The sequence below is a fragment of the Capsicum annuum genome, chromosome 1, assembly GCF_002878395.1.
Source record: "Capsicum annuum cultivar UCD-10X-F1 chromosome 1, UCD10Xv1.1, whole genome shotgun sequence".
Taxonomy (NCBI): Eukaryota; Viridiplantae; Streptophyta; class Magnoliopsida; order Solanales; family Solanaceae; genus Capsicum; species Capsicum annuum.
Window position 1 is genome coordinate 82,312,127 of NC_061111.1, and position 72,089 is coordinate 82,384,215.

Genomic DNA, 72,089 nt, shown 5'->3' on the forward strand with positions numbered 1-72,089 from the left:
TTAATTCAAGGAATTGTTACCTTAATCTTGAAGATAAACGCGATACAAGATGATAATTAATCTCCCAAGTCACCTCCAATGACCAATTTTGAGTTATTAAACTTATTTTGGAGTTACTTGGTCTAATTGGTAAATGGTAAATAGTTCAAATACATCTTGGGACCTTTATATAGCCCCTACAGGTTCTCAAGTTCCGCTATTATGGTCACATGGGCCACGATCACATTCCTGCGATCGCCATTGCACCAGATGACAACAAATTAGAAAATAAGTTTTTGACCTTCCGAACTCATCCAAAATCTAAATAACATGATGCAATAGTTAATTTTGAGTGTAAACCATATTTCAAATCCATTGAAATCATTAAAAATTTTATAAGAGATCATTTAGGAAAAAAGTGGGGCCCACATCTATATTTTCATCATTTTTCATAAAAATCCGGCCAATATCCCAAAATAAATTTGGGATCCTTGGGACCTGAACCAAGGGACTCCCTATCCTAAATTCAATGTTACAAATGTGATGGAAAATTCAGATTTTCCATCCGAGGTTGTTTTGACCAAATGTGGATCTCACACCCATTATTTCCAATTTTCAACTTTTCGACCAATAGGTCGAATTAAGTTCGGGAGCATTTGAACCCAAACTAAAGGTCTACATAGACGAAAATCAATATTATAGATCTGCTAGTGCAGTCAGAATTTACATCCAAGATTGTTTTAGTAAAAAGTTTTGCCCGGTGGCCGTTTGGAACCATCAAAGACTTCAAAATAAGGAATTGGCTCTAAAAACCAAATGAACTGCCTGGTAACCAAACCTTTAGTCCTAGCTAGTCATAAATGACTAGAGAAGCTATAGAAAAGCTCAAATAGTAAAGATAAGGATAAATATGGAAAATAATCTTAAGGGTTATTACAGTACTCAAGTTGGATTCATTTTGGCTTCATTCTCGATTGAGGGGGCATCCTGCAGCGGAATATTTAGTGAAGTGTAGTTATGCCTTGATATTTTGGATTCTAATTTTGGATTGCCATCCGAACTGGTTGTATCACTGGCATGAATTATATTCCTTGATTATCTCTACTTGTGAATCAAATAATGCCTTATGAGCACATTCTCATATTTGTTATTTAGACTTTCAGTGGATCAGCTTCAGTTCTTTGTGATGAGATGGTATGGATGAGACTCAGGTAATTTTTCTCCTGATTGAAAGTAGATAGAGAGTATGGTTTGGTATGGTAAGTGTATATTTGGATTTGAAGTCGGTGGTATGACCCACGTTTTGATTTATTTTTGGATTCGATGAGCCCTCATTGATTTGGATGTGCATAGATATGGTATCAGTGTGTTGTGGTTCATATTTGCATGTATCAGCCTTTTTGGTTCAGTTGGAGGCAAATTAGTGGTTGAAGTGGAGTTTTGGCTAGTTGGAAAAGGAATACCCATGGATAAATCCCTTGCAAGTGTTATCTATTCATTGAAGTTATCTAGAAATTTATGCATGAAGCATATGGGCCTAGTACCTTATCCATTCGAGCTTTTGAGATTCCTTCTATCCGTGACTTTTGGGGATGAAAGCCCTATTGGTAGTGAATATTGCAATGACCCTTCAGGTTATTTGTCGTATTTCTGCTTATCTTCATCGTTAAAGATTTTCTAAAGTTGTCCCAAGTTATTTATGACTTATTGGGACTAACAGTTCCATTGCCGGACAGTTTATTGGTTTTTAGAACTAATTTCGTGTTTAGAAGTCTTCGCTGGTTCCAAATAGCCACTAAGCAAAGACTTTAGTAAAATAATCTCAGATGCAAATTTTAACTATGCCAGAATATCCAAAACATCAATTTTAGGCTAGATAGACCTTTGGTTCGAGTCGCAATACACCCAAATTCATTTCGACCTATTGGTCAAAAAGTTATAAATTTAGAAATATAGGTGTGGGACTCACATCTGGTCTAAACAACCTTGAATTAAAAATCCAACTTAGCTAATGCATCTAAAAAGTTGAATTTAGTGCAGTTACATAATTTTTTTGTGAAAATTAGATTCCAAATGAGTCTCGAGGCATTGGCCAAAACTTGGAAAAACAAGTTTTAGCTGTAATTTGTGTTGACAAGAGATAGCGCAATCGTGCAACGCGCCTTATGGCGGTACCCCTTACCGCGATTGTGGCCCATTGAGGGTGATTGCTGCATATCCTTGCCTGGGGGTCCATAAATAGACCCTATGGTCGCGATTTGGGTCATTTTTCCTTCACCCTTGAGAGACAAAACCCCAAAATAAGTGTGGTAACTCAAAATTGATCATTGTGAGTGACTTAGGAGCATAATTAGCATCTTCTATTATGAATATCTTTGAACTTAAGGTAAGAATCTTTCAAATTCATGGTTGAATTTCTTTGTTTAGACCCAAAACCTCAATTTAGCTTAGCTCTTGATTTTAGCCCAAATCTTGACACATTTATTGAGGGTTATGGTTCCTTGTTCATGTGCGAACAATGGGTTAACCTTGAAAATATGTTTTGATACGTGGGACCCACTTGGGTTTTGGTGTCATTTTTGGACTCGAAGCAAAATAGTATAATATGGGCTTTGTTAGACTGGTATTGATGAGTATATTATGATTTTGATAGTCTGATGGCATTTTAGGATTATGATGTGGAGATGGACGTTGGTGGTGATGTGATATTTTATGGTTCAGCTTTGAGGTAGGCTTCTACCACTCTTCTTTAAAGATGATGTGTGATATATATATATTGCGTGTGAATATGAATGTTAGGCTTAGTTATGATTAAAATAACTTAGTCTTAATTAATGAATTTAGGGGATTAGATCAGGGTTTTGAACCTGTAAAGATAAATGTTTATGACCACTTTAATATCCTATTTCCTTCCACCTTGATTGAGCTAATTTATAGATTAGATATTATATAATGCTATGTTTGAGATGTGGTTTTAGCGTTGGAAGCAAGATTAGTGTATTTTAATATTATTGGGCTAGGTGGCTCTGTTGGAATCATAATTTGGGTATAATTGACTCAAATGCCCATGTTTCTAGGCGGAGTGCCTATCTTAGGATTGGTAATGGCTTCCTTGACATCTAAAAGTTGAACTAAATACCTTAGCCTAGTTTGGGACATAGTTTGCCTAAATATGAAAATTGAGGATTAGAAGTGGGATTGTCCGGCCAACTTAGGCTAAGACTTGTGTTAGCCCTTGTGGACTTAGTTGCGGATGTTAGGCCTAGCTGACACTAATGAGTTTTATTGATGAGATTTGCTTGGTGAATTGATGAATATTGATGTATTTTTTCCTAGCTAGTGACTAATGGCTTATGGCCTTTATATTAGGCCATTAGAGATATATTCCTCTTATATATGATATTTGACCGATAAAGATGATATTTTCTCTAAGATATGAGATACGACCCTTAAATTTGACATTTTTTTTAGATATGATAATTGGCATAGTGAGGAGATATTCCTCATAGTAATGATATATGACCAATAGCAATGAGATGCCCTATAGATGTAATACGCCTCATAGTAACGAGTTATTCCTTTTTGATATATTATGCCTCCTAGATGTGAGATAATGTCCTATAAATATGATTATTGACACGAGTTCTTGATATGCATATGGGCCTAAGGCTGAGATTATAATGTTATGATTATTTCAGATACATTATTGGGCCAAAGGCCGTGTTATGATATGTGTTGGATGTCTGGAAAGTAATTATCCTTGTAAAGGATACAGTTTTAGCTTATGGTTATTTATATGATATTGTATACACATCTCTTCTGTATGGGACAAAAGAAGATATGGTATGACGTTTATGATTCCAATGTTTGAATACTGGTGATGACATGCATAGATTCGGTACATTCATGATTGTTTCATCAATGATTGATATGATTCTAATTAGATTATGATATTATTATTGTTGCCACTAACTAAGGGCTAAATCCCACTTTTCACCTTAAAATTGTTTTTTTCGCAATAATAACTGCCTAACTTAACAAATAAGTTAAATGTGTAAAAGAGGTTAATAATCGTGTTTTTAAAGATTTGACCAAGATATATTTTGGTCCATGTTTTGACACTACTGTTTACTCTGATCGTGAGATATTCTGACCCTTTCTATACTTTTATAGAAATTTAGTCTCTAGGTACACTCTGGGCAACAAACTTACATATTTACACTCTTATAGCCACATTTTGAGTCTATGCACCTACTATATATATATATATACTTATTAAGGATGTGATATTTATGATGAGCAATGAATTATGAAAATATACTTTACCTTACTTCCCTTTTTATATCCATTTACTTTAGACCTCATGGAGCTTGTAATTTACTTTAGCCCTCATGGGGCTTGTTACTTACTTATCCCTGGTGGGGCTTGTCTGAGGATTATCATGTGACATTGGGTCTGCGTGTCTTTTGAGGCTAGCACTAGACTAAAAGATTATGGTTCTTCATCGCCAACTATGAGCTTTTTATTTTCTATTGCATGAGTTTCGATATTTTTTGTCCCATTTACCAATTCAGTAGTGACCTCCAACATGGTGTCATTTTTTACTCCAAATCGCATAGCTAAGGTGACTTCTTATTTTCTTTTTGAGACATAGTCTTCATCACATAGAGTGCATAGTGCCCCCTTTTTTAATCCGTGCACCATCTTCTTTAGTAGATTTCAATTGATGTGCACTCTCTTCTTGAATCATAAAGTCGGTCTCTTTATTTCTCCACTCATTTGAATCTAGAAATATTATGACTTTAGATATTTCTTTGGAAGGAGCATAAGGAAAAGTATTTTTATTAATAACAACATATCGTGACATCCAAATTTTTTTAGTTGAAGGATCACGATATATAGAACCTTGTGAGTAGGGTTGTATCCAAGGAAAATACAAGGCTATGTTTTCTTTGCAGACTTGTTCCTGCTGTAGTTTCTTGAATATGGAAAGAACATGCATCCAAAATTTTTTAGACTCCGATAGTCAGAATGAGGATTAAATGATTTAATGAAAAGATTTTCCATTTTCAGCTTTCTGAAAGACATGCTATTTATAAGAAAACATGATGTTAGAAAAGCAACAACCTAATATTTAGAAGAAAGATTTGCCTGAAAAAGCAAGGTGAGACCTGTTTCAATAATGTGACGATGCTTCCTTTCAACCACACTATTTTGTTTAGGAGTGTGTGGGTAGGAAAATTGATGTTGGATGCTACATTAAGATAACTGATTTTCAAACTTAGTTGATATGAATTCACCCCCACCAACACTTTGAAAAAAATTATTTTCCTTTCGAACTGATTTTCAATTTGTCTTCAAAATATAAGAAAGTTCACAAAGAAATCATATTTCTTCTTTAGAGAAAAAATCCATGAGTGATGAGTATAGTTGTCAACAATAATTTCATAATATTTAAATTACTGGCAAGATAGAATCAAAGAAAGCCCCCACAAATCACAATGCAATTTAGCTAGAGGAAATCTCAAAACATTATCGGATGAAAAAAAAAATTTGCAATTCTTTTTCATTTGGCAACTAATACAAAGAGGTTTTTCTTTTTCCCAACTGAAAACATTGATTAAATTTTTTTAGTGTAGGAGCTTCAAAAGTTTTGGGATAGGTGACCCATTCTCTTGTGCCAGATGTTGTCGGAGGCAGGATTTTTGAGAACATAAAGGGATTGATACTTTATATTATCTAGTGCATACAACCCCTCTGTTTTTGTGTCCTTTAGCAAGTAGTTTTCCTGCTTGTGACTTAACAAAAAAATTATCTACATTGAACGAAATGATACGTGAATTATCGTGAGCTAATTGTCCCACAGATATCGGGTTCTTTTTAATATTTGAAACAACCATATTAATTTTAAGGTTTAAAGTACCATTTTGAGTCTTAATTATTTCTTCACCAATATGATAAATATTCAAGCTTTCTTCATTACCAACAAGAATTGCATCATTACCTCATAACGCATGATTGTAGAGAGTTTAAATGTATTATTTAAAATATGTGTTGTTGCTCCCGAGTCTGCATACAGATTTGAATTTTCTTCAGCTTTTAAACTTATCATAGCTAGTGGCTTTAACAGATTATCCTCATATTAGAATAAATGGTCAAATCGATTTCAATACTCAAGTGCAGTGTGATTGAACTTTCAACATATTTGACATTTCACAATACTTCTCCATACTGGTGAGGTGAGTTTTGTTTTCAATTGAATTTTTTTGTAATCTGCTCATTCTTGTTGCAATTGAAGTTAGAGTTTTGGTAAGAGTTTCAATTGTACCTTCCTGCTAGATTGAATCCTCTACCTTTGGAACTAAATTTGCCTCCGCCTCAACCTCGTCCTCACTCTCCTTGGCTGATAAAGGCTTGGTTATGGCATGTCATCCTTTTTATTCTTCGTTGTTATTACTAAGCATCTATTCATAGGCTTGCAAAGATAGAATAAAATGATGATAAGTGGGATAAGATAGTTTGGTTAGCATAGCAGTTCGGAAGTCCTGGAATCTTGGTCCAAAACTTCTATCCAACTGAAACACCATTTTGGTTTTATTTATTGGTTTCTTGATTGCTTCAAGACTATCACAAACACTCTTGAATTTCTTAAGATATTCATCTAGTGAGAAACTTCCCCTTTTTAAGGTCATTAAGGTATTATCAAGCATCATTTTTTTTTCTACAACGAGGAAGAATTTGTTCTTCATTGGATTTTCGTACGTTGTTAGATGAGGTTATATTTTCAAGGGAAATCATACCTCAATTTCAATGTTCCTTATCATCCAAACCTTTATAGACTATCATTCTTTGCCCAGCAAATATAATTTGGGTTTGGATTAGCTTTTCCATCATCTTTGGAATCTCTTTCGTTGGCTTGCTAACATCAATCAAATGATGCTCCATGTATAAACTTTGAATCAATGGATCCATCTGAAATCACCAGAGAAAATAATTAAAGCTATCTAATTTCAAGGAAATAAGGCTAGAACACTAATGAAGAACTTGTAGAGTAAGTTCAGGTTCAGCGGTGCCAAGAGCAGAAGAGGCCATCGAGTTAATATCTCGTGCTGCTCTGATACCAAGAAAATAGCCTTCTTAGAATTGCAATTCAAACTTTGTATTACTTTCTCTGTGTATTTTTACTTACAATAGGAACCTATATATACAGAAATTCATGAGAGATAAAAAAAAAGGCAACAAAAGAATTATTAATATCCTCCTGATTTAGTTCTAATAGTTAGGAGGATATTGAGGAACTATTAGGAAATAAATCTTGATTGATGAAATCCCTTTGATATAGCAGCACATTGAATGAGATTTGATATCAAGTGATTATCTCTTTCCTTGTTTGGATAATGAACCATAGTTGTAGGTCTTTTCTCATTCTTTTTAAGCATTAAATTGAGTGTCCTTATTAGAAAATGTTAGGCAAGGAACCTCCATGAAGTCTAACTAACTCCCAAATGTACAATCTGGTGTAATCCTTTATTGAATCTGCACTCTTGATAGATAATGAGATGACTTAGCCATTCTATCTACAATCTCCCAAATTTAATTATGTTGATGATCCATATGAGGCAGACCTTTTATAAATTCAATAGTTATCATCTCCCATTTTCAAATAAGAATGCTTATATCTTAAGCCTTTCCACTAGGCCTTTGATATTTAACGTTCAGAAATTTAGGGCACTTAGCTACAAAATATATAATGTCGTTCTTCATAATACTTCACCAAAAGCCTTTTTAAAATCAAGATACATCTTGGAGGTACCTAGATAAATAGAATAACTAAACTATGACCCTTCGTCAAAATTTGCTCTCTCAACCTATCTACATCTAGAACACATAATCTACCTTGATATCAAAGGATAATATCTTCCTCCTAGGAATAAACCTCAACTTTCTACTTGTTGACTACATCCTTCTACTGGAGTAATATGGGATCAGTATTATGTTTCGCTTTTACTTCAATCACTAATGAGGACTCAAGACTATTCTACACTACCACACCACCCTCTTTAAAATTTGTGATATGGACTCCAAAATAAGTGAGTCTACAAACATCCTTTGTAAGCTCTTTCTTGAATTCCTCTACATGAGAAATGATTCTCATAGACAACATGTTAAAAGAATCAAAAACAACATTTTGCCTTACCTAAATGGTATAACATACTTATATAATAATTTTTCAGGATTTCAATCCATCTTATCTGCTAAAGATTCAACTCTTTCTTACTAAAGAAATATTGCAGGCTCTTATGATTTGTTAAAATGTTAGTATGCACACCACAAAAATAATGACACCAAATTTTTAAAGCAAACACCACTACTGCTAATTCAAGATCATGAGCAGGATAGTTCTTCTTATGAGTCTCAAATTATCTAAAAGAATAATCATAATAACCTTACTATTCTACATCAAAAACAACCAACATCAACTCTGAAGGCATCACAATAAACCAAAAATTATTTGTACCCTCTGGCGAAGTCAATATTAGATCAAAAGTAAATCGAGATTTTAATTCTTGGAAACTCTTTTCACAAGCCTCAAACCACTTTTAACTTTACCTTTATCTAAGTTAACCTAGTCAAGGGTTTCATAGGCAAAAATCCCTCCACAAATCTCCTATTGTACCTGGCTAATCCTAAGAAACTCTTGATGTTTGATGGGGTGGATGGTCTAGGCAAGATTTTAACCGCCTTAATATTCTAGGAGTCAACCTAAATTCTCTAAAAAATATGACATTCTTAAGAAAAGCTACAGACCTCAATTAGAATTCACACTTTAAGAACTTCATGAATAACTATCTTCCCTTATGGGTCTAAAGAATAATTCAAAGGTGATCATCATTCTTCTCCTTACTACAGGAGTAAATTAGAATATCATCTATGAATACAATCACAAATATGTCAAGGTACTTCTTGGACACTCTATTTATAAGGTCCATAAAAGCTGTAGGAGCATTGGTTTGTACAAAATACATAACAAGAAACTCATAGTGACCATACCAAGTTTGAAAGGCTATCTTCAAAATGTCACTCTCTAACCTTCAACTAATAGTACCCAGATTTAAGATCAATCTTAGAGAAACAAGTGGCATCTTAAAGTTGGTTGAACATGTCATCAACTCTTAAAATGAGATACTTATTATTAATTATGAACTTATTTAAATGGCAGTAATCAATACATATTCTGAGGGAACCATCTTTCTTACACAGAAAGAGGATTGAGGCACCAATGGCGAAACACTACGTCTAATGAATCCCTTAACCAGAAGGTCTTTCAGCTGATCTTTCAACTTTTTTAACTTGGGTAGAGTCATTCTATATGGAATAAAAGATATGAGTTATATATTAGAAAGAATGTCGATCCCAAAGTCTATCTCATTGTCATGAGAAACATCAAGAAGATATCAAGCAAGACTTTTCAAAACTCATTGACTATTAAAATTGACTAAAAAAAATGGGGTCTTGTATTTAGAATCCTTAAGTCATACTAAATGGTAGATGCACCCCATTGAGATCAAGTTTCTAGCCTTAAGGTATGATATAAAATGACCCTTAGACAAGACTAATCTTCCACTCTAAGACATGCTCATTAGAAAATGGAAACTTTATGACTCTAGTTCTACAATTAACTAAGAAATAATAGGATTATTGATCATGCCTAGAATAAACTAAAAGTCTACCATATATAACTTAACTAGATACATCGTGGTATCTTTATGATGGACTAAAATAATGTAACTTCTATAGATTCTTCTAGTTACAGTTGACTCTACTATTAGAGTGAAATAGAGAAAGGTTATAAGATTTGTTTGGGACTGAATTTGAACTTTATAGCAATATAAAGGGTTACAAAGGACAAAGTGATTTAGAGTATAAAAGAGCATAAATATCAAGAGATATGATTTTTAATATATCGTTAATGACATTAGGGAAATCTCTTAGTATTTGTGAGAAGGCAAGGCATTAAAGCAGTTTTGACTACCGCACGTACCTGAAGTAGTGCCTGACTAAGAATTTTAGCCAGTTGGAGCTAACAATGTAGTGGACTGGGTTATGTCACCCATATTGCCTTCCTAGAAGAGGGGCAATCTTTTAATATATAACTTATTTGACCATATATATAACAACCCTCTCTACCATAAAGACATATATCGAGATTATCTTTATCACACTTGTAGCATCCAGGGTAAGATGGGTACCCTTTTATGAGACTACCTTGATATCAATAACCTAACACTATCCACTTCTAATTATTCTTAGGTCTAGGCAGTGGTGTGGTGGCTAATGATGGAGTTGGTGAAAAAGACTTCTTCTAAAAAGATACCAATTCCCATTTTGATCCTCTGCTTAATGGACTTATAATTTGCTGACTTAGCCCTCTTGTTTTGTAAATTCTCTTTCTCCCTCAACTTATATTCTTCAACTTGCGGCACAAAGTTATCAGCCTTCCTATTTACGTGTCTATATTACCAATCTCCCTTTTTTAATAGAAAGTCGAGAAAGTCCTAACGCAAACATGCTCATCCTATTCCTCATATCTAGAGCATAGTGAGACAACTGGGTAAACTTAAGACTATTCTCTTTCATGTTCATAGAACCATATTCAATATGGATGAACTTTTAGGTCTTAAACTCCCTGAATTCTCAGGGAAAGAAATGCCCTAAGAATGCATCCTCAAAATTAGCCCATTCAACAAATACAACATCTTCAACCCTATACTTCTTCCACTAATCATACCATAAATTTTTAACATCCTTAAGTAGGAAGGAAGGAAGCTCAACTCCCTCAGTGTCAGTAAAATGCATCACCTGAAAAATATTCTAAATCTCATCAATAAAGTTTGTGGGTTCTGTGTTAAGCTTTGACTTGTGAACTTAGAAGGATTTATTTTGAGGATTTTCTGAATTTTGAAAGTGTTTGAGACACCCTAAGCATTAGCTAGAGCTGCCCCGTCAGGACTAATTTGAGCTATCATTGCCCGTGCAAGGATCTAAATAACATTATGGAATTCGACATTAGCGACATCAATATAGGGTGGTTAAGTAGTAGGCATATCAATACCCCTCAGTAGACCATCTATCATAGGTGGGGCCTGAGGGATAGCATTTTAACCATTGAAATAAGCTCCATTGTAGGTCTACACTGCACAATAAGGAGGTACCAGTGCAATACTTTCTCTAGCACATGACAGAACTCTCTGACCGACAGTTCACTTTGAAGGCATAATCTAAAACATGTGTAAAGGATGAGTTAGAAGAGATACATAGATTTAAAATTTATCACATGAACTAAAACATGAAAGAAGAAAAATATTTCCTAAATATCCCGCAACCTCCTTATTATAAGTGTGACACACTTCACACCCATAAAGATGACTCTACTAAATATGACTTTTTAGACATTCTAGGACTCTTGGACCTGAATTTGATACCAAGTTTGTCACGGTCCGAGTCCTCACCCTAGGTTTGGCCGAACTTAAGATCAAAAGTGACCCTAAGTAGACCCTCAGCACTAGCATGCTACTATAGAACGACTATAAAACCTGAGTAGAAGATGAAACATAAAACAATAGGAATATAATCTAAATAACATAAAAGAATAGACAGTTCAAAATCCATTAAATTTTGTATAACTATTGTTTGAACATAGCCTCTGAAATTGTAAGAAATAAGTTCGTCGGGACAAGGCTCCCATCTACCCCTAAACTAAAAATAATGTTCGAAGTCAAACTTATAAAAACAAACTACCTTACGTCACCAAATGAAGGGGACTCACCAATCGCTGAGTGAAAACTACCCCTATCTAACCACAAGCTTGAAAATAGGCATCGAAAACAATGAAAAGATGTAGAGGAAAAAAAGTATGCAGTCAGTATGTGGGAATGTACTGGTATGAGAGACTAAAGATAAGTAGTGAATAAATATTATATAACCATCTTTTTATAATTAAATAGATTCAATAGGCATAATCAAGTGAAATAGAAAGAACATGTCTGAAAACATAAGATAAGGATCTTCAAAATGAACTTTCACAATATGATAATATAAAACTATTTCTATGGCTTTGAACTGAAAACATGTGTAAAACTACAAATATGAGGAATCATCATATCTACAACTGCAAAAGTAATTATATCAGTTCAAACTATAAAATAAGTGCAAAGTCTTTAAGTGGGAAATTTCTTCAAACTGAGATACATCATGTGATCTCATGTTGTAAATATCTACCCAGTTGGCAGGGTTTCTCTAAACTTTGCCAAGGTATAGAACCTGTCGGTCTAAATATGGATCCACTACTGAGATTCTTAGGATAAAAGGAGCTAATCAACATACGATGCGTTAAAATCCTACGGTGAAATGTATTTATGGGACTTAGATTTGCTGAACCCGCATACTCTCAGGGCTAGATAATCCTCTCAATACTTTAAGTACATACATATTCTCATAAAATAGTGATATGTCTATTATTTTGAAAGTAGGCTATGACACTTTAGAAAATTGAAGAAAAGGTGTCTTTTAAGTTTTGAATGAAGGATTTGTTACATTGACCATTAAAGGGCCAAATATCATTAGGAAAACTTGATTAAGTTAATTGTGGACTTAATTAGTATTTTTAAAACTTTCTAATCTTTTCAAAAATACAAATCAACCCACCCCACACCCCTATTCAATCCAAATCAACCAGTATCTTTCCTCTTTCTTGATAGCTTCTCTCAACTCTCTCCCAATCAATAGTTCTTTAAATTTCTCCTTCCAATCCTAAGCAACTTCAACATCCGACTAAAAATAGTTGGGCTTTGAGTTCCTTTTCGACTTCAACCATCAATTGATGTGATAGTCTTTCTCTCTGGCCATAATAGCTTAGAATTCTTCAACCTTCAATCGATGTGACAGCCTTGCTCTCCGGCCACAACAGCTTTAAATTCATCATCGTTCCTTTTCTTTTTTCACAGGTAAAAATTTATGGTCTTTTTAGTTTTGAAGAAAATGAGGAACTTGAGCCAACTTCTCTTACAGTATTGGTTAACAATTTCAATATTTGTTGCCTTAATTTGAAATGTGGTTTGAACAAAACTCTAACTTTTGGTATTTCTTATCTTCTCTTTTTGAAGTGAATTATGATTTTTTGTTGTTTTTTGCATTTTTTTGTAGGTTGATTTTTGTTGTTTGTGTTTATAAAAAACAAAATAATGATTTGAGTTGATTTATTCTACTCTTGTTCTTGGTAAAAATTGTGATATTATTGTGTTTCTGTTGAACAAAATCGTGCTACTGTTCTTTGTTTTATCTAATAGATTATCCATCTGGTGCAACATAGTAACCATCCGATGCAAAAGATTTATCAAATAATATAACAAATCAATCATCTGATACACCATAGAAACCATAAAATTACAATTCTGATGTAATAGACTAATCATCTGATGCAATAGATTTAGCATATGATGCAATAATTTAACTATCTGATGCAGCATATTAATCATATGTTGCAACAAATTAAGCATCAAATAAAAAATTTAATGGAACTGATTAACCATCTGATACAATGGAAGAACCATCAAATTAATGATCTAATGCAACAGATGAATCTCATGTTGGATAAAATCCTATCAACTCTTCCAAAAGGACATGTCCAAGACATAATTTTTCCAACTGTCATTCATCTGCCGCGATAGACTACCCAATATGGGAAGAAATCTAAACAATATTGACCACTGATAACTATTCCAATGGATCACTCATATGTTACAACAGATGTGTGACCTATTGCACAGACTATTCATCTTTCTCAATAGATGAGTGATATGTTTTGTATTGTCATAACAGATTACTCAGTCGTTGCTGCAGGTTAGTTAACTATTCCGATAGATCACTCATATGTGGCAACAGATGTATAATCTGTTGTACAGACCATTCATATTTCTCAACAGATGAGTAATATGTTTTGATTTATCATAACAGATTACTCAGCCATTGTAATAGATGTGTGACCTATTGCACAGACCATTCATCATTCTCAATGGATGAGTAATATGTTTTGTATTTTCGTAATAAATTACTCAGTCGTTGTTGTAGGTTAGTTAACTATTTTGATACATCACTCATATATTACAATAGATATGTGATCAATTGTACAGACCATTATCTTTCTTAACAGATGAGGTATATTTTTTGTATTATCACAATAGATTACCCAGTCGTTGCTACAGGTTATTTAACTATTCTAATAGATCACTCATATGTTATAACAGATGATATTTTAATAGATGTGTTATCTGCTGCACAGAACATTCATTTTTCTTAATAGATGAGTGATACCTTTTGTATTGTTGCAATAGATTACTCATCTATTGCAACAGGTTATTAACTATTCCAACAGATCACTCATTTGTTACAAAGACAATTCATCTATCTTAAAAGATAAGTGATATATTTTATATTATTGCAACAGATTGCTTATCCGCTATAACAGGTCTATTATATACTGGAATAGATATATCACCTGGTGCAACAAATAAGTGATCTATTGGAATTCTTATTTTCCTGTTTTTCTTGTTATATTTACTATTATCCCTTTTTAATGATGCATTAATTAACTATAATATATTTTTTTATGTTCCTGTTAATTTTAGATAATATGGCTTCCAAAATAACAGAAGCCAAATCAAGTCTAAGTAAAGGAATAAGTGAAGTGGCTAGGCTACATCCATCACTCTATGAGTTTGCTTTACAAGTGTTATCTTAATCAGAAGCAAAATATGATGAACATGGGGAGGAAGAATATTTCAAAAGAGATGATCCAAATGCTAATAGCCCTTCGGCGAAGAGTTGGTCAAAACCTTCAGCATTAATCGTTATCCTGTGAGAATGCAGTGCGATGGTGCCACAGATTTAACAGATGATTTTGTGGTTAAGTCATCAATGGAAAAATCTTTTGACACCTTCAGAGAAATACTTCAAGAACAAAAATTGGATGCTTATTTCAGGGACAGCTGCTTTGGGAAATATCTTGATTTGCCGAAGGACAATATTCCTATTTCTAAATAAAAATGGTATATGAACTTCTCAAGCGTAGGTTTATGTATGAAAACAAAGATAAGATGGATGAGGTGTGGATAAAAAACTGCGGCATGCCTATTTGTTTTGGTTGGAAGGATTTTGACATAGTTACTGGACTAAAATGTTATCCTCCTTCTCAAGTTATACCTATTCTAACTCAAAAAAAGCACCCCGCACACCCAAAAAAGGCAAAGAAAAGTCGTGTGATCGTGATGACCAGGTATCCATTGTTGGTCCAAGCTTCAAAAATAAAAATTTGATAGAAGCGTTGAAAGGAAAAGAACTTCCAAAGAAGCACAAACAGTCATCGTGTTTAGTTTTGTATGTACATAATATTCTTCGGGCAAGAGAGGTTAACAACAACATAGGTGTTGGTTTAACAAAGCTATTTTTCGAGGATATTGAGGTGATTAATAACTATCCTTGGGGTTATGAAAGCTTCAAAATGACTGTCCAATATCTGTTGACTCCATTAGCGCCAAAGAAGTCAAATTTTATGGCTTTTCATGGGATTTCATGGTAAATGTTTTGTTTCTTTCTCTTATTATCATATTATTCATTTTTTTTACTCAATAATGATTTTGATTTATTGGCGTTATTTTATAGGCTTAGGCGTTTGAAGTCATTCTTCATTTGAGACAACAAGTGAACTACTAGGAAGAAGTTTCCTGTCCAAGAACCTTGAGATGGTTATCGGTCAAAACTGATAAAAATACAAAATTTCTTAATCTCTTCAACCCCCCGAAGGATGCAGTAAGTATAATTATAATTACATTTTTATTTTAATTAATGATTTTTTTGAATGATCTAATCATCATTCTAATAGATGTAATGATTTATGTTAGATTGTACATCCGTCACTAGTTCTGACTAATCGAGAGTTGAAGATGACATTTTTCTTACTTTACGATCTGTGCAAATTTTATCGGACCCTAAGGTCATCGACAGAATAAAAATAGAATTGTTTGAAGCAACAACCATTACAAGAAAAATAATTTTGGAGGGTAGGCTTGTTGTTGATGATAGTTTTAGTGGTGATGGAGCTAATAATGGTGGTAGTGGTGCTTCTTTTGGTGCTAATAATGCTCCTCTTATAGTATTTAAAATAAACTATTATGATTATGATCATACTAGTTGTACAGATTTTACCTCTCTCAGCGAATGTTCTGTATGCAAAAGTCAAGACTGCAGGGCAAAATTTGATGTAGTGATTAATGCTATTAGTGCATTAACTGCTTCTATAAAGAAATTGACATCTAAGAGGGGTGTCATTCTATCAAAGAATATTTTATTTCCATCCATGCCATTAGAGATTAAGGCTAAGAGGAAAAGGAAAGTGATTTCCAAGCTATTATCAATCATCCAAAAGATCAAAATTACAGCTCCTCTATCTGTTTGTTGCACTGAGCAATGTACAATGTCCAAAGGAGAGCAGCACAAGCTAAACAAGGTAAATATATATTTCTTCCAACTAACAAACAGACATATTTCTATTTCAATGGATGACAAATCTACTGAAAATTATCAAACAGATATATACATAAGTTGCAACAGTTGGCTAACTTGTTGCACCAGATAAAGTACCTATTATGACATATGTCTCATCTATTTTAATAAATCAAACAACTCTTCATACCAGTTTTATTTATACCAACAGATGACCTATCTGCTGCAATAGATGAGTCATGTTACAACAGATGGTTCATCCATTGGAAATTATTATACAGGTCTTCCTCATGTAGAAATTTGACCCAATAGTTGATTCATTATTGCAACAAAAATATAATCTATTCAGAACAATTTAAAATAGGAGGAAGACCTGTTTGATTTACAAGAACAAATAAGTTATCCTTTTCTATTTTGTTGTATCTCCGTGATTAGCATTGATCAATTCTAGCTTTCCAGGTGGATGTAGAAGCTACTATTGAATAGCATTGACAATATGCTACTCTTCTCTTTTATGAAAATACGGAGAATAGAAAGCACAGAAACCGTAAGTAAGAAACAATAAAGATCCACAATAAAAAAAGCCAAATTCTATAGCATCAGATGAAGAACAACTTGTACATATTGAGTAGATCTTTATAGCTTGAGTTGAGTCTTTCAAAGTAATAACCTCACCCCTCCTTAGGAATCCTTGTCATTAATACTTAAATTGTTGATGTATTTGTTGAGATCTGTACCCATAACAATTTTTTTATATTTTATTTATTTGTTGATTTTATTTTAGCTAATTTTGTAACGCTTCGATTTATTTCATTTTGCCTATAAATTTTATTTTTTCCTTAGATTTGAACTTATTAATTGAAATGAAATACTAGATTCAAATATTGCAACTGATATTGTATCTATTGCAATAGATGGAATATCTGTTGTAAAATATCAAACAGATTTGACATATGTTGCAACATGTAGGTAATTTGTTGGAATTTATCAAACAGCTCTTCCCACTACTACAACAGAAAAACTTAAATAGAAACACAAAACACCAACATAATGTAACAGATGACCAATCTATTGCAATAGATAAACTATATGTCAGAACAGATAGAATATCTATTACAACGGATGGAGAATCTATTGCATTATAAAAATTCAACTTTCATTGGACATAAATAAATTACCACTACATGTAAAAAAAGAAAAGTGAATTAAAATAAAAAAGGTGGAACCCATCGACAGTGTTTAGTTCAAACACCTAAAATAAAATATGCATCAAGTAGACAGTGTTCATTTTAAACATGTAAAATAAAATAGGTACAAATGTGTCAGGTTGGCACTTTTTGCTGATTTGGCATCTGATTTTGCCTCCAACGGTCATTTTTTCCCCCAATATCTTATATGTTCATCTACTTCCTAAAATTTAACTCTAAATTTTCAAATCTTCTTCTTTATCATCATCTTTTTTTATCTATCCAAATTCTGCAAATTATTTACATTTGGTCTTTCTTTTCTTCATCTTTATTTTATTTTTTCCAACTGAGCTTGACAATATCGAGTGCATCTTCAATTTTTTTTTGTGATAACGATTTTTGATATTGTAAGTTCAGTCATGAAGCTCTATTGAAGACTTCTTGGACACAACAAAATCCTGATCATAGGTTTTTTACTTGTAAGATTTCAAAGATAATATTTTTTATTTAATTAGTGGATTAATTATTGACTTGTAATTATTTTGTAATTGTGTTTTTTTTTATAGAAATTGGGTGGATGCGATTACTTTGATTGGTATGACGAATGACTCCCTTTACAAGTGAATCGTGTAATTGGGGGTTTGTTTAAGAAAGTCAAGGCTTCTGAAGAGAAACAAAATTGAGCAAGAAGATACTACATTGTTGTCGTTATTGCTACTAGTTTGGTGGTGTTGGACACAAGGATTTTCAAGCCTAATTGCTAAAATTTTCATGGCGGTGTATTTGCTACTGGTTTGGTGTTGTCGAGCACATGGATATTCAAGCGTGTAATTGTTGTAAAATATCAAACAGATTTAGGCATATATTGTAAAATTTAGGTCATCTGTTGGAAATTATCAAACAGGTCTTCCCGATGTTGCAATAGATTAGACTTAGATTAGATAGAAATAACATCGGCATAATACAATAGATGACCAACCTATTGCAAATGATAAACTATCTAATAGAACAGATAGAATATATTTTACAATAGATTGACAATTTATTGCATTATAAAAAACTCAACTTTCATTCATCAAAAAAAATTATTGCCACTACATGTACATGTAATTTAAAGTAAAGTAAAGTGTGACTTGAAATAAAAAAATTATTATTTCACAGGCTCTTCTATATACACAGGATCCAAGCATAAAGTTAGTACCGCATAAGCCCAAACCTCTTGCGGGTTTGCCACGCGTTGTTGCGTAGAAATATTGTTGGCTTGGCTATTTCTGTGCCAGTCAGCAAACATTCAATATGTGCAAGAGCGTGTGAGCTGATCGCATAATCGATATCATTTTTTGGAAGGGTAATGCCCTTGTTTCGACTTTCAAAATCCCATGATTTCTTTATCAATACTTTTTTTGGAAAATGCTTCATCATTTTACTCACCCTCAACAAGATGGCAACAGCTCTATCAAATACTGTACGAGGAGAAAAAGATCGACATCATCGATGAGAGGTTCGTTGCAGTCATAAAATTTGATCTTTCCCTGCTCGAGTAGTATCTCAACAACTTGATAATGTATGCCATTCATGCTAATGACTGCAAGAATCCTCTTTGCCTCAGTCCAACTCTTGCCGTGTGGATTTGGCCTTTCCCCTCTAACATATTTTATTATTTCTTCTTTATCCAGTCCAATGTAGAAACTAAGAAAGCAAATCTTGCATCACAGTCTAATATGGCATTATTGAGTTGATCGTACTTATTCTTGAGCTTCTTGGAGAAGTCGAGGTCCATTATACTATCGGCAGCGTCATAAGCTTCCGATTACGTTAATTATATTTTCCTCATAAGGCACAGAATTTTGTCAACATGCTGTGATATAAGAAAATAATTTTTAAATAGGTTAGTAATTGTAAAGATGGTCCATCTATTGCATATAGTTCTCTAAATCAATAATCCAATGCAACTAATGCAAAAAATAGATAGTAAGTTACAACAGAACCACCACCAGTTGCACCAGAATACCCAGCTATTGCAATAGATTTCACATTTGTTGTGTAGCTTCTTCTTAATGGGGTAGATTAGATTAGAAGGCTAGGTTAAGAAAAGTAAACTTACCTTGTCCTCATAACACATACGTATATCTATCATAGTCTGGAAGTCTTGGGGAGGGGGGGAGAGAGGCCTGGGGTAATCTGGTACCCCTGGCTTGACATTTTTGGCCTGTCGCAGATCCCTCTTCTCTTTGGAGCCATGTTCCGCATATATTTTCACCTTCTTGAATGGCCCCTGAACTTTAACAGCTTTTTAAAAGGGAGGATTTGCAATTATTTTTTATTTCCGACAGGAGAGTACGTCAGTTATTACTCTTTTTTCCTCCTAACCAACACTGTAGGAGTGTATTGCTTCCTCAACTTCTTGGATGGTATGACACACTTCTTGGATTTAAATTCCTCGATAGCTTTAGAGATAGCCTCAACTTTTTTAACGGGTCTATCCTGGCTGTCCCTGCACTATATGCATTCGTAATAAGAGCACGAGGGTAGAGAGAGGTGAGAGGGACCTGTGTAAGGGTAAAAGGGGGTGTTTTCAAACATATTTATTTTTTCTTGAGCATCAAAATTCTCATCATCATGAGTGGTAGCAGCATCAGTACCTATCACCAACACCAACAACTACACCATAAGAAGCACCCGATCTCCCTTAGTAGGTTGGTCATGAAGAGCCTCAACATTAGGATGACCTTGCCTAACTGCTCTTCTTATGGATGTTGCTCCAGCGAATTCCTTCTTTATTAACTCCACTATTGGGTTTGCTATAGTATCAACATAATGTAGAGTAATATAAGAAGTTATCAACTCCTCCTCCTCATTAGGCACGATCCATGGATGTACAACTTCGAAAAAAAAGATAGATACATTTAAATTATATAATATAATAATTTTTACAGTTGAGTTAATATTTTAACAGGCAACTTCTGCAACAGATTAACAATATGGTGCATCAGATTACCCATCTGTTATATAGTTTGTAGTAGATGGTTAAAATCCATTTTAGTCGGGTTCAGAGAACCAGAGCAACACATGGATAATCAGATGCAAAATATCAATCATCTATTATAATAGATTACCAATCTGTGGTACTATTTGTACATGACGGGTAATTTGTTGGGTTACATATTATGCAACAGATGATCTGTAAGTGTATTAACAATATGTTACATCAGATTACACATCTGTTGCATAATTTATAATAGCTGGATAATCTGTTAGGAGTCGGGTTCAGAGAACCCAAGCAACAAATGGGTAATCTGATGCAAGATATAAATCATCTATCGTAATAGATTATCTATCTGTTGCACCAGTTGGCACAGGAAAGGTAATCTGTCATAATAGATGTCCCATCTAGAGCATCAAATATAACATCTGTTGCACCAGATATAACATCTGTTCAATAACTTTCATTGAGTAAAATTATTTTACTTGAAGAAGACGTACTGCATCATCCAGAGGGTTAAAGAGATCAGCCTTCTTAATTTTGGTGTTGCTCTCTGCAGCCAACCACCTAAGCATCCTTGGATGAGAAACCTCAATCGGGTAATCCATTACCTGCTTTCAGAGGGGAGACATGGCTTTAAATGCCCAAGTCTAAAAAATGTAAACAGAAAGCAAGCAAAAAAAGTCATAATAACGAACTATATTCAATATAATATAATGGATGAGTTAAATTAGTGATTAAATTTACCATGAAAGCCCAAGAAAAGCCGTATAATATGGTTTTCTCCGAGGATAGCGTTGTCAGTAAATATTGAACAGTCAAGTAGAAGTTGTCATATCCCCAGGGATAATTATGGAATTTATCAAAATCCTCAGCACGCGCCAACAAATCATCTTCTATAACCTTTTTGATGTCTCTTGCCAATATAACTAAATGGGCAAACCAAACTAAGCATAATTTCTCTCTGTACTACTTTGGTATAATTTTATCCATGAGATCTATCAACAAATCTGATGCTTTCTAGCCACGTCAAGCAATGTCAAACAACCCATCTATTTTTTCCTTGTGTTTCTTACCTTGGGTCCTTTGTGGAGTGCTCCCTTGGTGATAGGTAGTTCTTATGGCGATGGAAACTCAAGCCCGTCACTATGGTAAACTCTTGTAAGCCAAAACAAACCGGCATGCCACAGTAGTTGATCCAGATTTCATCCATCTTTTTGTTGTCCCCCTCCTTCGGATCTTCATCATCCCCCACGTACTTGATCCTATGCTTGAGAAGACCATATACCATCTTCATTTGGAAACGAGCAAGGGCGTCCTCATCCATCTCAAGAAAGCATCCAAAGCAGCTCTTCTTAAAAGTCCATCTATGTTTTCGTCCCTTATAATTTTCGTAAAACAAATAAATTTACTACTCATCTAGCATTTAAGTACAATTTCACCAGTTAGTTTTTCTTCTTCTTTTTTGTCATTTATTAGCATCGAACTTGAAACTTGTCAATACTAAATGTTTTGACAGGATCATGCTGGGATGTAGATATTAATTTACGCTCCATTGGTGATCCACTATCATCATGTTGATGATCATCCTCTTTCTCTTTCTCTTTCTCTTTCTCTTTCTCACTCTCTAATTCCTTCTCTTTCTCACTTTTATTTTCTTTATCACCTTCTACAGACCCTTTTCCACCTTCTTCAATGTTGTTTTTATATCTTTCCTCAGCTTCACTTTGTTTTCCTAACTAAGATTATTTAGAAAGCTCCTCTGAATCCCTTTGTACTATAGTATTTTTTTGGGGGTGGTAAGACATTGATCCACTTTTACTTTATTTTCTTTTGGGAGACATGTTTTACATACTGTAATGCCCCTAATTCTGAACCTCGGATGCTATATGATGCTTATGATCCTGAAGGACCACAAGCTAACCCTTTTCTGGTGCCTATAACTGAGCACTTCATAATATACTATAAAAATGTGGAAAACAACTGGCGGAAAATTTCCATAAGGGTCAAAACTAAATACAACTGAATAAAGTATCAAAAATACTAAAGTAACTGTCTGAACATCTAGTCTGAAAAACTCTAAACTATCTGAATAAGGAGTTGATAGGACAAACCCCTAACTAACTTCGTCTAATGAAATACTGAATCTAATGCAATACTAAAATAAAGAACATCCTCAAATAATGAGGACTCACTGCTAAGTCTACTGTTGCTAGATGAGTCTGAACTGCTAAGGATGCTTTGGAGCTCGTGCTTCTAAACCTATGGTATAAGATACCATAGCGCAAGAGAAAGTATGCGTCAGTACTTTGAATGTACTAGTACGCTAGATGAGGTAAGGCTAAATGCAAGGGTTCATATGCATGAACAATACAGACTAAATAATCTGAGTAGGCTGAATAAGGATACATGCATGAATATATAAACCATAACTGAAATCATAGCGACACTGAATACTGAGATTCGAATGTTGATTTACTAACATCTGAGCTTACTAATACTGGGATACTGAACAACTAAATCTACTAATTTTGGTAACCGAATACTGAGGATGAGATCAGTCCAATCTAATGGGTGATCTCTAAATCTAATGATAATAAAAATGATTAACTAAATCTGAGATTAGTCCTATCTAGTGGGTGATCTCTGAATATATTTGTATTGATACTAATTGACAGTATTTGAGATTAGTCCTGTCTAATAGGTGATCACTGAATATACTGATAATGAAAATAATTTAACTTAGTCTGAGATCAGTCCTGTCTGGCGGGTGATCTCTAAATCCATTGAATGCTAATGGTTAACTGTATCAAATAGTCCTGAATCAGTACAACTGAGCAGAGTTCTTTTACTGAGACTGATTTTGAAATTGAGACTGTAGGAAGTAGTCATCTAACCAACATATCCCGAATCTGAACCAGTGGGGTCCAACCTATAACCCCAGCTGGAAGGGTTTCAGTACCGTACCCCGAGTAAAAATACTACTGTTTTGGAGTCAGTCCTATCTAATGGGTGACCCCTGGGATCAGCCCTATCTAACGGGTGACCCCCGAGTATGCCAGTCCTATATAATGGGTGACATCTCATAACTATGTTGGCTACATAGTTCTGGAACTTAGGGATTACTTCTTGGGATCTCAGTCCTCTTTAATAGGTAAGCCCTCATCCCTAGGTTTGCTCGGTGCTGAATCCTTCTCCCAACTGAATAGACGCTGACTGGTATTTTTTCTTAGACTATACTAGACTGATCTGAATCTATTACTGATCATATTACTTAACTGATCTAGCTGAGTTCACTTGGTTCTAAAGACTGACGGAATACTATTGGGCTTCATTAGCTAACTGAATGCTACTAAGTTTTGAATTGAACACTTGAATACTACTAAGATCTGAAATGAGTATTGAACTGATGCCGGAATGTTAATGATACTGAGAATCACTGAGATTTTCTAATTTTTGTAACTGTCTGAGTTCTACTGAGTTCTGTAATTGACTAAGAGTACTATTGATCATGGCACGACTGAGATTATCTTGAGACCAACACTGGCTTTAGACAAGCAGCAATTTGTCGGGTATAAATACCCCCAGGACTCGATAACATAAATAATACAAGACAGGGCAACTTATAAATTACATGACAATAGGCTATCATCCACAACACAATCAATGTGACATCTCTTCAATCACTTAAAGATCATAAATATGTAGATATATAGGAAATGCATACTAATATCTCATAACTTATCCAACAATGTCTTGCATCAAACACTTAATATGCATTAAAGTGTACATAATTGGGGATTTCATACTAACATGTCACAATTCATACACTAAGACTTTTTAACAAACACTTCGCATGCATGGACTTATACATAATTGGAAATTTCTTGTCAACATGCCATAATCACTCTAATTTCATTACATAAGCATTTTAGCAAACATATGGGGAGCATGCTTTGGTTATACAACAATTTCTACACCTAATTATCATGGATACATCAATCAACATGCAACTTGAAGAGGGTTTATCATGAACATCACACAATTCATCACATACTAGAATCAATTCTTGAAACATGTAGTCTAAATCATGAATTAAATCTCAACAATAAATAATCATGAACTTTAATTCACATAAATCATGAAAGCTCATAAATACACAAACATTACAATTTTGAAAAGGATTCTTGAACTTCTTGGGTGGAAGGAACCCAAGAATCAACATCTAACATACCTCAAAACCTTTAATCTTGAAAGATAACTAACGTTTCTTGAACGTTCTTGCATTGAGAAACACAGATCTTGATGTTTTCTTGATGGTTCTTGAACTTGAAGAACTTGAATTACTTAGTTTCTTGATGAAGGGTTTGGATCTTATTCTTGGAGAATGATCTTGAAAGAAACCCTATTTTGGATGTTATGGATGAATGGGGAGTTATGTGCTTTGATTTGATGTGATTAGGGGTTAAAAAGGGTGGAAAAAGGCCCCAAAAGCCTTTTAAAACGTTGTTTCAACATTTTTTCGGACAAAGTTGATGGTCTAGGTGACAGACCATCACTCTGGTGACTGACTGTCACTCCAACCATCATTTTTGAGCCAAAAAACAGCCTTACTACCTTAGTTGTGATGGCCAAAGTGACAGTCTGTTGCTGACTTGACGGTCCGTCAGCTTGCCTGTCGCTCCTGGGCTGCTCGGACAACTCTCAGTAAAATGGCCACAACTTTTTACTCCGATACCGGATTTTGACGAAATTGGTATCATTGGAAAGATAATTCAATTATCTATCTATTGGTGGGTCATTAACTCAAAAATTCTTTCTATAATGGAAGATATATTAGTTTGATTTGACTATGGTAATGTTTTTCTCAAGAATTCAATCGGTAAGGGATGTTTTGATTTGTCTAATAGCTAGGATGTATTTGAGGCCTTAATATACATCAAACTTGATCATAAAACTAAAAAATTACTAAGATTTATTTCTCATGATCTTGAAGCATGGTTCTACTATCAATTGGGATTCTCGGGGTATTACACCTACAAACAACAGAAAAACAAAATTACATTACAATTGATGTATGCATAAATTTTAAAAAATACATTACAAAAACCACCAATAATGATACACTAACAGCCGCCACCATTACAAGCATCACCAAACAATGCCAAAAAAATCAAGAATACCGACACCACTGACAGCCAATATAAACACTACAAACCAATGCTACCAAAAACACCACCAACCAATGCCACCACCAGTGCCACCACAATGACCATGAAGACCACCACCACACCCATAAATACCACAAACACCATCCAATAATACCACGACAGTCAACTAAACAGTGCAATAGAAACTAGGATTTTCTCGAGTTCTTTCTACCATTTTACCATCAAAACTTAAAATTGTAAACTCATTCTCAAATATAATACAGCTGAAAGTTTTTTTTTTCATTAACTTAAAAGCCTTTAGTTTTAGAAAAAAATAATAAATATAAAACTCTTCTTGAACTCTGTTACCTACAAAGACAGAGAAAATGACTGATACAAGAGAGAATGAAGTCGAAAATAACATCTATGTGGTCAAAAATGAGAAGAAAATCGATCTGTTGTGAATGATAGAGCAATTTGTTAAGTAGTAGTAGTTGTTGTATGTACTGTATAATCGAGTAGAAAATAGAAAAGAGCGAGAACTCGAGATTTGAAATGATGAAATATTTTTCTCACAAATGGATGATTTGTATGGGTTAATTTGTATTTTGAAAAAGAATGACAAGTTTTGAAAATGTTAATTTGGTCCAAATTGATCTTAATTATTTTTTAAAATTATAAAAGATATGCATAATTTTTAACCCTCTTATCATGCAATTTCCAAAAGACTCAATTGAAGTTGTCGTTAACCCTATGAACTTACCCACTCTTGTCCTAGATTAATCAATTTAGGTATATAAACTCTATTGAAATTGTATAAAAACAAATGTTCAACCTGTTGCATTAGATACTCAACTATTGCAAATTATCAAATAGATTAAGTAATCTATTACGACAAATTACCCATCTGTTGTAAATTATTAAATGGATTGTCACATGTCACAACAGATTACCCATCTGTTGTAAATTATCAAATAGGGGTTGCCATCTATTGTACTTGACCCTCTGAGAACTTACCCCTGGTCCAAAATTTATCAATTAAGGAATTGGTCTAACATATGAGGTGGTAAGAATTGGTTCAGCTCAGAGTGATCGATCGATGACTCTATTTGGGAAGAACGCAATACCGTCTCATTATTCAATTGTCAAAAGACTCAATTAAAGTTGTAGCTAACCCTATGAGAACTCACCCCTGGTCTTAGATTAATTAATTAAGGTATTGGTCTAACATATGAGGTGGTAAGAATTGGTTCAACTTAGAGTGATCAATCGACAAGTCTGGTCGGGAGAAACACAATACCATCTCATTATTCAATTGCTAAAAGACTCAATTCAAGTTGTAGTTGACCCTATAAAAACTCAACCCTGGTCCTAGATTAATTAATTTAAGGTATTGGTCTAACATATGAGGTGGTAAGAATCGGTTCATCTCAGAGTGATCGATCGACGACTCTGGTCGGGAGGAATGTAATACCGTCTCATTATTTAATTGCCAAAAGACTCAATTAAAGTTGCAGTTGACCTAATGAGAACTCACCCCTGGTCCTATATTAATATATTAGGGTCTTAGTCTAACATATGAGGTGGTAAGAATCGTTTCATCTCAGATTGATCGATCGACAACTCTAGTTGAGAGAAATGCAATACCGTCTCATTATTCAGTTGCCAAATGACTCAATTAAAATTATAGTTGACCCTATGAGAACTCACCCCTGGTCCTAGATTAATCAATTAGGTTATTGGTCTAACATATGAGGTGGTAAGAATTAGTTCAGCTCAGAGTGATCGATCGACGACTCTGGTTGGGAGAAACGCAATACTGTCTCATTATTCAATCACCAAAAGACTCAATTAAAGTTGTAGTTGACCCTATGAGAACTCACCTATGGTCTTAGATTAATCAATTTAAGGTATTGGTCTAACATATAAGGTAGTAAGAATCGGTTCAACTCAGAGTGATAGATCGATGACTCTGGTGGGGAGGAACGTAATATCATCTCATCATTTAATTGCCAAAAGATTCAATTAAAGTTGTAGTTGACCCTATGAGAACTCACCCCTAGTCCTAGATTAATCAATTAGGGTCTTAGTCTAACATATGAGGTGGTAAAAATCGGTTCATCTTAGAGTGATCAATCGACAACTCTGGTTAGGAAAAACGCAATATCATCTCATCATTCAATTGTCAAATATCGCAATTAAAGTTGTAGTTGACCCTATAAGAACTTACTCCTAGTCCTAGATTAATCAATTAGGGTATTGGTCTAACATATGAGGTGGTAAGAGTTGGTTCAGCTCAAAGTGATCGATCGACGACTTTGGTTGGGAGAAACGCAATACCGTCTCATTATTCAATTGCCATAAAACTTAATTGAAGTTGTAATTGACCTCATGAGAACTCACCCCTGGTCCTAGATTAATCAATTAAGGTATTGGTCTAACATATGAGGTAGTAAGAATCGGTTCAGCTCAGAGTGATTGATTGCTGACTCTGGTCGGGAAGAATGCAATACCGTCTCATTATTCAATTGTCAAAAGACTCAATTGAAGTGGTAGTTGACCCTATGAGAACTCAACCCTAGTCCTAGATTAATTAATTAGTGGTCGTTTCGTAGAGTGTATAAGAACAATGTAAAATATAGTGTATTAGTAATGCTTGCATTAGTAATACTTGTATTATTTATGCCTGTATCAGTTATGCATGTATTATTTCCTATACAATGTTTGGTTTGATGTATAAGAAATAATACATCTTACATAATTTCTATAAAAGAAATATTTATTTACAAAAATACCCTTCTTTGATTTTGTACACTTTTTTGCAACAAAGGTCTTTTGTTATTTCAAACATAATTAATATTGTTGAACTATTATATAGAGGTTTAGGATTAATTGAAAGATCTTCGTCTTTGCGCAAAAATGTTACGCTGACGATTAACATAGTTGAAACAAAAATAAAATGCAAGACATAAAATTAAGAAATAGTCTCAATTCTTTTAAAGTCTTTTTAAAGATTCTCAAATCAAAGAAAAAATATGTTATAGTTATTTAAATCAACCATTCATTGTTGTAAATTCAAATAGTGGAAAAAAATTGTGAAATATTTTGAAAAGATTCACTAGTGCAAATTAAAATGAAGGGAAAAAAATGGTGAAATATTTTGAGAGGAAAATTGAGGGGTATTAAGGTCATTTAATAAGTTAATGCATGTGTTTACAGTCTTTGTATTACTAATACATAGGAAATAGAGCGTATTACTAATACACACTTCAATACACAATAGAGTGTATAACTACTGCATGCATTATATTTTACAATACACTCTACCAAACGACCCCTAAAGGTATTAGTCTAACATGTGAAATCAATTGAAATTGTATAAAAGCAAATGTTCAACTTGTTGCAACAGATGTCTTTTCTTTTGGAATTAATTAAACAAATTAAGTCATCTATTACAACATATTACACATTTGTTGCGATAGATGATCGAGCTTTGGAAATTTTTAAACATAAATTGTTATTTGTGGCACTTAGATGTTTTAAGATCCTTTTTTAAAAGCAATTTAGGTATTTTCTATCCGAGATAAAAAAGTTAAAATACTAAGGCGGTAAAAAATATTACTTGGATAAGTCAAAAATCTCCAAAGCGAGTAGTCTTATCTGGTCTTTTCAATGTCGCTATCTCCTCATTCCCCTAAAAAGTCAAAAGTTATTAATGAATATTTAAAACCCATATCTAGAGGAATACTCTCTCGTTCATCCATAACATAAGTAAGACTTAAGACAACTAAACTCTTCTATCACTCTTTCTTCTTTATTCTCAATTCTCTTTATTTCCTTTTTGCCTCTTTTTTGTCTCTTCTTTCGGATGATGATCCTTTTGAATCACAACTGATTAATATATTTTCTCAATTGAACTGGTTGTTCTAATCTCCTTGCTTTTTTCACATTGCAGGTATGGTTCACTGTTGTTATTTCTATCTTGTCTTCTCTTTGTATGTCATTTAAATTAGATATTTACATCTGTTGCTATTGATGATTTATACATTACCAGAAAATTAAAGAAAAGGTGACTTTTAAGTCTTGAATGAACGAACCATTGTTTTTATATCAGTTGTAAAATGCCTTATCGGTTGAACAAATGGGTAATCTATTGCATTAGATTGGTCATCTGTTGATTCACTCAATTTTGTGTTACCCTTTTGTACAGACAAAGAAACTATTTCAAGAAATCAAACTAGTAGCAAGGCAGGTTTGATTTATTCCAATAGATGACCCATCTGTTACAATATGTCATCTATCTGTTACAACAGATACCTCATCAATTGAGCAGATAGGCAATTTATTACATCAGATTGGCCCTCGGTTGATTTTCTCAATTTTGCGTTACCCTTTTGTAATGTTAATTTTCTTCTTCTCTTGTTTGGAATCAAATGAATTTCTCTTGTTTGTAGATAAAAGGAAGTGATACTGGATCCATATTTGCCCGACCAGCATTAAAGTCTAAAGTAAAGATGGGTTCAGAGAAATAAGCTTCTTGTAGATGGAACCACTTCATATGTGAAAGGTATGTATTACTGATCAATGTATCATGAAAACACACATCCAATACAATGATTTTGTGAATGTTTGTTCTTTACCTATTAGGCGTTAATTCTTTAAATAAGATATGGCATTCTATAGTTAAGATTGTTAGGTTCGAACTGGTAAGGCTAAGGGATTAAGTAGGTGGTATCGATATCCTGTTATAATTTAGTGACCATTTATGCTCATGTTTTTATGTCAAGTTTGGGGAAGGGTTCAAGTTTTTAGAGGCAGTGTAAATATCCAATAGTGATTGGACTGGTTTTAATGGCTCAATAGACTTCCTGAAAGGCCTCCGAAGCCTCGCACTGCAGTAAACACCGATGGAACCAATAGGAATTTTGTTGGTCTAAATTTATATGGATGGGTTACTAGAGGAGACTATTATACAGCAGTAAGTGCTTGGGAGAATACCTATGTAGGAAGGAGGAGGGTAAGAAGGCCATATATCATCTCAGACCTTATTTAAAAGGAAACACAGGGTAGGAAGGAAAGTGTAGCGAAATTGGCTGATGAAATTGACATGAAAAATGAATAAATTGGATGAGCTGCGAATGTGAAAGTGTATCCAAAAATGAAAATCCATCAGTCGTTGAAGTAAAAGAAGAATGGTCAACAGGAATGGAGCTGGACACTTTGCTAGAGAATGCAACTAGGGAGCATGGCCTCAACGAAGACTCTCAGAAAGTGCATGACCAGAACTCTAAGGAAGAAATTTTGCAAGCATAGGAAATAGATACGATTGTCGGCTAGTTAAAACCTGAACCAACTACTCCTAAATTAAAATTATGGGATCAAGCCAAGGTGGTAATTTCTCAAGTTAAACTTGCATCCCATGCCTCCTATTTATGGCTCTGTTCAAGTCAAAGGCAGTGGAAACAACAAGGCATGGGATTTTTGCCCAACTTCAAACCTTATTGTTTCTGCTGCCATCGACCTGAACAGAGCCATAAATAGGAGGCATGGTATGCAAGTTTAACTTAAGAAATTTCCACCTTGGCTTGATCCCATATTTTTAATTTAGGAGTAGTTAGTTTAGGTTTCAACGGACCGACAATCATATCAATTTTCTGTGCTCGCAAAACTTCTTCCTTAGAGTTATGGTCCTGAGCTTTGTGAGAGTCTTCATTGAGTCCATGCTCACTAGTTTCATTCTCTAGAAAAATGTCCAGCTTCAGTCCTGTTGACTATTCTTCTTTTTTTCAACGACTGGTGGATTTTTATATTTGGATACACTTCCACATTTTAAGCTCATCCAGTTTTTTCATTTCTCATGTCAATTTCATTGGCCAGATTCACTAGAATTTCTGTGCTCGCTCCCCTGTGTTTTTTCTTAAACAAAGTCTGAGATGATATATGGTCTTTTCCATCTCCCCCTTCCCGTACAAGTATTCTCCCAAGCACCTTCTGCTGTATAAAAGTCTCCTCCAGCAATCTATCCATATAAATTTGGAATAGGGGAATTTCTATTGGTTCCATCATTGTTTGCTGTAGTGAGAGGCTTTGGAGGCCTTTTAGGAAGTCGATTGCGACATTAAAACCGATCCAATCACTATTGAATATTTACATTGCCGCCAAAAACTTGAATCCTTCCCCAATATTTACACAAAAACATGAGCATAGACCATCATTAAATTGTAACAGGGTATTGACACCACCGTATTAGAACCCTTCGGCCTTATTAGTTTGAACCTATCAAACTAAACTGTACAATGCAGGATCTTATTTGAAGGATTAGTTTCTAATGGGTAAAAAAATGTATTCATAAAATCATTGCACTTTATTTGTGTCTACCGTGGTAGACTGATCAATAATACATAACTTCCACGCATGAAAGTGGATCCATTGCATGCACCTTATTCTTCCAACCCCATCAAAGACACTACAGTGTTGTTTACTCATCTGCACGCATGTGATGACTATTAAAAAAGAGGTGTGAAGAATCGCGACTTTTTTATCTTAACACATTCAAAATAGCCAATTAATCAAAATCTCCATCTATTGCAACTGATGAATCAACTGTTGTAAGAAATCAAAATATCTCCTCCAACATATGGTCCATTTATCGTAATAGATAATCCCTATATAGCAACAAATTGTAAATCTGTTGTGACAGACCAGACATTGTTTTTCATTTGCATGCATGTGATGACTATTAAAAAAGAGGTGGAGTCGTGAATTTTTATCTAACATATTTAAAACAGTTGATGAATCAAATTCTCCATCTGTTGCAACTGATGAATCAGTTGTTAGAAGAAATCAAAATATCCCCAACATATGGTCCATCTATCGCAACAGATAATCTATATATTGCAACAGATGGTAAATATGTTATGGCAGATAGATGATCTGTTGTAACAGCTCAATAATAATGGTTGTTATCAAATCTTCTCAAAACTGTTTTGAAAAGGGGAGAAGTATTAATGTAAATGAAACAGTCGCAACTTTTCACAGAAAACAAAATGCCACCAGTTTGAATGTAATTAATACAATGGATCTTAACAAACATGCCTTTTGTCCTTACATATCCAGATTCAATCTTCTATAAATAGGTCTCTCCTTAATCTTTATTCTGCTAAAATTTATTTATTTCTTGCATTTTTTCTTTTCGTGTGATATCTTCAACAACTTCTCTTCAAAGAGCATATTTCTTTATCGTTGAGGTAAGTTTTTTTCTGGTGTAAATCTACCAATTTGTAGTATACGTTGTATTATATTTGGACTCTTTTCTTTACATTTGTCAATTCATGTGTGTTCTAGATATGGCTGTTCCTGTTTGGGACATTGTTATTCTACGCGACACAGTGTGGGAACTTCAGAGGCAGGTTAATGACCTGCAGAGGGAGTTGGTCTCCATAAGAGAGATGATGTTCAGAGAGATGCAGAGGTTGATGAGGACCCTGCTGCTGCGAGTTGATTGGCCGGCTGTCATTAATGATGATGATGATAATAATAATAATAATTAGAATATTTTTTCTTTTAGCATATGTATTTTAATTTTTCTATACCGGATCTATACCTAATGTAGTATATTTTTCATTTAATGAAAAAATTATTTTTAGTCGATTTTGGCTTTTTAATTCTTCGTCAATTTTCATTTTGTGTATTTCTTCTTCTAAACATTTACATGTTAACATGTCAACTATTGGAGGTAAAGAGCAATTTTGAATCCAGTAGCAATAACAATTTTGGCTTTTGAGTTCTTTTAACAGATGGACCATGTGTTGGAACAGATTGGTCATCGGTTGGATTTATGTCAATATATTATCCATCTGTTGCGATAGATTTATCATCTGTAGGAGGAAAATATTCTAGTTTTATCGAACTTGTTATGTTCTTCCAGCTAATGTCCATCTGTTGCCACAGATGGATAATCTGTTGAAACACTCGTGGTCTACAATATTGTTTAACAGTTCATGTTTTACCTATTTTTATTGATGCACAAGTAATTAAAAAGATATTTTATATATAATAAATAATAACATTACGTTCACAACAATGATTTAAATATATAAAAGTCCACAACAAACAACTGTACAAGTTTCTGCAATTACAATGATCATGGTGGATTACGATCCGGACACGTAGTTCTTTTGTGGCCAGAGCAGTTACATATAGAGCACTTGTTTCTTCTTGATGAAAATGATTCTTCGACTCCATGCCTGCTATTATATGACTTTCTTCCCAGTTTGATAGTGCTTGAATCAATATATGGAGGAGGTATTAATCTCTCTATAAGCTCTGTAGGAACAACCCGAGATTCTTCGGGAGACACCGGAGTAATATGCCTATTATATGCCATTTCATATTTTTTCATCGAATAATATTGAGAGGAGTTCTCATAAACTTCATCTCCATATTTATGACCGTATTGAGCTCGAAGTGCTGCTATAGCATATGGATAGGGTATTTTGTCCAAGTCAAAAACTCTGCACGTACAAGATCTTGTTTGAGATCAACCATGGCAACATCACTATGATCAGTGATACTAAATTTATAATCTGCTATTTTATGAGATAATAACCTATTCCCCAAACTGACATTTGTTGATATTATTTTTTTGAATTCAACAAAAAATCGGGATCTTTTTTTTGGGCACTTGAACTGCACACGCCTTTCATTAAAAAATTTGCCATACTTCTTGCTTATTTTTTCAAACATAGCCTTGATGGGAAATTCTCTTTCATCGCCAAATAATGAATTCACCTATTCAGCTATGTTTGATGTCATAATATTGTACCTATACTAAAGAATCACTTAGTACGACATCATACTAAACTTGTAACTCAAATAAGACATTAAATCGATAAGAATATACCTATCTTCCAAATAAAATGTCCGGGTCCATCTCTCGAAACCGATACGTATGAGAAATTCTGCTACCTTGGGATTCACATCTATTATTTGATTGAAATGGTCTAAAAACTCCTCTCTTCTATATGCTTTAGCTACTCTATAAAAAAGGGTCACTACTCTTTCGTTGTGATAGTTGATCCGAATGTTCTCTCCAAGATGTCTGATGCAACAACCAAAGTAAGCTGAAGTGAAGAAATATGAACCCATCTTTGGACTACCTGGATGCCTATCTGATACAAAACACAACTCTTTAGTATCTTCGATGTAGCTTCGCAGCTATTTAAAAAAAGTTCATAAGAGGCATCACATTCCTTGTCCGTTACACCAAAAGTGATAGAAAAGATGTAATTCTCCACATCCTGCGCCACCGCCGCTAGCAGAACTCCATTATACCTGCTTCCCAAAAAGGTACCGTTGACGGCTATGCCTTTTCTCAAATGTCAAAAACCTTGAATCCAAGCACCATAGGATCTAAAAAAGTACTTGAACCTTCCGTTTTTATCAAGATGCAATGTCGTCTTCCTTTCGGGATTTGTGGAGTCAATCATGTAACGGTAGACATCCAGGACTGCATACCCATGTTCGATCGAGTGTCCCCCTAACCAAGTCCTTGGAAATCCCCATGGTCGTATATATCTTTCAATAACTGACTAGGACACCCAATTCTGTAAGGAGTTGATTAGCCATAACCCTTGTTGTAGAGCTTTTGCCATCGGGGAAACTACTCCTGAAATATTCACCGAGGACCTTTGCCGTGGCATGAGGATTTTGGCTTGAGATGTGCTCCGAACCACAAGTATGATGCTCTTCATGTTTATGAATGATGAATCTGTTAGGACTTGTGTACATCACCGCTCTCAACCACCACCTGCAGTTCGAATTAGCACATATGAAGAAAAAGACATTGCTCGAATTAATCACCTTCTTTATTCTGAAATCTTTTTCCAAGAAAGAAATAAACAAAGTGGTAGATAGTTCATTCTTTTCCTTGAATGATATTTCAATAAAAAAAATCCTGTCCTATCATCTTAAAGATTTCCAGACTGTGTCGATTGAGAAGAACTGCACATCGTATTGGTCGCATCAACGGGCGTAGGTGTTTGATCATCATCTGGAATATTCATGTCTAGATCGTCCAACCTATCATCAAAGATGTCTTGTTGTTTTTCTTCTTCTATGTTCTAGTTCTCATTCTCTCTCATCATTTTAATCATGTACACCCTTAACACCGGCCTGGATAAATCACTAAGATAAGCACGCAATCGAGCCTGATCGGTTATCTTGAAAGGCAGTACCCTCTAATTTTCAAAGGAGTTGTGCATGTAGCTGATGATGAGTTCTTCCGATTGAGAATTCAGTCCATAATAACTAATGATTAAGTTCACAAAATCATCATACGAAACATCACTTTGGACTCACATAGCTATCGTCTCTAGCATTTCACCCTCGTTTCTACGCCATACATATCGATTGCTCTTCTCAATCCATTGACCATGATAATCCACCCCTATTGTTATTGATCCCTCCATTAGTGGTACCTAAATAAATTCATTTGTTATAAAAAGTTAATAGTGATTTCATAGTGCTATAAATGAATCCTAATAGATATGTAATCAGTCGCAATAGATTGCTTACCTGTTGGGATTTATGTTACGCTCCTGAATCTGATTTCAACAGACAAGTCATCTATTGTCACAGGTGAATCATATGTTGCAATAGACTATATATCTGTTGGGATTGATGTTACAGTACTGAGGCACCTTTGAAGCTAATTCCAACAGATGAGTGACATATTGCAACAAAATTAACCTATTGCGACAGATGACTTACCTATTGTTACAGATGATGATCTGTTGGAATCGAGATCAGGTTCTATCGCAACAGGTTACTAATATGTTGCAATAGATATTTACCGTCTGTTGGAATCGAGTTTGGATTTTGTTGCAACAGGTTAATAATCTGTTAGAATAGATACTACCCTGTTGTAACAAACAACACGTCTATTGCGATCGAGTTCAGGTTCTGTTGAAACAGGTTTATAATATGTTGTAACAGATATTTACCATGTTGCACCAGATAACTAATCTGTTTAAACAAATAAATCATTTGTTGCAGCAGATGACCAATCTGCTCGATTTATGTTATGGCATATAGAACTATAAACATAAATCCAATATATCAGTCTTTCGTTGAAATAGATGTTTCATCTGTCGCAACAGATGATTTATCTGTGTAAATAGATGGCTCTTATGTTGGATTCATGATTAGGTTCTATCCATTGTTGGGAAAACAGCACAATAGCAGTTACCCAGATGAAAAATTCAACTAAAAATCATATTTTGACTTACCAAAGTCTCCTATGAAGTAATGCCAAAGTGGAAAGTGATGTACGAAACAAGATTTGACCTAATAAATTGGTGAAATAGCAACAGTTGTGGTAACAGCAACAACAACAACGATAATGGTCAACAAGAGGAAGATGAAGATAATAATAAAGTAGAAGATGATGATAATGAAGCAGAAGATGATGAATAAAGAAGCAGCAACAATGAACGACAAAAATCACTAAGAGAGAGAAAACAACAATGAATGAGACGAGAGAGAAAGACGCCTTTTTTTCTCTCCGCTTCTTGTTTTATTAGGTAAATATTTGGATCAAAGTGTAAATTTAAAAACTTGTGTGCTATTCTCAAACTTACCAATTCTCAAACTTACCAAACTTTCTTAATTCATAATAAAGTAATTGTCACCTCCACTGAATTATTAAGACTTGTGCCACCTATACCTTATTTTAAAACTCTTTTGTCACCTACAGCTCAAAGCCCCATGACACTTAGCTTAAAATAATCTTTTTATAATTTGTACTCAAATTGTAAACTGTCATGCTAAGTTCTACTGAATTCATACTTCAAAATATTTGAGTTAAGTAAGGGTTCAGATGATAAAAAAGGTAAGTAGAAATGCCCACTTTACAAACTTAGATAAGTATAAGGGTCAATTGGATCATTTCGCCTTTATTATATCTCACTATTAATTATAAGACATCTAAATATTGGAAAATGAATGATATTTAATAACAACGGTAAAAGAAATATAAATGGTAAACTTTTCTTGATTTTTTAAACTGAATAAGTAAATTGGATAACTATTTTTATTATACTGATCAAGTAAAAAGGGCAAAGAAAATACTAACTAATAACATGATATTATTTTTTAGCTTAAAATAATTTTAGTTCATTGGAGGGCAAAAACTAATAACTAGTTACCACATGATGGTTGTCAAACACAACGTTACCACATGATTAAAGTCTTAATCGTTTAGGGAGCAACAAAAAGAGAAAATCCAAGACAACAATGCCTTTACCAGTTATAGCAACAATATTTAATGGTTTGCACAAAAACACAAAAACAACTAATAACGTTTTCCCTTTCATTTATTTCTCTGAAATGAAACGATTGATATAATTTTATCATGGATAATTAAATGCGAGAAGTAGTAAAGAGGAGAGAGCTTTGTGTAACATTAACCATTTTGGAACGTTGAATCTCAAAATTAAATAGTGTGTTTCGGATAACTATATAAATGACTCTAATAATGGATGGTTTTTATTTTTTGTCTCTTATAAAAGACGTTCTGCAAACTAGTTTTTCTTCATTTTTATGTGTAGGACAAATATTTATTTGTTCCTGTGTATTTCAAATATTTTTGAACAATTTCACACTAATTTACCATTCAATTTCTATTTTTTTACTTTTTTTATTTTATTTTACTTTAATTTTTTATTTTTATTTTTATAATTTTTCTCAACCTTACTTTTTTCCCTTTTTCCTCTCAACTTTTGTATTTGTTTTAATTTTTATTTTTTTTATTTTAGTTTGATTTTTTTCTTTTCTCTTTTTTTTCTTTTCTTTTTTAGTTTTTTCAACCTTTATTTTTTTTTCCTTTTCTCCTCTCAACTTCTACTTTTTTAAAAAAAAATCTCTTTTTTATTTTTCTTTTCTACTTTTTTATTAATTTTTCTCAGTCTTTGTTCTTGTTTTGTCTTTTTTTTTTTCAATCTTTATTTTTTTTCTTTTCTCCGCTCAAATTCTATATTTTCTTTATTTTTTTATCTTTTTTATTTTCTTTGATTTTTTAAATATTTTTCTTCATTTTTTTCTACAACTTTTATTATTTTTCCTTTCTTCGATTCGTTCAAAATGACAAGTTATTCCCTATGGGCAAGAGTTGATACTATCACTTTGTATCTTGCTTTATGATATATTCTACAAATTAAATCTTGCCTTAGTTGCAAGACTTAGGACTTTAATCAATAAGTTACATTCCATGGGTAAGAATTGACACTACCACATTGCATTTTGATTTATGAGATGTTCTATAACTCTTACCTTAGAGGCAAGACATACCCCAAGGACTTTCAAACAAGGAGTTATGCTCCACCGATAAGAGTTGATATTACCACGTTATGTCATGATTTATGAGATGTTCTACAACTCTTGCCTTAGAGACAACTTATCCCAAGGATTTTGAAACAACAAGTTACGTATATTGGACAAGAGTCAACACTACCACATTGTGTTTTTTATTTATGAAATGCTTATAGCTCTTGTCATAGAGGCAACATTTAGCCCAAGGACCATCAAACAACAAGTTATACCCTACGAGCAAGAGTTGACACTAACACATTATGTATTGATTTATGAAATGTCCTATAACTCTTATCTTATAGGTAAGACTTAATCCAAGAGCTTTCAAGCAACAAGTTACGCCTCATGGGCAAGATTTGACACTACCACATTGTATTTTAATTTGCGAGATGTTCTATAACTCGTGCCTTAGAGACAATAATTAGCCCAAGAACTTTCAACCAATAAGTTACTGCTATGATTAAGAGCTAACACTACCACATTGTGTTTTGATTTATGAGACACTCTATAACTATTGCCTTAGAGGCAAGACCTAACCCACGGACTTTCAAACAACAAGTTACACCCCATGAGTAAGAACTGACACTACCACATTATATTTTGATTTATGAGATGCTATATAACTTTTATATTAGAGGCAAGACTTAGCCCATTAACTTTTAAACAAGTTACGTACGCTCCATGGACAAGAGTTGACACTATCACATTGTGTCTTGATTTATGAGATGTTTTATAACCCAAGGAGTTTCAAACAACAAGTTATGCCCCAGGGGTAAGAGTTGACATTACCACATTATGTTTTGATTTATGATATGTTCTATAATTCTTGTCTTAGATTCACGACTTAGTCTAAGGACTTTCACACAACAATTTATGCTCATGGGCAAGATTTGATACTACCACATTATGTCTTGATTTATGGGATGTTCTATAACTCTTATTTTAGAGGGAAGTCTTAGCCCATAAGTTATGCCCCATGTGCAAAAATTGACACTATTACGTTGTGTCTTGATTTATGAGATGTTCTATTAGTTTGCCTCTAAGACAAGACTTAGTCCAAGAACCTCCCAAAAAAATAAGTTACGCCCAATGGGAAAGTGTTGACACAACCACATTACGTCTTGATTTATGAGATATTCTATAACTATTGCCTTAGAGGCAAGACTTATCCCAAAGGACTTCCAAACAACAAGTCATGCCCTTAAGTTTACTTTGATTTAAAAAAAAAATGAAGATTTATTGCTTTGTGGATTATCCAACTTTCTATTTATTAGCAAAATGTAATAGAAGTTGAGAAAAAAAAAGATGAAAAATAGAGAAAAGAAAAAAAAAGAAGAAAAAAATAAATATTAGAAAAAGATAAAGAATAAAAAAAAAACAAAGAATGAGAAAAATAAAAATGAGAAAAAAATAAAAATTAAGTTTGAGAAAAAGGAAAAAAATGAGAAATGATTAAAAAAAAAAAAAAGAAAAACAAACGTTGAAACAAATGAAATAAAAAAAATGAAGAAATAGATAATGTTTGAGGAAAAAAATAAAGGTTGAGATAAATGAACAAAAATAAGAAAAAAAAAATAAAAATCAAGAAAAAATAAAAAAGAGAAAAGAAAAGATTAAATAATAATAGAAGTTGAAAGAAAAATGAGCATGAAAAGTGTGAAAACATTTGAGGTGTAGAGGAATAAAAATGTACTTGTACTATATATAAAAAGGATGGAAGACTAGTTTTTAAAGACTTTTTTTATTGTGGACAAAAAAATAAAGTCACCAACCATGGGGGCTATACCATGTAATTTTTCTAGTGCGTCTGCCTTGCTTCTTTAAAAATCAAGTCCGTTTTTTAGAGTGGTCAATATAGGTCAGCCGTTGAGTTGACTTAGCCAGGTCTGTAATTTGATATGTTGGGTTAAAATTTTTGCAATTCATTTAAGAACTTGATTTTTAGTCCATTCCAGATAAGTCTGTTGGTCCATAGGGCTTTGATAATGTGAGTTGGATCGAGCTGTGGCCAAATAAAAAATGACTAAAAGTAAAAATGAAACAAAGTACTAAAAACTACAAGAAAGTTCAACACTAAAAGTCTACTTAAATCATTATAAATCTGTAAATATTTATTATGCTTATAAAATAGGTAAATAATCAAAATATAAAAATTCTAATTTTTTTAAATAATCAATATTTACTATTTAGTGTTTAGTCGTTTTCACTCTCTACAATGACAAACGTCTTCTCCTTTGTAGCAAAAAGCTTAGTCATTGCAATTTCATTCTTTAATATTCAAAGTTTAACCTATCATATTGGAACAAATTTAGATTAATATTTCTATTTAGGTAGTTATTTTGTTAATTATTAATTGTTTATTTTGCTCATTAATATCTCTATTTGGTTTGACTGGTATCATGCTAAAAGTTATTCAGTTTTGTTGATTATTATAAATTTTTTTGGTGAATTTGAGACTTGAATTTAGCAAGTAGTAATATCATGTAATGTTGTCTTAAATATTTATTTTATTAATATTTTAAAATTTAAATTAAAAAATTATAAAAATAATATCTTTTAAACAGTGAGTTGGCCCCTCGAGGCCCGCAGATCAAAGAGTGATGGATTAAACTTGTTATTTTCTGATCCATCATTTTAATGGGTCAACCCAACCTGACCCATCAAATTTCAAAGTGCGTGTGAGCTAGTCCGAATGGACTGGGGTGAGCTGACCAATATTAACAACTATAGACTGTTTTTCATTTCTTTCAGAATCTTTAATTTTTCTAAAAGCTTCTCTATTTTTAAATGGTCTTCGCATAATTAATTTAATACTTTATAGGTAAATTCTAATAACTCTAACATATATCTCACTTCCGTATTTTTTGAATTACTGGGCTCTGATACCAATTGTAGGGGGGTGAGGATATCTGACATATGAAATAGATTTATTAGGTATCTAGTGAATCTATTTCATATGTCAGATATCCGCACCCCCCTACAATTGGTATCAGAGCCCAGTAATTCAAAAAATACGGAAGTGAGATATATGTTATAGTTATTAGAAGTTACCTATAAAGTATTAAATTAATTATGCGAAGACCATTTAAAAATAGAGAAGTTTTTAGAAAAATTAAAGAATCTTTAATTAGTAATTATTCAGAATATATAAGTCTAAATAAAACAAAAAAAACCCACAAAGATTAGCCTACTTAATTACATTAATATCTAGTATTGAATCAAAATTAATAATCCATTTAAAATCTAGGAGAATGAAACACATACCACCTAATTATGATAAAATTAGATTTAGATATCCGCCAAGATATTATAAATATAATTCAAAATGAATAAAGTACAACAATACAAAGAATTAAAACAAATTATTTCTGAAAAACGTAAAGAATTAAAAATAAGAATAAAAAGACTACATTATAATATATTTGCCGGAGTTAGTAAAAATTCAATAAATACACAAAAAGATGAAATATCAAAATTAGAATCACAAATAGATAGTTTAGAATATATATATCAACATGAACTATTCACAATAAAATGAACAAAAAAGAATTTATAATAGATGAAAAAATATATGAAAACCACGAAGGATCAAAAATAAAAATATTATTTTCTAATATAGGAAGAAGATAAAAGAAAATAGGTGAACATTTATATCTAATGTTAGAAAAAGAAGAATTAAAATTCGAAGATAAATTGACAGCAATGGTAAGAATAGAAAAAGAAAATGAAGAGATAGATAGGAAAAAGGAAATAGAAAAAATAAAAAAACAAACTACGGAAGAAATACGAAAAATAGAAGAAACTAAAAATAGTAGGATTGCTGAATTAGAAAAAGAACTACAAATGTTAAAAGAGCTGTATGAACAAAGGCAAAAAGAAAAAGAAGAAAAAGATAGAGAACAAAAATTACTGAACGAGATAAATCAATTTAAGGAAAAATTAGAAATAAATAATATAGATGTTGAAGAGACAGATAATTATGACTCCAAAGATAGTGAAACATATACAGAAATATTAACAAATACAAAAAATTTAGAAATCAATGAAGAACAAAAGAAAATTAATCAGGAAAACTTAGAAAGTACCCACACAGAAATAAATGCTCTTGATAAAAAAGAAGATGAAAATATAATACCTAAAACAACAGAAATAAGAAAACCTATATATTATAGGAATAAGTTTAAAAAATATAATGAATATGACAAATGGACACCAAAACAAACAATTAATAAAAATTATAACTTTTTAGACCTAGACTGTGTAATAGATACAGAAAAAACAATACAATTATGGATAGGATATATGACAAAACAATTATTAGATAATAATATAAATATAACAGATGCACCGGAATACATAGAAAGAACACTAATAGGATCAGTAAAATTATGGTTTTCAAATTTAACTGAAAATAGCAAAAAAATATTAAGAACTAATAACTCTATAGAAGGAACATCATCATCAACAACTAAACTAACACCTATAGAACTATTAAAAAAATATGAAACAGCTATAAAAGATGAATTTGGTAGTACGACAACAATCGAAGAAGAACAAGATGAAGAAAAAGATACAAATAGAAATTTAATGTTAAAATTAGCAATATGTAATATGTATTATATAGATGAATATACTTGCGCATTTAAAGAATATTATTACAAAGGAGCATATAGTATAGAAGAAAGTAAAGAGATAAGAAAATTATATTTTAATAAATTACCCGAGCCATTTAGTTCAAAAATAATAAAAAGTTGGGAAGAAGCAAAAATAGTAGATACGTTAGGAGCAAGAATAAAATTTTTACAACAATGGTATAGAAACTTATGTGAAAAATATAGAGAAGAATTAAAAATGAAAAAAACATTAATAAGAAATTTAGCATGTTGCAAAAATAAAATAACACCCTAATTTGAATGTGAAGAAAGATATTATAAGAAAAGAAAAAGACATAAGAAATATAAGAAATATAAAAAATCAAAATATAAATATAAGAAACCAAGAAAAAGATATTATGTAAAAAATTATAAATATAAAAGACCATATAGAAAGAAGAAATCTAGAATAAATATAAAAGACCATATAGAAAGAAGAAATCTATAAAAGAATGTACTTGTTATAATTGTGGAAAGTTAGGACATTTAGCTAGAGATTGTAAATTACCTAAAAATCCGAAAAATAAACAAATATCAGAAATAAAAATAGATAATACAGAATATATGCAGATAGATTATATAGATTATGAATTAGAAAGTGAGGATAGTATATATGAAATTTCAGAAAACGAAACAGATACTGAAATAGATAGTGAAATAGATGAATCAAATGACTGAAGAAGATATAAAAATAATAACAAAGGAAGAATATTTAAATGATGAAGGAACGGAACAAAAAATAATATTTGACAGTAACATATTTGATGAAATAAAAGGAAAAGAATTAGATTTAAGTGTAGAGAAAATATTTAAAATACCAACAATAAAAAATATTTTTACTAGGAAAAAGGACGAATATTATGTAGTATGCCAAAAAGAACATGTAATAGATTGCAGATATGCAAAAGGTAAAGCTAGTATACCACTAGTAACAAAAAGAATAATTAATAAAGAAATAAATGATATAAAAAGTAAAGGAGATCCAATAAAATATGTACACCTTGGAGGTACAGAGATACTAATAAAAGCATATTTTAGAGAAGGAATAGATACACCAATAGAATTATATTTAGCAGATGATAGAATTATAAAACCTATAGAAAAAAGCATAATAACTTCCGTAAAAGGAAATCTAATATATCAAAAATTTAAATTTATAATAAGTGCAAATTATTCAGTAGCAGTAACAGATAGAAATATAGATAAATCACTCGTATTATATTGGAAAATATCAGGAATAGAATTAACCCCAGGAAGTAAAATATTTACAGCAAGATACAAAAATTTATATGTATTAACAACAAAACATAAAATAACAAGAAAAAATAAGATTAACAAAATACGAATAGAAAGTCCATTCGAGCAAATTGTAAAAACAATAGATTATAATGATTATAGCTATAGAGACATAGATACAGAAGAAAATTTAGAAATAGTAAATGATAGAATAAGTACAACGAAAAGAATAGCTGATGAAAAACTAGAATCATCAAGCTCATCAAAAAGAACAAGTTATGAAACGAATTCAATAAGTAATTTAAACCAATATTACATAACATGAAAAATAAATGAAAAAGAATATCTAATACTCTTGAATACAGGACAAGAAGAAAATTATATAACAAAATATCTAGTAAAAAATGAAGAAATAAAGACTGATAATGATATGTGCCCAGATCTACCAAGAAGTTTAATAAATAATAAAAATATAGCAGAAAAAGAAATAATAATAGGAGTTAGAAAAATAAAAATAGAATTCGAAGTAAAGGAAGAAATGCAAAAAGCAGATATAATATTAGGAATAAAATGGTTAGAACAAGTAAAACCATATAATATAGAACATACACAATTAACCTTAACATATAACAAAGAAAAGTTATTTTTAAAAAGAGCCTTAACATGAAATGAAGATATATGTATTAATGAAGATAGTAGTAGAAGGATATTACAGTAGATATTATACACCTATGATAGATACAGGAGCAGAAGCTAATTTATGTAGATATAATTGCTTACCAGAAAGTAAATGGGATAAATTAAAAACACCAATAATAGTTAAAGGATTTAATAATGAAGGAAGCTTAATTACTTATAAAGCTAGGAATGTAAAAATACAAGTATGGGATAAGATATTAACAATAGAAGAAATTTATAATTATGAATTAACATCAAAAGATATACTTTTAGGAATGCCATTCTTAGATAAATTATACCCACATATAATAACCAAAACAGACTGGTGGTTTACAACACCATGTAAACAGAAAGTAAGAGCAAAAAGAGTTAATAATAAAATAAGAAAGAAAAGTGATTGGATAAAAGGAAGTGAAAAAATTACACAAAAGTTAGAAAATATAAAAAATACTGAAGATACAATAGAACTAGTAGTATTTTCGATAAATAAAACAGAAATAACTATATTTTCAATAAATAAAATAGAAATAATTAAGAAAAAATTAGAACAATTATATAGTGAAGATCCATTAAAAGGATGGGAAAAACATAAAACTACTATAAAAATTGAATTGATAGATAAAAATAGCATAATAACCCAGAAACCATTAACATATAATTTTGATGATTTAAAAGAATTTAAAATGCACATAGACGAATTATTAGAAAAACAATATATACAAAAAAGTAATAGTAAACATAATAGTCCAGCATTTATAGTAAATAAACATAGTGAACAAAAAAGAGGAAAAAGTAGGATGGTTATTGACTATAGAAATTTAAATACAAAAACTATAACATATAATTATCTAATACCAAATAAGATATTAAAAATAAGACAAATACAAGGATATAATTATTTTAGCAAATTCGATTGTAAATCAGGATTTTACCACCTAAAGCTAGAAGAAGAATCTAAAGAATTAACCGCATTTACGGTACCACAAGGATTTTATGAATGGAATGTATTACCATTTGGATATAAAAATGCACCAGGTAGATATCAACATTTTATGGATAGTTATTTTAAACAATTATCTAATTGTATAGTATACATAGATGATATATTATTAAATACAAAAACCAAAGAAGAACATTTAAAATTATTAGAACAGTTTACAGATATAATAGAAAAATCGGGAATAAGTCTAAGCGAAAAGAAAGCTGAAATTATGAAAACTCAGATAGAATTTTTAGGAATACAAATAGATAAAAGTGGAGTAAAAATGCAACAACATATAGTACAAAAAATAATAAATTCGGAAGAAGAATTGGATACAAAAAAGAAATTACAATCATTTTTAGGATTAGTAAACCAAGTAAGAGAATATATTCCAAAATTAGCAGAAACTTTAAAACCACTACAGAAAAAATTAAAAAAGGATGTAGAATATAACTATAATGAAGAAGATAAAAAACAAGTTCAAAAAATAAAATTACTTTGTAAAGAATTACCAAAATTACAATTTCCAGATGAAAATAGAAAATTTATATATATAGTAGAAGCAGATGCTAGTGAATATAGTTACAGAGGAATACTTAAATATCGATATGAAGCAGAAAAAATAGAACACCATTGTAGATACTACTCAGGTACGTTCAATGAGACAGAAATAAAATGAGAAATAAATAGGAAAGAATTATGTTCATTATATAAATGTTTGTTAGCATTTGAGCCATATATTGTATAAAACAAATTTATTGTACGAACAGATAATACACAGGTACGCTGGTGGTTAACAAAGAAAATACAAAATTTAGTTACAACAAAAGAGATTCGGAGACTAGTCTTGAATATATTAAATTTCACATTTACAATTGAAGTGATCAGTACTAACAAAAATGTTATTGCAGATTACATATCAAGACAAAGCTACACAGACTGAAATAATAGAAGAAGATACTCTAGAAAAAATACTTAACACCCTAACTACGCTTTCAATAAAAGTGGACAGTATGGGTAATGAGATAGAAAAGCTAAAGACTAATGAAGATAAACTGAAGTCTATAGCTACAAATCAGCTAACTCAGCAGTGTGCAGAGCTATGTCGATCGGAAGACATTAAAGTTCCAGAGCTAGAAGGAGACGTTGGGACACTCCATAAAACCCATAACATTTATCAATCTACTTCTGCAGGTACAAGTAAAGGAGTTAATCGACCAAGATACCAGAATATGAATATGAATAAAGTATTTGAAAAACCATTTACACCAAAAACACAAAAAGACCACTTGTTCATACCCCCACAAGTTACTACATACCGAGATAGCCTAAACCAACATAAAAAAGTTTACAACTACACCGCCCAAAAATACATAGAAAATATCTGCAGAGTACAAACTTTTCTAAACCGTAACCCCAGAGCTACAAACATCAAAGAACCAAACACCAACTATGTAACCCAAAAATTACAAGGATATAACAAACTAATTGCACTACCCAAAACTAACCCAAGCCTAGTAAAAACCTGTTTTGACTATGGACTATTAAACACCATATATACCCAAGACGGAGAAGAATTAACAGCTATGGAAGAATTATACAAGATATTCACCACCTACAAAAGGATAACGAAAGGAAATTTATTTTACATAAAGTGTTATACTGCACCGGCAGAGATACTATATGATGAAATAAAACCAGTTATACAAGTTGAAAAGATAGGACTAACTAGAGATATGATCATACCAGAAGATATTACATAGCAACCGGAGATACCCAGAATTGAGATACCCGACTTCTACGCAAATAAATGACTTATTGGACTAGCTACGATTATCCAAGAACTAGCAAATAATTATACTAATGGAAACCCAATATGGAGCTATTATTCGAGAGATCATCAAATGATTTACTCTAATTCAAAAGAGCTACGACAAGCAGATATGGAAGATGTCAGACAATGGATAATGACATTACTTAACCCAGAAAAACAATCTACCGCAAGAGCAATTAAAAAAGGATTTATTTCAGATGGACTACTGATAAGATGTTGTAAAATAATCGGACACAAATATCCAGATCACCAATGTTCAAGGTGTAATGGAGAAGATAACATTATTCCAGAAGTACATCTAGAATAAAAAGAAGAAAAAATGCCAGCTGGAAAAATAAGATAAGAAGCAATAATGGAGATATAGCAGATATGACAAACAAGATAAAAAGCAATAATGGAGATGCAGCAGATACGACAACATTAACGGAGACAAGATATTAAATTATTGTATAGATTGTTTTTAGTCTTTACGTAAAAGAATTGTAATGATTGTTCCTATATGTAGACTTTTTAACTTACTAGACTTAGAATTTTCAAAAGGCTATAGGTCTAGGTAGTAGCCTTTTTGACTTTTTTAGTAGTTGTTTTACATTTTAAAAAAAACGTGTAAAGATTGTAAAGTTTTTCATTCTATAAAGGAAGGCAACTGAAGGCATTGCAAAGCAAGCCTTCATGCGTTGAAGCAAATACTCTCTCCATTCCACAACAAATATTTTACTCAGTTAATTAAAAAACAGACATATTTCAATGGAAAAAGCTATGGAGGAACAAACTTCAGAAATATCAAAACTACCCGAACAGGTATATTTATTTATGATTATAAATAGCTAAATTCATAATTCCCAAAATCATGATATGATAAAATAAATTCATATTAGTTACTTTATAGTAGAATTATTCGAAGAATAATATGTTAAGAAGTTTATTGACAAAGCGGAAACGGAGAAAGATCCCTAAGAACTATGCCATCCTAAAGGTGAAACCAATGAGGCAAGAAGCCGTGGCGGGGAGTAACCAGAGTAGAGACGCTGTTTAAGGGAAAAAGTATCCGGATTACCATGTTAATAGTGACCGAAGAACATATTATTTAAGAATAATCTAGTATATAGTAATCTAAGATGACCATATTTTGTTATGTACATGGTTGAAGGGAATATTTTGAAAAAAGCAATTTTATATCAAATGAATAATTATTTATCTGATGTGATGGTAGATAAATTTAAAATACTTATTTTGTATGTAAAAGTAGTAGATATAAGAAAAATCATATTAGAAAAAACATTTGGTAAATATTACATGACTAGAGTAAATTATATACCATACCTACCTAATTACTCGTACAAATACTTACCATGATAAATTACATAGAATTTTTAGAAAAAAATATAAGAAACATACAGTTACTAGAAAAACAGATAAAAATAAATATAGACAAATACATGGAAAATAAAGATATAAAATACATAGAATTTCTTAATAAAAATATGCAAGAACTACTAAGGCTAAAACAAACAACTACAAAATATTATAATAAAATCAATTTTAAAAGATAGATCATCTAGATTATCTTAAAGTTTTAATCTTATATATACTTAAAGATATAGAAATAATAGATATTAAGAAAATAATATTAGAAAAAGTAATAGACTATGAAATTGAAACCATAAATTGGCTAGAACAGTTATACGAAGAAATTTACCCCGAAGGATATTATACAGATTAGGAGATGTTAGAATATATTAGAAAAACTAGAGAAAATCAAGATAATCTAAATAATGAAATTAATTATAGAAACCGAATTAGAAAAATAATGGAAAACCTAAAAGAAAAATTAATATGGATAGAAGAAACCTTAGAAAATTTAGAAAAAAGTACATGTGATAGTTTATATAATTTAAAAAACTCACTACGAGAAGAACAACACAAGATAATAAATAACATTGAAAATCTAGAATTAGATATACATTACAGTACAGTTAAGATAAATTATTATACAGAAATTTGTAACTCTGCAATTACTACAGGATAAAATAATAAACCAAAAAAATTAATGAATATATCTTACGCAAAAAGTAAATCATTAAATAATATTGAAACAAAATTTAAGAAATATCCACGTACAAAGAAAAATAGATTCAGAAATATCAAAACTACCCGAACAGGTATATTTATTTATGATTATGAATAGCTAAATTCATAATTCCCAAAATCATGATATGATAAAATAAATTCATATTAGTTACTTTATAGTAGAATTATTCGAAGAATAATATGTTAAGAAGTTTATTGACAAAGCGGAAACGGAGAAAGATCCCTAAGAACTATGCCATCCTAAAGGTGAAACCAATGAGGCAAGAAGCCGTGGCGGGGAGTAACCAGAGTAGAGGCGCTGTTTAAGGGAAAAAGTATTCGGATTACCATGTTAATAGTGACCGAAGAACATATTATTTAAGAATAATCTAGTATATAGTAATCTAAGATGACCATATTTTGTTATGTACATGGTTGAAGGGAATATTTTGAAAAAAGCAATTTTATGTCAAATGAATAATTATTTATCTGATGTGATGGTAGATAAATTTAAAATACTTATTTTGTATGTAAAAGTAGTAGATATAAGAAAAATCATATTAGAAAAAACATTTGGTAAATATTACATGACTAGAGTAAATTATATACCATACCTACCTAATTACTCGTACAAATACTTACCATGATAAATTACATAGAATTTTTAGAAAAAGATATAAGAAACATACAGTTACTAGAAAAACAGATAAAAATAAATATAGACAAATACATGAAAAATAAAGATATAAAATACATAAAATTTCTTAATAAAAATATGCAAGAACTACTAAGGCTAAAACAAACAACTACAAAATATTATAATAAAATCAATTTTAAAAGATAGATCATCTAGATTATCTTAAAGTTTTAATCTTATATATACTTAAAGATATAGAAATAATAGATATTAAGAAAATAATATTAGAAAAAGTAATAGACTATGAAATTGAAACCATAAATTGGCTAGAACAGTTATACGAAGAAATTTACCCCGAAGGATATTATACAAATTAAGAGATGTTAGAATATATTAGAAAAACTAGAGAAAATCAAGATAATCTAAATAATGAAATTAATTATAGAAACCGAATTAGAAAAATAATGGAAAACCTAAAAGAAAAATTAATACGGATAGAAGAAACCTTAGAAAATTTAGAAAAAAGTACATGTGATAGTTTATATAATTTAAAAAACTCACTACGAGAAGAACAACACAAGATAATAAATAACATTGAAAATCTAGAATTAGATATACATTACAGTACATTTAGGATAAATTATTATACAGAAATTTGTAACTCTGCAATTACTACAGGATAAAATAATAAACCAAACAAATTAATGAATATATCTTACGCAAAAAGTAAATCATTAAAAAATATTGAAACAAAATTTAAGAAATATCCACGCACAAAGAAAAATAGATTCACTAGATACCTAATAAATCTATTTCATATGTCAGATATCCGCACCCCCTACAATTGGTCTGATAACGAAAGGAAATTTATTTTACATAAAGTGTTATACTACTCCGGCAGAGATACTATATGGCGAAATAACACCAGTTATACAAGTTGTAAAGATAGGACTAACTAGTTGGGAAGAAGCAAAAATAGTAGATACGTTAGGAGCAAGAATAAAATTTTTACAACAATGGTATAGAAACTTATGTGAAAAATATAAAGAAGAATTAAAAATGGAAAAAACATTAATAAGAAATTTAGCATGTTGCAAAAATTTGTCTATGAAAATAATAATTTTTCGAAGTTGGAGTTGGAATTGCCTACTAAATTTGTTACACAAACAATAGTTTTAGATGGATTAGCCCTACAAATTTAAAATAGTGCATGAGTAATTATATGGTTTAATAGCATTATTAAATTTATAAACAAAATTAGAAGCAGAGAAATTAGAAGGTCACATTTCAATTAATAGAACAGAAGAAAGCCTCTCCGTTTTATTCAATTTGAGCATGCCCACCATGTCGCTCCAAGCTAGGACTATTAAGGAAAATAGAGGATGGTCTAAATGTGTACATTATGTATGATATAACAATAATTTATTTTGTGTAGAGAAGAAAACAAAGGGCACAATACACATTGAACTCAACGGAGGGTTGAGGGTCGGAAAGCATGCATTCAAAATAATGCTATGCTTCGGACCCGCTCAATGAGTGGATTTGGGTATATCATGAAAATATATAGGAAAAAAATATAAATACCCCTAAACTTGTCATCACAATTTATTTTAACACTTAAATTTTACAAGTAATTATTTATCCCCCTTAATAACTTTAAAATGTATTATTATCTTCCCTTCGTGGCTCAAACCAAGTCAAGCTTGAGTGTTGTATAACCACTCGCGATTTGATTCGTCCACATCATTAATGAATCAAATTTAACCCGACCTGCATCAAATTATTTTTACAAAATTAATTTTTTTATATATTTTTTAAAATTCTTTTTAATTTTTTCACCCACCACGCTTTCACAATCACAGACCGGCTCCGCCGCCGCACAACACCACCACCAACTATTCTTCATCCTCTTTATTACCGTCATCGGAGAATTTACAAAGTTCAACACCACTACTAACACCATCACCAGAGCCATCAACTCCACAATACCATCTCCATCGTCAACTCCACACTACTTGCTATCAGCAGTAATATCACCTCCACTGCTGTCGATTCCACAATTTTCACCACCTCCACTGATATCAACTCCAAAATATTTTGCGATGGTAGTAAATTTCACAACACTCATACCAACACCAACAATTTAACAATATCTATCACCAACACCAACAATGTCAACTAAAAATTCGACAACAAGAATCATACAAAAATAAATTTAAAATGAAATTAAAGAATGATGAGAGGAGATTGAAGTGGTGAAGAATGTAACAGGATGGTGGCCTGTGTGGAGCGGTGAAGGATAGGGGCATGGGAGTGAAACAACATGGTCACCGTCGTCAACACTACAGTACCTATCGCCAACTCACAAAACCCTCCATTAACATCGACCATCGACACAAACAATTTCATTTTTACAATTGAACACCCTCCTCAAAATATTTAAAGTATAACAATTATACACTTTAATAACCGCAATATATACCTCCGATAGAAAACGAACATTGATGAAGGAAGAGGAAAATAAAAATAAAAAAAATTCTTGATTTAGTGAAGAAATAGTAGTACCAGTAGTATAAATTTAGTACTTTCTATCCAAATCTACTAAACCCAAATATCTAAGGGGGAGTTTGGTGTCTTTGAGTGTGATGGCAGTTCACTATCCTGCCAAGAAATTAAAATTAGAGTGTATTTTTTTTTCTTTATTTTCGTGGGATAGAAGAGGTGGGGGTGGAGATGGTGATAGAGGAGTAACGAAGGAAATGGGTGAATTGTAATGTAGGTGGCGCTAAACGAAGAAGAAGGTGAATTGAGGAAAAAAAAAGGTAAAGAAATAAATAAATTGAGATAAAAAAGGTAAAAAGAAATAAATAAATTGAGATTGGTCAATTCTTTATACCTTTTTCCCAATTTCACGTGAGATTGAGAGAGTGGAAACACTTTTCCCATTATAAAAGATATTAAATTCACTTCAGACAACAATAAGAGGGTAAATAATTACTTGTAAAATTTTAAGTGCTAAAGTAAATTGTGCTGACAAAATTAGAGGGATATTTATACTTTTTTCCCAAATACATTCTTGTTTCTTTTCTTTTTGTTCTCATTATGCTGTCTTTGAGGATTTAACTAGGCAACTTTTTCCTATAAGTACAAAAAATATAGTATAGATATTACCATAGTTACTTTTGTGAGTTTTTAAATGTAGCAGCAATTTTTCCTTAAAAAAGATATACATAATCACGTCTAAAAACACAAAAATTACAGTTTCAAAACACTATAGGATTAGCACATTATAGTTTCAAACACGAAAATTACACACAAAGCAGAAAAATTTAGGTTTCTAACATATTTCTTAAATTTAAAAACAACATGAAGTGAGCAGGAAAGAAAGAATTAATGAAATGTATACAACTTCATATTATAACATGGACATGGTACAACTCAACATACAACTTTCATACAATTTTGATACCTTCCGATACAGGTTCATTTCTATTAATAGTTTTGTCAATCTTGCATCATATGCATCGTACACGGTACAACTTTCATACATTTTCATATAATATAGATAAATCTTTATTTAAACACAACCATTTACAGTTTGAATGTCAGACATCACACACTTTCTTACAATTTTCACACAACATCGTCAAACTTTCGTATAAGATCTGAAGTTTTAAACCTTCATTGCCAGCTACAATTTGTCTATCGAGCATGTTAGACGTGTTCAAAGTGATTTTTCCAAAGGAATTGTTCTCTAAAATGGGCCCTGATACATGAGGATATGAATTTTATATGAACAAAATCACTGTCAATTTTAGGCTTAGTTTGAGAGATACAGAAAATGGGAACCCGATAACTGAAAGTGAGATGATTTTAAAAAAAGAATCAGATAAAACAATAACATACCTAGTGAATTCACACAAAGTGGAGTTTGGGGAGGGTAGTGTTGGAAACATACGCGGTGGAAACAAATATACAAGATCACTTGCATGTAATATAGACAACCAAAAAAAACACATCAGGAATACATTTTGAAGCGTAAACAAATATCTTGAAGCACAAATTCACAGTCCAACTCTCTCACTACTTGGATGGACAAATACTGAATAGAAAACAGAATCTTTAGACTTGGGAAATCCCTATTTATGGAGATACTCTCTCAATCCACGAAGAAAAGAGAAACACACACTTGCTTCTACTTGAACAAGAAAAAGGCGGTGACTTCTTCTTTTCCCATAGAAAATATGATAGTTTTAGTTTGATATGAGCATCGTAAGAATCATAGTTTTAGTTTGATATGAGCATTGTAAGAATCACATCATTAATTACTGAGGCTCTCTATTATGGAAATAATTCAAAATATCAATTTGAATTATTCATACCATAGTAAATTGTAAATTATTCCACTAAAAATTTGTAATTGCAGTCCTCTATTTTTATTTTAAACTTTTTCATTAAAAACTCATGTAATTTTTCATGTTAAGATTACATATATTAATCAATGAATTAAATCACTGACGAATTTAATATAACGATTAATTTTCATTAGACCAATGCTTAACTTATTTCATATGTTCATAAATCCACCGATCGGGTTTACACATGAAAATTTATAAGCTTATCATAAAAGCCATATTATCAATGTCTACACCAAGACATGAATTCCATCAACTAACTTATATTTCACCAATATATATTATTATAATTCAATCTCTCAGGAATATTGACCCATCTCAAAATCTCACCTTTTAATAAATAAAAATAATAAATAATATATACAAATCATAATAGTTATGTCAAGATTGAGAATATAAGTACATTTAATAGTTTAGGAAACACGTTTTTATCAGTCAGCTAAAATAATTATCTCCACTTGATCCTGTTCAATACATATAAAATACGCAAGTATGAGAATTTATAACTTTATCATTCTCGTAATCAAGACAAATTACATTTAATCTCGTGCTACAATTATTCTGATTGTTTTTTCAAATTTTCATCTACGGTTGTGAATTATAACTTTTACTTATAAGAATCGATGATTTAATCTTCTGTGTATAAACTTAAACTATATACACCAATCATCTACTATATAAGTTGAGTACACATATATGACAATGATCTATTTAATATTAAATTAAATAAATAAATAAGTAATCATTCAATAAATAATACTATATAAAAACACATATTTTATAGTATATCCTGACAATCTCCCACTTAGACTCGTAACCATGCACCCACAACTCTAATACCCAATCCTTCTACATGTCTTTCAAAAGGCTTCTGTGGTAAAACTTTTGTAAAAAGGTCTGTCAGATTATTTTCTGATGCAACTTCACAACCACCACATATCCTCTTTGCATTTTGTCTCAAATCAAATTATATTTACGCTCAATGTGTTTTTATTTTTGACGATTCCGTGGTTCTAAATTTGCAGCCGCACCACTATTGTCATAATAAATTATATGTGGTGTTTCAATCGTAGGGACAGTCGTCTAGTCTTTGAGAAAGTTTTAAAGTCATACTTTCTCCTTAGCTACCTTAGAGGATGCTACATACTCATCTTCCATAGTAGAATTAGCAACAAAAGTTTGCTTGATACTCCTCTAAACAACGACTGTACATCCAAAATTAAACACATTTTTAGAGGCCGACTTTCTAGAGTTCTTATCAGACTGGAAATCTAAGTTTGTGTAACCTATAAGCATTAACTCATTCGAACGGTAAACTAACATGTAATTCCTAGTCCTTTTCAGGTACTTGATTATATGCTTAAGTGTTGTCTAATATTCTCTTCCAGGGTTAGATTAAAATCTGCTAACATGCCTCCAACAAAGCAAATATTAGGTTTAGTGCACAACATCGCATACATGAAGCTTCCTGCAACTAATGCATAAGGAACTACCTTTATGTTTTCTCTCTCCTCATTTATCTCAGGACATCAATCCTTGATAGAGAAACTTCATGTATAAAGAAAGAAATTCCCTTTTAAAATTAATCATACATGTTGAACCTGGTAAGAATTGTATTAATATAAAGAGCTTGAAATAAGCTTAACATCCTTTTCTTGAGATCACGCAGAACCTTTATCCCAAGGATGTGAGATACTTCTTCAAATCTTTCATATCAAAATTACTAGATAATCATTCCTTAAATGAATTCAACAAGACCACATTATTTTTTATGAGCAAGATATTATCTACATACAATACTAGAAACACCATTTTGTCCCCATTACACTTTTTGTACACACAAGACTCATCAAAACATTACTCAAAATAAAAAATCTTAACCACATTATTAAAACAAGTGTTCCATAACCTAGAAGCTTGATTTAATCCATAAATAGATCTCTTAAGCTTGCACAAGATATGCTCTTTTCCCTTTTCAATGAAACCATATGTCTTCCACATAAAAATGCTTTCATCAAGACTTCCACTACAGAAAATTTCCTTGACATTCATTTGCCAAATCTCATAATAATAATACTGAGCAGTAATGGATAAGAAATTCTAATATACTTAAGCATAGCTATTGAAGAAAATGTTTTCTCATAATTGATCCCTTCTTTTTGAGTAAATTCATTTGCAACAAGCCTAGCTTTGTAAGTTCACACTTTTTCATATACTCCTATCCTTTTATTATAGATCCACTTGCATCCAATGGATTTGACTCTATCTATAAGTTGTTCTATAAGATATCAAATTTTATTAAAGTACATGAACTTCATTTCTGATTTTATAGCAATAATTTATGTATCTGTATCATTATCCTGTAGTACTTCATTATGGACTTGGTATTTAAATCTTCAGAAACTCTTTCAAAAGACTCTCTTAAGAGTATATATCGAGGTGGTTTTATTATCTCTGTCCCACTATGAAGAGGCACTATAGTTATAAGGATCGGTATAGAGGCAAATGCATTGTTATAGTTGGATTTTAAGTCTCTATGTTATCCTCATCACCTTGCATTGTTGAAACATCAATGACTTCTTTCTCTAGTGCGCCCTCATAACTTTGATTCAATGGATTTTCCATGAACTTCTACTTGTGGAACTGTATGTCTATTAACATCTCTCCCACTACTAAAATGCAATGGTATGTTAACTCTGACATCTGAAGTTTGGATTTGGCTTTCATTATTGTCAGTAGATTGATTCATTACCTCTTTGCTTAGTTTCCATAAAATTAGTTTAATTCTGATATTGTGGTTTGTTATAAAATTCTTTTCTAGAAACTTGGCGTTGACACTTACAATAAACTTTTTCGTTATAGGATTGTAAAATAGACCTTCGTTTGTTCCTTTAGGATACCCAATAAAAATACGTACTTCTGATCTAGGTTTTAATTTATTTTGCCTTTTCTTTCAGCACATGTGATAGACATCCCCAAATCTGAACATGTTCAGACTAGGTTTATGCTTACTCCATAGTTTTAGGATGTCATAGGTACCGACTTGGAAGGAATTAAGTTCAGAATGTAGTTTACAATTTCTAGTGCATAGCCCCAAAATGAAGAAGGCAAATCAGAGTAACTCATCATAGATATAACATTTCTAAAAGAGTCATGTTTCTTCTTTTTGCTACACCATTTTACTGTGGATTTATAGTTGTAGAAATTTCAGATGTAATTTCTTGTTTATGTAAGTAACTAATGAACTCATTGGAGAGGTATTCACCACTACGATCAGATCATAGGGAATTGATACATTTTCCATGTTGTTTCTCTATTTTTGTCCTAATTTTTTTGAATTTTTCAGAGCATTTATACTTATAGCACAATAAATAAATATATTCATATTTTAAGAAATTATAGTGAGATTCACAAAATTCTCATAATCGCTTCTCACTCGAACTTTCCTTGGATGACATAAATTAGAATAAATTAACTCTAGTTTATCATTCACTCTATTTCATTTTGAGGAAAAAAAATCTCTTAGTCATTTTCCTTCTAAACAGAATTCACAAGTTAGTAATGCCTCCACTTTTAATGAACCTAAAGGTCCATTCCAAATCAACCTCAAAATTTATTTATATTTATTTGATATACACAAATATCATAAATAAGTCTCATTAAATTCAAAAGAATTTTCTTTTACTTGAAAGGGTAACATTATTCAACTTAATGATTTTTTGTGGTTCGGTAGAGACATTAATAATAAAAATGTCATCAATCAATGTACCAACAGAGATAAAATATTTATTATAGCTAATAACACAACTATTATAAGAAAAAATAATATCATAACCATATCTCAAACCTCTAGAAACTAAAATCAAATTTCTTCTAACAGCAAGTGCATATAATGCTCCTTTTATAATTAAAACTCTAACATTACCAAAGAAATACTAATATTTCCTAATGCTAAAAATGGAGCAGGCGAACCATCAGCCTAAAGAACATTAACTTCACCTTTATTCAACTTGTGCATTTTTTGAAACCCTTGCAAAGTGGTGCAGATGTGATCATTGAATCCTGAATCTACACACCATAATGTGGTAGAAATAGATGTTGAATACATTTCAATGATAAGTGAAAGTTAATCTAGCTTGTTATTTTACTTGGCTAGAAAAACCAGACCATGTGTCTTCTAATGGCCTAACATCTTGCAATGAAAACACTTTCCATTAGGATTTTACACGCCGCCAGTTAAAGCTATAACTTTCTTAGGATTGTGAGTCTTTTTCTTCTTATTTCCATCTTTCGGTTTAGAAGTAGAACTTCTCTTAATAAAATTATGACTCTTAAGTTTACTTTGACTCAAAGTAGTTCTAAAGGAGGTTAAATGATACATTGAATCTGAGATTAAAAATATTGTAATAGATCAACAATACAGTAATATAAACATTGAATGGTTAATCTCAAACTCATCACATAAATATATATTATGCATCTCAAATAGCCAATCGATGAGATTGGATAATTCATGCAATACACATATATAATAACTGATTGTTCATTCCATAAATTTTTACAGATCAAACTTAGATAGCGAGTGTATTGTTAGTTTAAGTAAAAACCTAACCCTAGGTACATTGATCAAATCATATACTACTCAATTTAGGAGAGTTAATATGTACTATCAATGTAAGATCCTGTAAAGTTTTAAGTCTAAAATTCAGCTCCCAAAGCTTTACAAAGTCCAACACTTAGAAATTTTAGTTAAGTGTTCAAAACATAGTCTCATTTTAGAACTCCAAACTTTAGGGATTTATTTAACGACCTTTCCGACCTCTGTTTTTAGATTTTGAAGTTGCGTTGCGATGTGGCAAGGTCGTAGTACATCCCGGGTGAGTTTCAAAATTATTGGAGTAGCGTAAAGGCATATTTGGTGTTCCAAACTAGTAGCCAAAGGCTATTAAGGGGCGCCGCCCATGGTGTAGCCTTTGTGGGAAAATCAGTACCAAAGGCGCCGCCCGGGTACAAAAGGCTCTACTAAAGGCGCTGCCCTTTATGTAGCCTTTGTGCCCAGTTTTTTTAGCATTACACTTCCGTGTCTTGAGAATTAATTTGGTCATTTTCCCACTCCTATACATATCAAAAACAGATGATTAAGGCACAAAAACACCAAAATATACTTCTTTTCATCAATTTATCTCGAGAAAAAGAGCAAGGGTTTTGTAAGTCCTTGTAAAATTCTCTCGTAGTCTGAGCCTTAGAGCGTGTTCAGTAAAGTATTAGTCCGACCCTAAAAGGTTGAGAAGTGCCTTCCCAAGTTAGAAGTATTTTGAACCATATATAATTTCCCTAATATCAATATTTTTTCATGTAGGGAATTGAATAAGCTTTCTGTCGATACTAAATTCGTCCAAATCGGACACTCGGGCGAAGAGTTAGAGCCATTTTAGTGAGAGAGTGTGCCACCTGGCACTTTAGCACATCACGGAGCCAGCCAAAATGGCAATCGTCAAAATTCAGTAAGCCTCCACGATTATGGCGTGTCGTGCCAATGCTTAATTTAAGAGTTGTCAATTACCAGTGCACCAACATGATTCCACCGCATCGCGGGGCTTTTCCAATTCACAACCAAGGTGGCAACGCGATTTACACCGTGTTACGCCACCAACCAGTTTCCTAATTTTTCAGATTCTAGTGATCCGGCACAATTCCACCGCGTCGCGCTAGCATGTAAAATCGAGATTTTTAGTTTAATTCCAGGGGCAAAAATGGTCATTTTGCTACCCCTATATATACTCCGTAACACGGGATTTGGCCTCATTTAACCTAAAAATACTAGTTTTATCTCAAAATTATTCAAGAACAGGAGCTAGGGTTCCTAAATCAAGACCCCAATCATAAAGATTCCTCTATTAACTTTTCAAGAATTAAGAAACTAAGGTATGTAGATGTTGATTCTTGGGTCCCTTTCATCCAAGAAGCTCAAGAACTCTTTTCTAAATTTCAAAGATCTTATGTTTATGAGTTTTCATGATTCATGTGAATTCAAATTGGAGTTCATGCTATTATTGAGTTTCTAATTCATGTTTTGTTTATTAGGTTTCAAGCTTTGACCCTAGTATGTGATATTCATGTGATGTTCATGATAAACCCTCTTCATTTTTCTTGTTAAGTGATGTCTTCATGTCAATTAAGTGTAGAAATTGTTGAATAAGCAAAGCATGCTCCCCATATGTTTGATAAAATGCTTATATGAAGGAATTAGAGCCATTTTAGCATGCTGACTAGAAATCTCCAATTGTGTGCAATCTTATGCATGCCAAGTGTTTATTGAAAAGCCTTAGAGAATGAATTGTGACATGTTAGAATGAAATCCCCCAATTATGTGTTCTTTAATGCATGTCAAGTGTTTGATGCAAGACCTTGTTGAATGGAGTATGAGCCAATAGCATGTCTCCCTATACTATCACATGTTTCTGATTTCTAAATGCTTAAAGAGATGCTTTAGTAATTGTGAAGGTAAATGAATGTCCATGGTCTTGATAATTCAAGTTGTGCTTTACTTTTATGTTATCGAGTCCTAGGGGTGTTTATACCCGACAATTTAGCTGCAGTCTAGAGCCCATGTCAATTTTCACGATAATCTCAGTGAAGCCATACTCTCAGAACTCAGTGAGTTATAGAACTCTATACTCTCAGATAGATATAAAACTTAAAAAATCTTTATAACCTCCGTAATCTCAGTATTGCTAGTAATCTAGCCTCAATTCTGTACTTAGCTCAGATCTAGTATTATTCAAGTGGTCAGTTCAGACCTTAGTAGTAATCGAGCAATCTATTCAAAGCTCTGTATTATTCAGTCAGATAACGAGATTTAGTAGTATTCCTTAGATACGAAACCAAGTGAATTCATCTTAACTCAGTCAGATCAGTCGAGAAATATGATCAGTAATAGATTCAGCTTAGTTTAAGTTCAGTTAAGAATTAGTTCAGAGTCTTTCAGTTGGGAGTAGGAGCTATCACCAAGCGAGTGCATGGATGGTAGCTCACCGTTAGAGAGGCAGAGTCATTAGGAGCAATCCCTGAACTCCAAAACTACGTAGCCAGTGAAGGATGCAGGAGTCACCAGTTAGAAAAGTCTTGTCACCCGCTAGATAGGTTTTACTATTATACTGTCTTAGGCTTGACTTCCTACAAGGGTCACCCATTAGAGAGGCTTGACCAGAGAGGTCTTTACCTGTGGCACGATATTGACACCCTTCCAACTGGGTTACAGGTTAGACCCCACCAGTTCAGATTCGAGGTATGTTGGTTAAGTGAGAACTCCCACAGTTACAGTATCAATCTTTAGAGTAGAACTCTGAAATCAGTTCTGTTAGATACAGTCATCTATATCAGTAAGGAACTCCTATAGTTCCATTTACTCATGGACCACCAGCTAGATAGGCATGGTCCCACATAAAGTTATTGAATAATCTTATTATCAGATTCAGTTGAGTAATCTTATTGTCAAATCTAGAGATCTCCTAATAGATAGGCTTGATCTCACTCTTAGATTCAGTTGAGAACTCTAATTATCAGATCTAGAGATCACCCATTAGATAGGCTTGATCTCAGTCTCAGATTCAATTGAGTAATCTCATATCAAATCCAGAGATCACCCGTTAGATAGGCTTGATCTCAGTTTCAGATTTAGTTGAGTAATCTCATTATAAGATCCAGAGATCACTCGTTAGATAGGCTTGATCTCAGTCTCAAATTTAGTTGAGTAATCTTATAATCAGATCCAGAGATCACCCGTTAAATAGGCTTGATCTCGGTCTCAAATTTGTTGAGTAATATCATTATTAGATCCAGAGATCACCCGTTAGATAAGCTTGATCTCAGTCTCAGATTCAGTTGAGTAATCTCATTATAAGATCCAGAGATCACCCATTAGATAGTCTTGATCTCAGTCTCAGATTCAGTTGAGTAATCTCATAATCAGATCTAGAGATCACCCGTTAGATAGGCTTGATCTCGGTCTCAGATTTATTGAGTAATCTCATTATCAGATCCAGAGATCACCCATTAGATAGGCTTGATCTCAGTCTTAGATTCAGTTGAGTATTCTCTTTATCAGATTCAGAGATCTTTTGCTAGATAGGTTTGATCTCAGACATAATCTTTTCTTATCATTGGTAATAGATTCAAGGATCATCCATTAGAGGGGTTTGATCTAAAATTTGTACAGTCGAGAGTAGTAAGCTCAACTTTCAGTCATTGATGTGAGTAGATTCAGTTAATTAGCTTTAGTAACATTAGTTTTTGAGATCACTCTCTATAGAGTACTGATTTCAACTCCAGTACTCAATTATAAGTATCAGATGATTCAATGTTCAGTATCTCAACTATTATTAGTAAGTTCAGATGGTAGTAAAGTAGTATCCGAGTTTCAGTATTTTGAGTTAAGATGATTTTAGTTATGGTTCATGTGTTCATGCATGTGTTCTCATTCATTAATCTTATGATTATTCAGTTAAGTAATTGTTTATGCATGAGCCCTTATATTTACCCTTACCTCATCTTCATACTCAGTACATTCCCGTACTGATGCATTTGGGCTATGGTGTTTTATTTGACACCGTAGGTTTGGAGGCACGAGATCCAGAGTACCTATAGCAGCTCAGTCATAATCAGCAGAAGTAGACATAGCAGTGAGTCCTCTTTAGTCGAGGATGATCCTTATTTTTATTATTATCATATAAGACTTAGTTTATTTTTAGTAGACGAAGTTAGTTGGGGACATGTCCTATCAACTCCACAGTTCAGACGGTTTAGAGGCTTTACGAATAGATATATCAGTATTCAGTTTTCAATTTTGAGTATTTTTAGATGTTTTGCACCTTATGGCCAGTTTTTGTATTTATTATCTATATTATGCAGTGTTTAGGTACAGATATTAGTAGAGGGTTAGCTTGTGGTCCTTCGAGATCATGGGCACCGTGTGACATTTTGGTTCCAGAAAATTAGGTCGTTACAAACTTAGTTTAAGATCCTAAGGTTCAATAGTGTCCTAGAGAGTCTGAAAAGCCGCGTCTAGTAGAGTCTTATGCATGGGTGAGTTGCGCGCTACATTTATGTATAAGAGGCTATAAGATGTTTTTAGGAACAGTTTCCCTTTTTTAGTATTCATGTCGTGCGAGTGAGCATGAGCTCAAGTTGATCCTCAGTATAATCCATCTCTTTCTTCAATTTACAGAGTATACCTCCTCATAGAGATAATGCCCATAGGGTTGATGACCAGCCACCTCAGCCAGTAGATCCTGAGAATGAGAATGTTTCACATGTAGAGTTTTGGGCAGTTTTTAGGCACTAGCCCAAGCTGTGACTAATGTTTAGGGTAAATGTCAGGATGTAGCTGCACCTCAACAAGATGGGGGTTCAGCCGCAGCCAAAATTAGAGATTTCACGAGAATGATCCCACCAGAATTCTTTAGGTCAATAGCAGGTGAGGACCCACAACTCTTTCTAAAGGTAGTGAGGAAGATCACCAAGATTATGTATATTTCTGATGAGGAGATTGTAGATTTAGCATCCTATAGGATGAAGGATATTACTCATGATTGGGTAGTGATATGGAGAAGAGTAGAGGAGAGGGTGCAGCTCTCGTGAATTGGCAGGAGTTTCAGGATACTTTTATAGATAAGCTTTTCCCGTTAGAGATAAGAGAGGATAAGGTAGTAGAGTTCATTAACGTAAGGCAAGGCTTCATTATAGTGAAAGAGTAATTTCTTAAGTTCAACTAGTTAGCTAAGTATGCTCCCAACTTGATAGCTAACCCTAGAGCGAGTATGAGTAAGTTTGTGACTAGTTTATCCAGGTTAGTGTTGAAAGAGTGTAGGGCCGATATGGTCAATAGAGATATGGACCTTGCTAGGATGATGAGGCATGCACATTAGATTAAGGCAGATAAGGCAAAAAAAAAAAGAAGGAGTGAGTAAGAGAGCCAGAATAGATAGTCATGGTTTCCCTCAAGTAGGGTCCTAGGGTAGTAGCCATCCTGAGCATAGCCAGAGATTTTCAGTCCCAGCTCTATCCTCTGCTAGTGTACCCATACAAAAGTTAAGAGGTGTCAGTCATGATGGAGCGCCAGACCCCAAATCCCAGTGTAGTGCTAGTGGTATTATACCTATCTGCTTTGTGGAGAGTATGGTAAGAGTCACCTAGGTGTATGGAGAGTTGGTAGTGATATGTGTTTTGGTTGTGGTGAGCCAGTCCATAGAATGTGAGAGTGTAGATTGCTGGCTTAGAGGGGTAGAGAGTTTTGTTAGCAGGGTGCCCCTTCCGGTGCCAATAGTGGTCAACGTAAGAACAGACTTCATGCGCTTTAGACCCACCATGATCAGGAAAGGTTTCCTGATATAGATTCGGGTATGTTCTGAGTCCTTCAGCTTTTTGATATGCATTGTCAGATCCTTTGCTCTCATTTTGAGCTTATATGTCAGCATGGGTCATGCATTAGTTTTAGATCTCTGTTAGTCAATCATAACCCAGTTCATAGGTGCCCCATGCACTGCCCCAATACTTCAGCAAAGTGTGTTTGGGGGGACATAGAGTCCCAAGAGGGAGATACCCCATGATATTGTAATGCTTTCATGTCCTTAGACTCATTTAGTTGCATGTTCAGACTCTCCTTATGAAGTTAATGTCAGTCGTTATTACATAGCCAGTCATGCTTTCGAGAGTCAGTTCAGTCATACATTCATGCATTAGATATGCATGTTCTGTAGAAAGAGTTCAGTTTTTCAGGTATTTAGTGATGCATTCATGAGAACAACTCAGTTACGCATCCATGCATCAGATATGCATATCTATTATGAGAATTTATCTTATGAGTAGCTTCAGTCAAGTGTCCCATGCATTAGATAAACATGTTCAATATGAGAACTCAAAACATTAGTAGTTCCAGTTGCATAGTCATGTTTCAGATGTTCTCATTCCTTAAGTAAGTTTAGTTAATTAGTATTCTTAGCCTATCAAGCAATATTTGAGGATGAATGTTTCTAAGGGGGAGATATTGTAAGACCCCGAAAAATTCTCTCATAGTCTGAGCCATAGAGCGTGTTCAGTAAAGTGTTAATCCGGCCCTAAAATTTTGAGAAATGCCTTCTCAAGTGAGAAGTATTTTGAACCATATGGAATTTCACTAATATCGACTTTTTTACATGTAGGGAATTGAATAAACTTTTTGTCGATACCAAATTTACCCAAATTTGACACTCGGGCAAATAGTTAGAGCCATTTTAGTAAAACAGTGTGCCACCTAGCACTTTAGCGAGTCGCGGATCCAACCAAAATGGCAATCGTCAAAATCCATTGATCCTTCGCATTTATAGTATGTCGCGCCAATGCTTAGTTTCAGAGTTGTCAATTTCTAGTACACCAACGAAATTCCACCGTGTTGCGGTGCTTTTCTAGTTCACAACCAAGGTGGCAACGCAATTTCCACCGCGTTGCGCCACCGACCAGTTTCCAGATTGTACAGTTTCCACTAAGCTGGTGTGATTCTACCATGTCGCGCCAGTATGTAAAATTGAGATTTTTCAGTTTAATTCCACGGGCAAAAATGGTCATTTTACTTACCCTATATAACTCTTTAATACGAGATTTGGCCTCATTTAGCCCAAAAATAGTAGTTTTCTCTCAAAGTTGTTGAAGAACAAGAGCTAGGGTTCCTAAATCAAGACCCCAATCATCAAGATTCCTCCATTAACTTTTCAAGAATCAAGAAACTAAGGTATGTAGATGTTGATTCTTGGGTCTCTTTTATCCAAGAAGCTCAAGAACCCTTTTCTAATTTTCAAAGATCTTATGTTTATGAGTTTTCATGATTCATGTGAATTGAAATTGGATTTCATGCTATTATTGAGTTTCAAATTCATGTTTTGTTTATGAGGTTTCAAGCTTTGACCCTAGTATGTGATATTCATGTGATTTTCATGATAAACCCTCTTCAAATTTCTTGTTAAGTGATGTGTTCATGTCAATTAAGTATTGGAATTATTGAATAAGCAAAGTATGCTCTCCATATGTTTGATAAAATGATTATGTGAAGGAATTAGAGCCATTATAGCATGTTGACTAGAAATTCCCAATTGTGTGCAAGCCTATGCATGCCAAGTGTTTGTTGAAAAGCCTTAGAGAATGAATTGTGACATGTTAGCATGAAATCCCTCAATTATGTGTTCTTTAATACATGCTAAGTGTTTGATGCAAGACCTTGTTGAATGGAGTATGAACCAATAGCATGTCTCCCTATACTATCACATGTTTATGATTTCTAAATGCTTGAAGAGATGCTTTAGTAATTATGAAGGTTAATGAATATCCATGGTCTTGATAATTCAAGAATGGTTATTATTTACTTTTATGTTATCAAGTCGTAGGGGTATTTATATCTGATAATTTAGCTATAGACTAGAGCCCAAGTTAGTTTTCACGATAATATCAGTTAAGCCACGATTCTCAGAACTCAGTGAGTTATAGAACTCTATACTCTCAGATAGATACAAAACTTATGAAATCTCAGTAATCTCCGTAATCTCAGTATCGCTAGTAGTCTTGACTCAATTCTGTACTTAGCTCAGATCTAGTAGTATTCAAGTGTTCAGTTCAAACCTCAGTAGTAATTGAGTAATCTATTCAAAGCTCTGTATCGTTCAGTCAGATAACAAGATCCAGTAGTATTCCGTCAGATACAGAACCAAGTGAATTTTGCTTAACTCAGTTAGATCAGTCAAGAAATATGATCAGTAATAGATTCAACTCAGTTTAAGTTCCGTTAAGAATAAGTTTAGATTCTTTCAATTGGGAGTAGGAGCTAGCACCGAGCGAGTGCAGTGATGGCAGCTCCCATTATAGAGGCATAGCCATTAGGATAAATCCCTAAAATCTAGAACTGCATAGCCAGCGCAGGATGCAGGAGTCACCCATTAGAAAAGGCTTGTCACCCGCTAGATAGGCTTGACTGTTATACTGCCTCAGGATTGATTTCCTGCGAGGGTCACCCATTAGAGCGGCTTGAACAGAGAGGTCTTTACCCATGGCATGGTATTGATACCCTTTTATCTGGAGTTACAGGTTGGAACCTACCTGTTTAGATTTGGGGCATGTCGGTTAAGTAAAAACTCCCACAGTTGCAGTTTTAGTATCAATCTTCAGAGTAGAACTTAGAAATTAGGACTATGAGATACAATCATCTATCTCAATAAGGAACTCAGATAGTTCCATCGACTCATGGACCATCTGCTAGATAGGCATGGTCCCACATAAAGTTATTGAGTAATCTCATTATCAGATCCAGAGGTCACTATTAGATAGGCTTGATCTCAGTCTCAGATTCAGTTGAGTGATCTCATTATCAGATTCAGAGATCACCCATTAGATAGGCTTAATCTCAGTCTCAAATTCAGTTGAATAATCTCATTATCAGATCCAGAGATCACCCGTTAGATAAGCTTGATCTTATTCTCAGTTTTAGTCGAGTAATCTCATTATCAGATCCAGAGATCACCCATTAGATAGGCTTGATCTTAGTCTCAGATTTAGTTAAGTAATCTCATTATCATATCCAGAGATCATCCATTAGATAGGCTTGATATCAGTCTCAGGTTCAGTTGAGTAATCTTATTATCAGATCCAGAGATTACCCATTAGATAGGCTTAATCTCAGTCTCAGATTCAATTGAGTATTCTCTTTATCAGATTCAGAGATCTTCCGCTAGATATGTTAGATCTCAGACATAATATTTTCTTATCATTGATAGTAGATTCAAGGATCATCTATAAGAGAGGTTTGATCTTAGATTCAGACAGTCGAGAGTAGTAAGCTTAGCTTTCAGTCATTGATGTGAGTAGATTTAGTTAATTAGCTCTAGTAACATTAATTTTCAAGATCACTCACTAGAGAGGACATGTCTCAACTCCAGTACTCAGTTTTTAGTATCAGATGATTTAGTATTCAGTCTCTCAGGCATTAGTAGTGAGTTCAGATGGTAGTAAAGTAGTATCCGAGTTTTAGTATTTCGAGTCATGATGATTTTAGTTATGGTTCATGCATTCAGGCATGTGTTCTTATTTAGTACTCTCATGATTATTCAGTTGAGTAATTTTTCACACATGAGCCCTTGCATTTAGCCTTACCTCATCTTCATAATCGGTATATTCCCATACTGACGTATTTGTGCTATGCTATTTTATTTTTTATTAGACAGAGTTAGTTGGGGACATGTCCCATCAACTCCATAGTTCAGACAGTTTAGAGACTTTTTAGACAGATGTATCAGTATTCAATTTTCAATTTTGAGTATTTTTTAGATGTTTTGAACCTTATGGCCAGTTTTTGCATTTATTATCTATATTTTGCAGTGTTTAGGTACAGATATCAGTAGAGGGTTAGCTTGTGGTCCTTAGGGATCATGAGCATCGTGTGACGTTTTGCTTCTAAAAAATTGGGTCATTACCAACTTGGTATCAAAGCCTAAGGTTCAATAGTGTCCTAGGGACTCTAAAAAGCTGTATCTAGTAGAGTCTTGTGTATGGGTGTGTTACGCATGACATTTATGTACACTAGACTATAAGATGTTTTGAGGAGTAGTTTCCCTTCTTTCAGTATTCATGTCATATGAGTGAGCATGTGCTCAAGTTGATCCTCAGTCTAATCCACCTCTTTTTTTCATTTATAGAGTATTCCTCCTCGCAGAGATATTGCCCATAGGGTTGATAACCAGCTACCTCAGCCAATAGATCCTGAGAATGAGAATGTGTCATATGTAGAGTTTCAGGCAGCTTTTCAGGCGCTAGCCCAAGCTGTGACTAATGTTTAAGGTAATAGTCAGGCTATGGCCCCACCTCAGCAAGATGGGGGTTCAACCACAGTCAGTGGCAGGTGAGGACCCATAACTTTATCTAGAGGAGGTAAGGAAGATCACCCAGATTAAGCATGTTTTTGATGAAGAGAGTGTAGAGTTAGCATGCTATAGGCTAAAGGATATTGCTCATGATTGGGTAGTGATGTGGGAGAAGAGTAGAGGGGAGGGTACAACTCCCGTTACTTGGTAGTAATTTTAGGATGCCTTTCTAGATAAGTTTTTCCCTCTAAAGATAAGAGAGGCTAAGTTAGAAGAGGTCATGAACCCAAGGCAAGGCTCCGTGATAGTAAAAGAGTATTGTCTTAAGTTCAACCAGTTAGCTAAGTATGCTCCTGACTTGATAGCTGACCCTAGAGTGAGTATGAGTAAGTTTATGACTGGTGTATCTGGGCTAGTATTGAAAGAGTGTAGGGCCACTATGCTCAATAGAGATATGAACTTTGCTAAGCTGATAATGCATGCATTGCCGATTGAGACAGATAAGGCGAAAGAAAAAGAAGGAGTAAGTAAGAGAGCCAGAACATATAGTCATGTTTTCTTTCAGGAAAGGCCTCAGGGTGGTAGCCGTCCTCAGTATAGCCAGAGATTTTTAGTCCTATCTCCATCCTTAGCTAGTGTACCCACACCATAGTTCAGAGGTGTCAGTTAGAATGGGGCGCCATACCCCAAATCCCTGAGTAGTGCTAGTGGTGTTCGTACCTATCTACTTTGTTGAGAGTATGGAAAGAGTCACCTAGGTGTGTATAAAGCTAGTAGTGATATGTGCTTTGGGTGTGGTGAGCCAGGCCATAGAATGTGAGAGTGTAGATAGCTAGCTTAGAGGGGTTGAGAGCTTTATCCACAGGGTGTCCCTTCCAGTGCCAATAGTGGTCAGTGTAAGAATAGACATCATGCGCTTCAGAACCTCCATGATTAGGAAAGGTTCCCTGATATAGATTAGGGTATGTTATCAGTCCTTTAGCTTTATGATATGCATTGTTACATCCTTTTCTCCCATTTGGAGCTTATATTTCAGCATGAGTCATGCATTAGTTTTAGATCTCAGTCGGTCAATCATGGCCCAGTTCGTAGGTACCCCGTGCACTGCCCCAGTATTTCAGCGAAGTGTGTTTAGGGGGACATAGAGTCCCAGGGGGGAGATACCCCATGATCTTACAATGCTTTCATGTCCTTATACTCATTCAGTTGCATGTTCAGACTCTCCTTATGAAGTTAACGTCAGTCGTTATTACATAGCCAGTCATGCTTTCGAGAGTCAGTTCAGTCAGACATTCATACATTAGATATGCATGTTCTGTAGAAAGAGTTTAGTTTCTCAGTGTGTTCAGTCATGCATTTATGAGAACAACTCAGTTACACATCCACACATTAGATATGCATGTCTATTATGAGAATTCAACTTATGAGTAGCTTCAGTCGTGTGTCCCATGCATCAGATATGCATGTTCAGTATGAGAACTGAGA